This window comes from Hirundo rustica, chromosome 1 (genome assembly GCF_015227805.2).
Source record: "Hirundo rustica isolate bHirRus1 chromosome 1, bHirRus1.pri.v3, whole genome shotgun sequence".
NCBI classification, from domain to species: Eukaryota; Metazoa; Chordata; class Aves; order Passeriformes; family Hirundinidae; genus Hirundo; species Hirundo rustica.
Window position 1 is genome coordinate 125,124,713 of NC_053450.1, and position 72,089 is coordinate 125,196,801.

General features: G+C 38.1%; 1 protein-coding gene across 1 annotated transcript; it reads right to left on the reverse strand.

Annotated features, from left to right (window-relative positions):
- Positions 1 to 4,395: 4,395 nt before the first annotated feature.
- On the reverse strand, positions 4,396 to 46,781 carry ITGB8 (integrin subunit beta 8). Its single transcript, XM_040062097.1, has 14 exons — positions 46,652 to 46,781; positions 31,444 to 31,529; positions 28,752 to 28,926; positions 25,931 to 26,177; positions 24,043 to 24,208; positions 21,120 to 21,278; positions 16,278 to 16,373; positions 16,095 to 16,184; positions 13,372 to 13,506; positions 10,099 to 10,501; positions 8,802 to 9,027; positions 7,204 to 7,307; positions 5,929 to 6,092; positions 4,396 to 5,835 (listed from the first exon to the last, which is right to left on the reverse strand). Exons 1-14 carry the CDS (start codon positions 46,776 to 46,778, stop codon positions 5,713 to 5,715), a joined length of 2,301 nt encoding a protein of 766 aa, XP_039918031.1. The 5' UTR covers positions 46,779 to 46,781; the 3' UTR covers positions 4,396 to 5,712.
- Positions 46,782 to 72,089: the final 25,308 nt, after the last annotated feature.

Sequence of the window (72,089 nt, forward strand, 5' to 3'; positions counted from 1 at the left end):
ATTGCTGCACCTCAGTAAATGTGCTTTACACTTTTAAAAGGAGGTGAACATCTCTTCCTTGTGACAGACATATTTAATATTAAAAATATGAAAAATCCATATGGATTAAATATTGATTTTATTTTTTAGAGAGCAAGTACAATGATGTTGCATTAAAATAATGCTATGTCATAGTTGTTACAGCTCTGATAGAAAAATAAACATCTCAATATGCTACAGTGTAACTCATTAATAAATATCACAATAGAAGTTAGTAGTCAACTGAAATTAATAAAACAGCTATAAAAGTATACTATTTTAAATAATAAAACATTCAGTATATTTCCAGATGAACAAAAGTAGTGATTTAAAAGTATCATTTAAAATGTCAAATGAGCAGTAAGAAGTTATCAAATTTAAAACCTCTTCCCTTACTAACATTCTCTATGCATAAAATCTAGAGACACATTATTTATCTCTCTATATTTCTTTTTTACAAAAGGTAGTATATGTTAAATAGAAAGTTTAAAACTGTAGTATTATTAATAGCTGTCACACAATCGCTAAGAAAGACACTTTAAAGTAGCATTGTTTTTGAAGCAGTAGTAGGTAAGAGTGAAGATGTCAGCACAGTGAATTCATCTAACACTAATGCCTCTGTAAAAGACTTTCATTTTTCAACATCTCCCTTCAAAATATAACTGAAACAGCCCAAATACAATATAGGTATCAGGATGAAATTATAGAATTTGGACAGAAGTAATTATTTTAACCAATGCCAGATATTTTCATTTTTTTTAATAGGGACTTTTTTTTAAAGCATGTTCAGAAAAGGAAACAGAGAACATGCAATTCAGAACAGCATTTCTAAAGCTTAAGAATCTAGAAATTCTAGGTTTTTTCTTTCCCCCTCTGCCCCCTCCCTAGACAGGCCAATCATTCTGAACTGGCTTGCTCTCACTGAAACCCCATTGATTTGGCTTGCTATAAAGATGCATCCCCACTGGTTAACTTTAACCTTTTCCCCACACCCCCTCCATGAATTTCAGTTCTCTGTAAGAGCCAACAGATACCTGTGCATCAGAGCAGTCTCAAGATCAGAATTAAAAATTAGTGTTTTTGTTAAGTATTGCTTCATTTCTGCTTTCCCCTCTGTTGCAAAATGGTAGCCAAGACACTGTCACCATGCGTCACTCGCAGTCAGTCGGGGCAGAGTAGGAGTCACCCAGCACTGACTCAGCACAAACGCCCCTGTGAGAAGTGCCCTTTACAGCTATTGCTCACATTCCTTAAGGCTGGCTGGTGGAGATCCTGGGGCTGGGGGGAAGTCAATGGGCAGGGGCCCAAACGCACCCCAGGAGATTTAATGGAGGTCTGCAGCATCCATGTTTACAGGCTGTCCCTTGCTGGGATGTGTGCAGGCATTTTTGATGAGGAAAGATGTGAAAAGCCCGCAGTATTAGGGTTCAGACTGCACATCATGCAGTCCCAGTGTGGGACCAAGTGCCTGAGATGCAAACCTAGGACACCAGTGCTGCCAAGCCAACCTAGTTTAAAGAGGATTCCTGCTCTGACAAAAGACAAAGCGAAGTCTCAGAGCACCATTTCTGCAGGAATGCTGTGGGGAGCCCCAGCACTGTCCCTCTTGAAGTTTCCACACAGGCAGCCGTGCCCTTGCATGTGTGTGCCCCAGGCATCACCAGCGCCTATATCTATTTCAGGATGGAGGGTTGCTTGAAGCTCTTTCACACATTTACTCCCATGGTTTGCAAAACATGCACACTAAGCGGGAAATAAATATTATATATGATTGGACTGGGAAAATAATATTTTTCCACTGCAGTCGGAAGAACGCTTCACATAGCAGGTTTTCATGACATCATAGAGAGGAAAAAATAAATCCAAATGTAAATAAATAGCTAAAATGTAAACTATGTCCGTACGAACATCCTTCCTTTTTAAGGTTCATTTTTAACGTCCTTGCAAATGTAAGGGAATTTCAGCTGGGCACAATGAAAATTCCTTGCATACCATGTGCACGTTTTTTGGATGAAACAGCTATTTTCCCACACACTCCTGCAGCAATCGTATTAATGTAGTCATGATGTTTGGAAATAACTATTTCATAGCATTTCTTCATTTCATAGTACTCAAAAAATCCAAAGTAAAATACATACTTTTTAATTACATAAACATGCAATTTCTGAAGTGTCAGGCAAATAACGAGACAAAGACTGAAAAAACGGGACTCGAATTTGGAAACTATGCATATGGATTTTTAACAGTAATAAATATGATATGAAAAGTCATGCATATGCTCCATTTGGGGGATCAAATCTAAAAACAATTCCCCAGACCAATGATGAGACACAGCAGTATCTGCTGGTATATTTTTGGATATAAGCATGCAGTAGGATTATTTGACTTCTTTCTAATTTTTTTTTTTTAAGAAGCCCAGCATAAGAAGTGTTATTCAAGAACTTTGGAACATTCTATTCTGAGGTTAGTTATTTTCCCCCCTATTTTTATGAGCATCTTTGATGCACAATACATTGAAAACGAATATGAACTAATTTCTCTTTAATATCTCCCATATTAAGCACTATAGGAAGCACAGTCCTTCTGCAATCACTGAAGAAATTCCTTGTGAATTAAAGGCTGCTTTCTCATTTAAGGTCATGTGCTGAGGGAACACAGCTCCCTAAATAGTGAGGCTTTTGTTGAGCTATTCATCTCCTGCAGCAGCTCTTCTGAAAAACATGGTCAAAGGCAGAGGGAAACAAGTACCAAGCAAAGCCAGAGTTTCTCATGGATAGATTCCATCCCTAGAAACAAAGCCTCCTCCCAAGAATCCTGCTCTGTATAAGCTCCCCACGGGCCTTCTAAAAGCCTTGACCTGTCACATTAGCAGCAGCTTATTCTCTTTCAACAGCTCTTCCACAATACAGCAAAACCATGAGGGAGATGCAAAAAAAGCGCCTTTTTTTTTTTTTTTTTTTTTTTTTTTTTAAATTTATTTATATATCTTTTCAATCTCAGGACAGCAAGCAGCTTACAGTGCAATTTGTCCTGTGAGCCTGCTCAATTTGACCAGAGCATTTTAAACATTCAGGCAGGTGTCTGATAAGGAAATACTGGCCGTGCCCCTTCACAGGCAGCACTCCAATGCCAAGTGCTACAGAGGAAAAGCAGCAGCGTGATGTGTCTGGAAGATGAGTATTACAGCTCAAGTCTTTCTTCCACCAACAACCCAGTTCCCTTATCCCCTACCCACAAAATCGAACTCCCTCTAACAGTGAAAAGTGATTTCTAATGAAAAAAGATAGTTATCAATGAAAGTTTCTAATCTATTAAGTTTCTAATGAAAAAAAGACAGTAAATGCTTTAGTACATGCTTTAAAGGTCATTATGGAGTGAAAATACATTCTGAGGAATTTTTTTTTTTTTTTTTTTTTAAGGGTTTATCACACTGTTTAAAGAACATAAATAGCCTCTTTTTTATTTACTTAGATATACTCCACTAAGCTTTTTTTTGTTTGTTTTTTTTTGAGTGAAATAGACAACCAGAGATTGTTTCCCACTCACAATTAGCCATGAATTGTGACAAGGGTAACAGCAGGTCAACCTTTATCAATCTTTTATCTTTATCCCACCAAAATCAATTATTCAGAATCTTTTGATTTACACAAGAGGAAAATGGTCCTATTCACTTTAAAAGAAAATGAGAGTTTAAGGTGTACTTGATAGTTTACACAATTAATCTATAATTAAGGTTCTACAATTAAATTATCACTAAAGTCAGGGTTACTGTAAAGAAACACTCTCTTTGTTAAATGAGGCACTTTTACCTGTGTGATAGAAAGCTCAGGACCTACTCTGAAGACTGCCTTAAAAACATTTAATAGTCTAATTTACAGTTTTTTAAAAAAAACAATCCCTAAGGTCTAGAGCTTTTATGACTAATGAAGGGCCCATTGTATATATATTATTTTTCTCATTCTCCCTTGATCCATTACCCAAGAAACTTAACACTCATAAAACACTCATAATTTTTCTACATCCTGCCTTCCTTTCAATCCTCATAGTCCTCAGGTTTCAGTGGGAATTTAGAGAAGAAATACAGAATAGGAAATACAAGTAATTTCTAAAGACTGCACATAAGGAAGTCCTGCTTTGTTTCTGTAACTCATCTATGACAAATCTATGACAATATTAAGTATTAGTAATAAATGTTGTTAAAATGATATACTGTCTTCTGAGATGATTTTTCTTTTTGCCAGCAAGGTTTTAGTGCATTAGAGGTTGATCAGATTTTCACAGGGTTTCAGCAGCATAGAGTTAGTAAACTAGACTGATGCTTCCAATGAGCATGTAACAATAACACATCTTCTATTACTCTAGCTGATTTCAGGGATTAAAAAAAAAAAAAAAAAAGCTTCTGCTTGACTTTGTAGCTCACATTCTGCTCTCAGATAAGCTTACATTGGTCCCACCATGTTTGGAAGTTTTGCCTGATTTCTGAAGGCAGAATCTGATCCATATTTATAAAGTCAAATAATTTCTCTTGAGAAAAATACTCCTATTTTCCTCACTTTCTGCTAAATTGCAGATTCTTTTCTCCATCACACACTGGACACGTTACTCAATGCACAGTCACAAAAAACCTGAAGTGGTTACAAAAAAACTTAGAAAACCTAATCTCATCAACTAATTTACACAGAAAAAGACCACATGTAAAATCAGACTTACGCCTGACATCATATAAAAAGATCCAAATCCTTATTTGGCAAAACACTGACATGTAGCTAGCAAACCAAACACAGCTCTGGTGTAATTTATCTCTTTGCAATGGAATTGATGCTGCTGACTCGAAAGACACAGTATGCTGGCCTAGTGATCATCATGTAGACTATGCTGTTGGATAGAGGAACTCTCATTTTCTGTAGCCACTCAGTTTCCAACATCTTAAATTTTGTATAAAATGTGGGGAGGGTTATATTTAAACAAGCAAAAAAAGCTAAAAATTACTATTTATCAGATATAAATTATCTTTAAGTGGCATCATCCATACAAAACCCCATATATATATATATATATATATATATATAAATTTTTTTTTTTTTTTTAACCTGTAGGTGCATGCATATGTGTGTGTATGCACACACAAATACACCCATACCAGGAACTAAACACTCATCTAATCCAATCACTTTTATGAGGAAAAGGTAAGAGGCATAAACAGACAAATCAGTGGAATCTGTCAACTGAGAGAACTATAAAGGTACCATTTACTCTATTTAAGAGCATTTTAATAGTTTCATCTATTGCTATAATATACAGCAATGTTAATACTTCAGTCACAGCTTTTGTCCATTCCCACAGAGCACATCAGTACTAGCTACATGTAGAGTGAGGTCAGTGCTTTGTCAGACCGGTTTGTATCTACATTCTACGCCATAACTAAATAAATTAGAATATGCTAAAGTGCTACATCAACACTAATGTTTCCAAACAGTAGTAATGCACATTTCTCTTTCAAAAAAAAATTTAAATAATACAGCAGCTATAGTTCCAAACACAATCACATAATGTGAATATGTTTACATGTCACTTTGTTACAGTATTCAAACAAATGCACAACAAAAAAACATATGGCAACAGTCAAGACTCCCACAGAGTACAAAAGGTAATTTTTTAAAAGTCGAGCATGATGGAAATAGACATTTGCAGTCTTCAGAATTCACACTTGAACGTTTCGTTTAATCGCAACTTGCTGATGTCGATATTTATTTCCTCTGGTTTGTCACGTCTGTATGTAACTGTTCTTGTACAAACTGTAGGCAAAAACATCTTATCCTTGAAGGAGAAGATACAATTTTTATCAGCAATTAGCTAACTTTTATATGCAAGAAAAATATTACTGAAGATGATGGCTCTGAAATCAATTACCTTCTTTGTTGTAGATACTCTGTAATCAGATGAAGATTTAACTTTATTGCTACTCCCCTGCAGAATTATCTGCCTGATGATAAGGACAACAAGCAACCCAATCAGAAAGGTAATTATAACGATTATGGAAAACACTCTAAAGTAGTTTCGTCCAGAGAAACAATCTGCAATGAAAGGAAAACACAAGGGTAAACCCTAATGCATGGAACAGGCACATCACTCTAACACAGGCATATCTACCACTGCTTAGCAGCGTTGCATAAATGCAGTACAAGTCTGATAAAAATTAAGGGAAAATAAATTAAGGGAAATTAAGAGAAAAAGTTGCCATATGCAAGCTTTTAAAGTTGGGCATATGAAGAAAGGCAATTCAGATCAAGATCCATTGTAAAAAAAATAGTGAAACTGTTATTCCTTTAACCTACAAAACTAAGATTCAGACTTCATTGTATTTCTCACCAGAAATTCTCTGTAGACAAGTGAGTTTATAGCTGAAATAGAGATGATGAAATATTAGAGATGTTTGGGGCAGAGATAATTTAATCTTCACAAGACGACAGTGAAGATCACTGGTAAAATTTGAAAGAAAATGTGTTTTATTGAATCCTTGTCCAGTGCTCTCCTCACTGGTAGACTAAAGTAAGCTTTCCTTAATACTAAAATTATGAAAAAAGTATTCACAATTAGTTTCCTCATTTATGAACTGTAGTATAAAAAGATTTATATTAATGTTAAGTGACAAAAGATAATCATTTACCTGCATTTTTATTGCTGCACAGAGTGATTAAACTTTATGAGATTTTACTAAAAAAGATTTTATTCTTCCACAGTGCTCATAATTGCAGTTTTTTGTACTTGAAAGAACACTTAAACATTACTAAACTCAAGGTAAGCATTCTACTTCTTTCTTTCTTGTTTCTGGTAATGTCAAATAATATAAACATGTTCAAAGTAATAAAACACACATGCCATAACAGATTTTTATACATATTTCTTTAAGCATTGCTCAGGCAAGATTCATCATTATTATACATGACTTCTTGAGGAGCTGGGAAAACTGAACTTAGCAATGCTTGACAATCTTATTTCCTTGTTATTAGTTATCTTTTACTTTCCCTAAAGCTATGAATGATTTTTCTTTTTTTCCTACTTTCTTTATTTGTTATTGTAATAATGTGATATACTTCTGAAAGACATTCTCACACTGGCAAATTCAATTACTAATCGCAATAGTTTTTAATCTCTTACTAAAATTATCTAGGAAATGCCACTTACCTGAAGTATTGTCAGTATAATGCAGTAGGTAAGTGCATGAGGTTGTGCACTGGTCAAGTATTACATGAGATGCATTGTTAGAATGATAGCACTGAACACAGTTCCTGTAAAATAAAAAGTATAATTAAAAACCTATGTCTTTCTCTGCACTCCCCTTTAAGAGATTGTATCAACAGGCTGACGTACTGCTTGAACATAATGCTTTCCTGTTAGTAAAAACATTGCGACATATATTTATTTTTTTCTGAAATGTGATGCCTCTCTCAGCATTTTATCCCTCTGATGCTTCTCAGAACCAGCTAGTCAGAAGTTGCAAACTAAAACATGTCTCTGGCTTGGAGCCACCTTCATCCAATCCCTGCCCTTTTGTGATGCAAGTTTGTCACAGGGTGTAGCTAAGGTCCAGCTTTCTTCAGCTTTCAGCCTCCAGCTCCTTTCTATTCTTTCCTTACCTATCAATCTCATTTGGATGCATGCTGGAACTCAAGGGTAGAGGTATGTAGAGGAAACACATCTTTGTCAATAATTTTTGGATGCTACGATAAGACAAAGCCAAGTAAGTCTGCACCACTGAGCTGTTTAGAGGGAGAGCACTACAAGTGGGAGGCAATGCTCTCAGTCTTTATCGTCTTCACTGTATAGGCCTAAAGGTGACAGATGTCACAAGAGATCCCAAAAAAAGCCTTAATTGGAATTTTAATGAAGATATGCCTTCTTCTGCATTTATTAAAGGCACGTATTTCAGAGTGACTTTGAACAAATGTAAGCCAGAAAGATTAGCTGCATTTTATCCAGTGAAATCTTAGCAGCAGCCTTCCCAGATGTGGCCAAGTTCTCTGGCATTTTCACCAGATGAGCTAAAATTGAAATAAATGCAAATAAACAATGGTTCTGTTTTGAGCACTATGACCTTTCCAATGAAAGGCTGATCTTTCATTCTCTGCATCACAGTGAGATGAAAAACATTACACGTGTGACGAGAGGGCACAGAAGAGCCATGCCCAAGGAAAGGGCTGCATTTGCTCTCTATGCCAGGGACACACAGTGCACCACTGAGAGCCTGGACTAGCTTCTCTCCTCCTGGGCTTGCTCATTTTGACCTCCACACTGTCCCTTCCTTTACATGAGTAAGGAAAAATGCCATGCTTTAACACTAGCATGGCAAAGACTAAGTGTTTTAAAACTGAGCAATGAAGAAAGTTGTTCTCTGGGTGACAATGCACAAGTACTGCTCTAGTTCCACACCTCTTTCTTTCAGCTGAGAAGCACAAGGAGTGTGCAAAAACAAATGTGGAGAATATTACTGGACTTGATGGCATTCAAAAGTAGAATCTATTTTCCATTTTTAAAAATACAAATTCATGGTTTTATTTCCTACCCAGGAGATCTCATATGAAGAATGGTTAAAATAGACGCTGACATGCAATTCTCTGAATTGCCAGTGTGACTCCAACTACACAGAGAAGTATCAAGTATGAATTGTACCAATTTCCTACAATCTAAATAGCTAAGAAATATAGCATCTAGCCAAGCAAAAAGATTTCTTCATGTTTCAACACTAGGGAGTGAAAAAGTCAAGTCTAGCACAAGAAACATACCAGTTTTCTTCACAGGCTTTGTTACAAGTAGGGCAATATTCACAGAAACGGCCAAAGCTTCTTGGATCTGTGCACTCACACTTTCCACATACACATTTTCCTCTTCCACTGCAAATTTGGCCCTTTGAATTCAGGCAGTGCTTTGCTGATTGTGATGAGCACTCACAACGATCACCTTCCCAGCCAGCAAAGCATTTGCATTTACCACCTTCACATTCACCATTACCTACAATACAGAGAGTCTGGAGTCATATGCTTCCATGAAAACATAGAAAGTAAATTTTAGATGGATACATTTGTATTGTTTGTGCTTTACTTTAAATAGAACAAATTCAGACCTGGAGTTTCTAATTAGTTTTTAAGTTAATAACTTGGACTGAAGTTACTGGCATGATCAATACTGAAGGCTGCTGTTCATTGTTAAACTGAGCAAAAGTTGCTACTATGATGTCACCCTAACACCTTTTACTGGAATTTTTCTCTTTTGCTTTGGATCAAAACAATGGAGATTAGGAATTACACAGTGACCAGGAAAATAGTATTCAGGCAAACTAAACAAACTTCTCTCCAGCAAGAAAACAGCAATTCAAATTCCACTCAAATAAACAGTAATATTCAGTGGAAGAAGGAGTATAAAGTTCATGTGCACAGGCCAGGTTCTTTCTTTCCTTTTCCTTTTCCTTCCCCCCCCCCTTTATTTTTTCCCTCTACCATAAAGTGGATTACAAAAAGAATAAGAATTTTTAACAACTCTGTTTTACTTAGAGTCTCCTTTCTGAAGCAGGCATTCCCTACAGTGTTCATGTTTTTACCAGTATTTGAAATCAAGTGCCAAAGTGCCACTGTATCTCTCACAGGACTGAATTAGGGTGGTAGAAAATCAGAACCTCATCTGGAAGCTATAATCCCGTCCTAATCTCTCAGTATCTCATATTCCCATTAGACTGAAATGCATCAACTAGCTTTCTGGAATAATGTTATTTTGGTTTGAGAAATCAGTGTCATTACTTACTAAGAATGTTGAGATTTAAATATTAAAATAGCTAAATTTAGGGACAAAATCAATGTATCCCCTAGAAAATGGTGGTGAAATTTAGAAGACAGTGTGTATGTCTGTGGTGAAGAGAGCCCAGCAGTGTGAATTCCTAGCAGGATGTTCAGAACATTTCCCACACTTTCTGCACAAACAATTCTTTTTCTTGACAACCTTATATCATTATTTTCATCTGCATCACATACAGTAGCCTCAGAAAACAAAAGAAACCAAGAAAATACAGACATAAATGCTGCAACTTACCAGAACATAAGTTTCCCTGGTGATACGGGCAGGAAAAATCATCCATTTCACAGTACTTGCCATACACCTTGCCTAGCTTGTTTTTGTAGCAGAAACATTTTCCATCTATGCAATTTCCTTGACCACTGCAAATGGGCTGGTCCTGGTGTTGCCTGCACTTCTCTGAGGGAAGTGTGTCTCTGTTAGAGCTACAGTTATTGCCACTGCACTGGGACTGTCTGCTGTCAGAAGTTTCATCAGCCCACACTCTTTTGTGCCCTGTGCTGTCTCCATACTGGCAGGCACAGCTTTGCTGCACATTGACAATGGCAGTTTCATTGAAACCAATAGGCTTAAGTATGGCATATTTTCTTCCTCCAGTTGTATGACATCCTTTCATTGTAACTGATACATTGAAAAGTACCTAAGAAGAAATAAAGACAGCTTTAACATTATTATTATTGTTTTCTTGCTTACATTTGCTTAAATTTTTCAGCATATAAATAAAGAAGAAACATATTGTTTATGAGTGTGCAATAGCTGCTAAGAGCAAAATACACAGAGGTCATTTGTCAAGCACAATATATTCATAATGATAGGCATCACAAATACAGGCAAAATCCTAACAATAGAGGACTGACAGAAGTTTACTTTTCAAGTTAAGAAAGCACAGTTGCAAAATACAAGTTTAATACAAATTAAATGGAAACAGAAATATCATCACCATCCTCCTGCTCTTATTTAATATGTATATTCTATCACAGGAATACTCAGGTAAGAATTGGGACTAGATTGAGCAAGACAATACACAAACCGAGGCAAAGATACTCTTCATAAAAAGCATCTATAATGAATGTCGTGCTGCAGAATTGGTCTTGCACATAGAAACCACACAGGCTTTTGGATGGCCCTGCCTATGCCTACTGAAACACAGAAATGGCTCACATGTTAGCAGTTACTTTTCGCCATTCTGTAGACCCAGTGCCTAGCCCCAGGCCATGTCATGGCCATCACCACCATCCTCCAGGTCCTCATTCCAGCAGTGCCCACTACAGCAGCACCTCCCATAGCTTTTTGTAGTCCTGGCACAGGACTAAGGATCATTTTGGTGGTTAGGTGACAGCCGTACAGTTTCCATCAGTCACCCCTAAAAGTTTTTGACACCTCTGACATGTGTGACACAGTAGATCAATCTTGTATTTTCACAATTTTTTTTTTGGCTTTTTTCTTTTGACCAGTAAGGGTATTCTCTCTAAAGTTTCAAACTTTTTCAGTTTCCTGATGTAAAACAACTCTTTCTCATCTCCTCACAAAGAAAATGTAACCAGGAGGAAAAAGTGAGGAAGGAACACAAGCGAAGAAAGTACCTTTTATCTTTACTACCAAGAAATAAAGATTTCCAAATAAAAAAGGAGAACCCCCAAGAAACCGATTACATATGAGGTTGAAACTACCCGCAAATACTAAGGCCATTCATCTCTCATCATTGTCTCTCCCTCCCGCTGCGCCCCCACACGAGAACAACCCAGCCCCTGGGGACAATGGTGGCTTTGTGGCGAGTGGGGCTGCGGCTGCCTACATGGACAACAGGAGAAGAATGCTGTGCAGAAACATGCACTTAATGTCATATTGAGGGGGCACACAGGCTTTGTCTCACCCTTTGCTTTTCTTCTTCTCATTTCTCAAATGTGCCACTACACACATAACCCCTCAGCAGCCCACACTCTCCATGCATTGAGATTTCTTCCCTTGGGTTTCAGAGCAAAAGTGTGGCTACAGAAAAATTGATTCATACAGCAGGTGCGTATCATGCGGGGAGGACAGGCTGCAGCTAGGGAATGTGCTTTTTATTCAGAGCCCTGCCAGAAAACATCATCTTCATGTACAAAACAGTACTGGAGGAATGGCAGGGAAATGGGAGGGAAGGGAAAATCATGTCGTGCATATGAGTTGTGAAATTTGATTCTGAACACAACAGCAGACAGATTAAACCTCTGGTGACTAAATAATTACAACACCATGACACTTGCTAATAGCCAAAGTTAGTTTTGCACCCTGAAGAGGCCACAAGATTCTTCCAGAATTTAATCCACTTTATGTTTTGGTAAGAAAAGGAAGGAAGAAGGATTAGACAATGAAAGGAATGTGAGAATTAAGGAAAAGCATTTTGTCTGTAAACAAATACTGAAAGAAGGATTTACGGTTAAAATAAATTAATCTCTTAAGGATGGCTCATTTTCAACAGCCATAGAGGTTTAGGACCACATGCAATCTGTTACAATCAGCTGGCTTGGCTTTTTATTAAAAAGAAACAGATATAAATATTTTTCTTTTCATTAAACAGAACAAATTCCAGTCCTGTTTCTTATGACATGCCCAGGGAGCAACAGTGGAGAAAAGATGCGTTAAGCATAAAACCAGCAAATCTCCTGTAAACTATAGAAGCTACAATCAGCAGCATGCAGACAAAATTTAGAAGAGCATAAAATAAATTCGAATTTACATTACAATTCACACATTTAATTTGTTTTGCTGTTTCTACACACAGACACAAGCTATTTCTTGTACTAGCTGAGACACATGTACATGTCAAGCAGGAAAGAACTCCTTGACCCTGCTCTCTAGAAACACAGACCTTTTCCTGGCAAGTGAAAAGAATTACTCCAGCAGTCCAACCAATTAAATAAATATATCAAGGCACAGGGAAGTTTTTCTGGGAAGAAAACCATGTTCTTTACACCAGCCGGACACCTTCCCCTGCATTGTCATGGTGAATGATTCTCTGTTTCATTCAGTAGGTGGCACCAATTCAAATGGGAATAAATTGTTAATCTGATTTATAAAATAAACTAATTTGTTTATTAACATAACAACCCTGATTGCGCAGGAAGACTACTAAAGCAAGAAGAGAGAAAGGTGACATCTAGTACAGACCCAAGGAACACAAATTCCAGTGATTTTTTTTCCACTGGGTGATTATCTTTCCACCTCTTTACATACAGTTTTCATCACAATGGATGTGGTGGTTGTGCCCAGTGGAGGACAAAGAAGGAAAGTTTTAATGGACATTAGCTTTCAGGAAAAGCTTTGAGCCTTAGTTCCATGGGATTAGTGAGAATTAAAATAAGATTCAGGAAAAATAAACCCAGAGAATAATAGAGAGCCTGTGATCATTAATCACATAAATCCATTTTCAGTTTAAGTAAATCCCTAGAAGATTTCACACCATTGAAACCAAACCAAACAGAAAAATAAGTATTCCAGTTCCTTGAAGAGTGAGAACTATCAACATACTTCTTTATTATATCCCACATTTTTACATCCTTCCATGCCAGTTTTTTTACTTCCATCAGGACAGATTGCAGTGATATTGAAATGAAGACCTTGTATCTGGTTATCCACTTGAATTTTCACTTCAGAGATTAGTTTCTGTAACCAGAAAACAAATTTTAATTGCATCGCATCTCAAAATATAATGTACATTAATGACTAACACCAAGTATGGTTCCCACATCTGACTAAAAATGAAGAAAGCTTGTGTGAATAAAGGAATGAATTAAAGCATTGTTTCCCATGTAGAGACCCAATTACATTCCAAATATACATAACCAGTGAACTGGTAATTCTGGTAAAGAGGATTAGGTTTTCCAGATAAAAATGTTTTCAGCTTTGCTAACATGGTTTTGAGACTGCATTTTTCACAATTTGAAAATCAGTTCCAACAACCATGCGCAACAAAAGCTGCTCATTGCCTGAGTCTATGCTGCCTTTTAGCCACACACCTAAAATACAACAGTAAACACAGGTACAACCACTGTTATCTAGCAGAAAAGTTTCCTAATTGACTTAAAACTTAAAAAACCCCCTTCTGATATTTTGCATCTGTCTTAAAAAGGTTTTCTCTCAACAAACCTTAAGGTGACCTAAAGGCTATTGGGATTATTCTGACTGATTTTTCTGGATCAGCTAAGACTATATAAGACAACAATTGGTTGACCCAATTAGGGCATTTTGCAATAAAAAATACTGAAAAAGCAACTACTTCGTAACTTGTATTTACTACACGACCTAAAATCCTGCTTCCTTCAAGGAAGAAATACTGCTCCTTGACCATTAAAAAATTTATTAAATCTCTGTACAAAGTTATGAGCTGAAAATTGTACAAAAGGATTTTTTAAATTCCTGTCATATTACTATAAAAAAATAGTTTAGTGGTATATTTTTTACTGCTACAAATGGAAATGCAATTATATGAATCTTAACACATGTTTATCTTAGTAACTCTTTCAAAATTAGTGACTCATCTTTGGCATTTTAGCCAGGGATTTTCAGCCAGGGTTTTCCATAGCTAAGCCTAAGGTTTCCCTGCCTGGAACAAGAGTGCAAGAGGCGCACTGTCAATGAATATCAACACAAAATTTATTTTCTTATCCAAGTCCTTTTTTTTTTTCTAGAATGCAACACATTCAAGACCTGTTCACCATGTGCTTATATATTAAAAAGCCCCTAAGACTATGATAAAAATCTCAAATTGTGAAATCCAATGAAGGTTAGGATGGGAAGACAGACAGTGCCTAAAAAATGAAAATAAAGCAAAAGCAAACTGGGGGTGGCTGGACCAGGAAAGTCCCACTTAATCTCGTATTGAACTAAATAATCGTTTCATAAAATTTCATTTCCTCCCCTTGAATGTTTGCCCTGCACTGGTTATGAACTGTTTCAATTTAGGATGGACAGTGTAAAGTTATCATACAAAAGGACTACAATTTTCAAATTTTTATGCCAGAAACTCCCTGCAAACCTCCATTTCAAAATGAGACCTCTTGAATTTATAAGAGGAAGCAAAATACCAGTGAGAACTTCTCTGCAATTTGATTACCCCTAAACTCCTCTGCTTTTGAAAGTGTTTGCCTTTTCCCCACCGTCTCTAACCTGACAATGAGAAAAATGTGTGCAAAAGCACTCCAGGGACTAGGAACAGCTATGGGGGCTGGCTCTTCATTATAGCAAATTTGCTGCAAGCAAATTTCTTGATTCTGTGGTTAAGCAAGTAAAATGGATCATTTCAGCCTCCCCAATCCAACTAATTTTTAAAAAAGTGATACCTGTGGATACCTTGCATATACTTTTGTAGCTGAGTTTTCAACTTTCTGAAACGGAATGTTTGTGTGTAACTGCACAACCTGACAGCATTCAACCATTCAACATTCATTTAGATGCTGCTCTATGGGCTCCCCATGCTGCAGTACCTCAAATATCTACTTCTTGGCTTCATTTTCAAAGCTGTTTATATCCTCTTTCTTTCGCTAACAACATGCCTGTTTCACTTTCAAACAGCTATTCTGTGTCAATCATGTGGAAAATTACTTTATGCTATTTCCCATATTATTATTTTCTCTTTCCCAAACTATTAAATTCAACTGATAACTCCAAGCAAGAGTTCACAAAGCCATTTCCATTGTTCTCTCCCAATTCCCTATCAAAACTCTTCTTCACTTCCATGCTTCAAACCTCCAAATCATTACACTGCTTTATACAGTATTGATACTGCTTTTCACTATATCCACTACTCTCAAACTACCTCCTAGTAAATTCACAACTCTTGTTTGTTTTATAAAAACTATGCTGCAATACTCTTCAGATACTTCATTAGGTTTTTGCTCTGAATTTATATGATACCAGTCGTGTCTGGTCTGTACCTAAAGATCTGAGGTGCCAAAATTCACATAAATTGTCTTTTGAAGTGACATAGCAACAGGTGCAGAGACTCAAACAGAATATTTAGAAGCATCCTTAGAAATTAAAAAACAGTAGCTCTTGGCTTTGAGACCCTGATAGCCTGGGACTTTGAGAGCTCTCATAAGATAGTATCACCTACCACCTGGACATTAGAAAAAGCAGGGAATGTATCCTTGTGGATTTCAGATGGAAGACAAGATCCTGGAAATTCCAACTTCAGGCTATGAAAGACAAAAAATGTGCAAATATTACATACAACATAGTCACTCTCATCATACCTGATAGGCTTCTACCACCAAGTCATTGAGATTTGCTGCTTGTGATTCTATTTGTCTTGCAATAGTACCAGGCAAGAGAGGTAATAGATCCTATGAAAAAGATAACAATTTATGCATAGTTTTAATTTTAAGTATAAATATTGTGCCTTCAAAATTGAAAAAGAAATCAAGTTTCTAACCCACTTTATACCAATGAAACTGGCTTCCTTGAACGGCAAAAATAACATTGATGTTATTGTCAATCAATTTTTCAGAGAGCTGCCCAAGAGATGGATGCTCCTGCAAAATACAACAGGAAAGACAAGACTGCAGATTAGTAGGGAAAAAAATCTTATTTCATATATGGCACATTATAGATTTCCAAAACCAATCCAATCTTAACTTCTAAATGTACAGAAAATGCTACACTGACATCAAAACCAGGATGAGGCCATCCAAACAGACAATTAAAAAAAAAATCATCAAGGCATTAGTTAGGCTTATTTGTTGCCTATTACGTGGATCTGCTGCACAGTGGGAGGACCAATTCTACAGTACCATTTTGTTGGTTTAAGTCTGATGCTTTAGAAATATGGATATGATGTGGTCCATGGTCCATCTAGAAGAACAGGGAATGATAGGTAGGCTCTTGTGCAAAAGTCAGGGAGAAAGCACAACATGAAGCACTGAGATGAGGTACGCTTTTGGGAACAGCAAGGAGGGTAATTAAAAATGTTTGATTCTCAGAGGTGTATTTTGGCATCAAATGCAGCCACTGGATCAGGTTCTGGCAATGTCAATATTCTATACTCATCTGACTTATGACTGACAGCTTTCTCCTCTGCATGTTCAAGACCAGCTTAGGGATTGATGACTTCAATCCTTACCATGATGACCTGCTACATTTTCTTAACCACACCTATGCCTGAAGAAAATGGCAAGAGCTTCAGAGCTCTTCTCAGTAATGCATTGTTCTATTTGGTGGAGCACCTATGACAGCATGTCCTGTGCCAGTAACCCGCTCCTTCTAAACTTCTCATTGAGAGGTCTGACATGGATTTATTTGAGAACAAGAGCTGTGTTGCTATCTCTTCATCCAATATCTGGGGAAGTTCAAAGGTGTCTGTGTGGTCCCAATGGGCTTTGTACACCCGGGTTATGTGAGATCCCTTCAGCTCCAGAACTCTAAACCAAACTACCTGAAAATCACCACTTATTAACCAGCCTTAGGAGAATAGCTCTCAAGAAGTAAACTCAACACTTAAAATTCATGATGAAAAAGAAAGAAGTGACTGGGGCCTTGGCCTGTGATTCCACTTAAAGAGATTTCATCTGGACACCTCCACTTACGTCAGGTACTTAAACCTTTACCCCCCACATAATTTGGCATTTTTCTTTTCCTGGTATTTTTCACCATCTGCCCCATATTGTCTCTCTCTCGCACAAACACAGTCTGTTACCCCAAACAATTCCTTTCTCCTCAGATTGTCCCTTGTTACTTGACCCTGCAAGTCAGCAGCTCTCCTAGCAAAAATCTGACTAGCAAGACAACTGAGACAAAGTTATGCAAGGGAGCAAAATCCACTTTCCATCATATTGCACCATTATAAAGGACCTTGTACAGTGAACAAAGGGGTTTCTTGGTGCAGTTTGATATTAGCCAGGGTACACGCCCCTCTCAACATTTCAACGCTTTGGTAAACGATTGTATTCCTTAAGATAACTGACGAAAGGTAGATAACAGTATTAAACAGGCATTCTTACAGCTCCAGCTGGAGAGAGTAGCCTCCAACACAGTGCTAAGCCCTTCTTCCTTCTCCGTGGCAAAGAGCACAGTGGTGGGGCCTCCACTGCACTGCACAACCCTACAGAGAGGCCTACAGGCTGGCAGATCACGGACACAACAAGTGGTCCCAGGACAGGAGTGAAGCCAGACGTTCTGCAAACACCTCCTGCACCATAAATGTAGGAGTGACAGTATCAAGGGATCATGAGATGGTGGCAACATAAGCCAGTTTTCTTGCTTAGCACAGGATACGAGACCTGTCTGAATTCCAGCAGTAGCCCCTCAATGACACTGCAACTACTAGCTGAACTCTGGATCCAGGAGTATCAGGAATAGCTTTCCAAGCCCTCATAAAACAAAACCTTATTCAGAGGGAGCTAACTGAAGCCAAGAGATGACATCTATAGACATGCAAGGGTTGCAGGGACAGAATCCCCACACTACCTCTGCTCACAAGGAAGGCCGGACTTCCATGTCCTTGTCATCAATAACTCTCTAGAATGTCCAGCTTCTTGCTTCTTTTTATTAGAATTGAGTTAAAAAAAACACAAAGCATCAACAGACCCATACTAGCTTTTTAATTTTAAGCATGTAAAGAGATGACGTAAGGTACCAGTGGTCACTCATGGAGCCTCACTTTGCTTGCTGTGAAAACCTTGCTGTACTTTATGTATTTTTATCTTATCTCTTCCTACTACTGCTCAGATAAATGTACTTTAATTTTAGATCATCTTTCTTGTTTCAATTACATCATTCATCTTATTTTAACCTACTGTGTTAAGCTGAGAAAATAACTAGCACATGTTAAGTATTTCAGAAAGGGAGTTACCCAAGCACAGATCTAGTTAAAAGAGACTAGATTTCTTTCCTGTCATATATTTTTTTTCCTGACCTTTCTTTGCCTGCTTAGAAAAAGTTAGAAAGAAACATGTAGAAAAATGTCTAAGTGGAAACATTTCTGATGTAAAGGCTAAGCTTATTCAAATAAATAAAGCAAAGTCCTCTTAACTGTCACAAGTAAGAAATAAAAATATGCGAAAATACAATCTTCTCATGACTACCCAAAGCTAAGAATCAAATCAGGAAAAGTGTGATTACAGAAGTCTCTTTTATTTAGCAAGACAGAAAAATTGGATTGATATGAAAAAAACCCAAAAATATGTTTCATATTATGTTTTCTAAAAGACTGACAGACTTTCATGATATTTCATTTAAATATCAAATAGTCTTCCCAGCCCCTTGATTTCACTCATTCATTTGAAGTTTCATTATGGATATCTGTGAATAATATAATCACATCTACCATGGATGAGAACAAAAAAGCAAGAAACCAGCACACTTTCCCTTACAGACACTATTGTTTTGTCATCAAATCTGCTCCAGAAAATGCAATTCCTGCAACTAAGTGCATGCCTACTGTTAACATGTGGGCATGCAAAAATTAGCCCATATTTTTTAAAAAAAAGGGTTAGCAGCCAGAAAACACATGGATCTAAATGTGCTACTACAGATCTAAGCACCTTTCAAGGTCATTTCATTTGGATGGCTAAAAAATCTAATTTCATAAAATACGTCAATAGTAGTCATTATGGAAATTTCTTTTTCCATATGGGACAGTAAAATTATGATCTTTCAAATCAGAATGCAGAAAATTAGTTAAAACACCTTTTTTTTTTCAGTCAGCCATCAATCCATCATAGCTGCTTAGAAAGATATTAATTAATTTTGTCTGTATTTGTCTGTATTTCCTTTGGTGAATTTCTCCAGTTGCAACAGAATTCTCCAAGTTGGACAAAAAATAAATATAGTTTGTTGTTTGCATTTTTTTTTCTAAAACATTCTGAAACATTCTGAAATATCTTTATTATCAAAGGAATCCATAACACCAGAAAAAGACTTGTACCTTTAGCAATTATTTAATAAGCAGAGCAAACATCCTCTGACTTACAGCACTCCAACTAAAAAAACGAAAAAGAAAGAAAGAAAGACAGAGAATGTTCTACTTTGAGAAAGAAAAGTTTCAGGATTATTTGTTCTAAGTAGAATAAACTGAATGGACTGATCAGAACAGGAAAAAAAATTCTGACATCTGTGAGGAAATATGCAGGAGGTGACAGAGGGAGTATATGAATGCGAGAACGTCAGATAATCGGAAATCTGAATAACCTTCTTGTGAGCACACGCTGATCTCCCTCCTCCGCTCAGCAAGGTCCCAAACACTCACTGCTTCCCAGAAACCTCCCGTATTTCATGATCACACAACAGCCAGCAGCCTCTTCCTGCTGCTCCACCATCCTTGTAAATAACAGTTGCCAGGATTACATTCAGGTCTAACCTCACTTATACAAGCCTTCACTGGACTTCACTTGTACATTGCTGCTCTGGCTGAATACAGGCTGTACACTTTAACTAAGTGCAGCCAGCACTGAGAACAAAACTTTAATGTGCTCTAATTGTACCACAGTTCATACTTTTGCTTTCTGGGGATTACATCACAATTAAGCAGTGATTCATGTTTCCTAAATAAACAATTCATATTTATTTAAGAAAATACTGAAAGTTGAAACCTAAAGTTCTCAAGCAAAAATTCCTTTCTTCAGTCACTTATGTCTACTTTATCTATTACTGAAGAAAATATTTTGAAAGCTAAAAATATCTGTTGAAGGCATTTATTTTGCTACAGTAGATTTGATGCACCTTGCAGAGGTGTATTAGCACACATTGGCTTTCTGCTGTGAAATCTGAATGCATTTAATGCTAGTCCATACATTTGAGGCAGCTCATTGCTGTTGTATGCCCTCTGGTTTACTCTTACCAAGCCTTTTCGACCAATGCTCTTGTGCGTCCCCTGACCATAATCCATAGCCACTATCTTTGTCTCGTGAGCAGGATTGTACTACTCTTACATATTATCATACAAGCTTCAACTTGTGCAAAATATCACACCACACACTTCTTACTTATATTTTATACAAAATGGGAGTGATTTTTATGAGATGCTAATAAAAACCCACACCAAAACATACGTAACATATCCTCCTTTGCTGTGTACTGTTTTTTCAGGCTCCAAAATACTTTAGTCCACACAAAAAGAATGCCAATGTGCCAGGTAACCAGTTCTTCATTTCACAACTTGCCTACCTGGAAAAATATTATCCTAATAACTGAAATAAAAGCAATGCATTGAGAGCAGTCAAAAACCTCCTTTACACAGTTTTGCACTGCCTCTCTGAAGGCAAAACCTATGACATATACCTTACCATACTCGTAGCTTTGATGTACACATTATCTTTCAAGTGACAGTTTCCATCATGGGGAATTACAATTCCTGCTAATTTACTGTCAAGGGCCAAATGGGAAGTTTGATCTGTCATCACAAGAAGCAGTCGCTTTGCTTCTTTACGCCATCCAATATGGCTCTACAAAGAGAACAAAATTAGGCATAAGAAAGCAGTAGCTACCTATTTTCTAAAATAATCAACAATAAAATGAGAAATTAACATGAAAGACCACTTTCAGACATTACACTACGTGGCAACACTGTGTTTAAACCAGGCTATTTAAAACATTAAGTGTGAAAATAGGCATAATGTACTACATCCAAAAACTACCAATTTCTTTGCTTTTTTCCATTTACTATTTTCTTTGCTTTGTAAAGAAAAATGTACCACTACACATGCCAGTTTTACTTTATGTAGTGGGCTTGATAACAGCTGCCACATTGTGTGTGTCACAATTACGTACAAATACAAAGCACATAATTTGTAAAATCCTCTGGAGTCCAAAGAAGCATTATCAGTAACTGTTCATTCACCCATATTGATACATAGCACTCTGTTCTATTTTTACTTTGATTTAATTACTTTGTATTCTCATCTGTAATTTCCTTTTCCCACACAATTTTCTGGAAAGTACATTAGTGTGCAATGACAAATCAATAAACTAAAGTTTGAAGGTCTTCATGCAATTATAAATTGAGAAATTCCTTACTGTGCAGCAAAATGATACATTTATCCACCATCCTAAGGGATTGACAGCACAGTGGCAGCCTCAAGGGTGAATCAAATCTTTTAGGCCTTTTAGGAATTGGTCTTTTAGGAATTTGGTGATGTGAAGGATGTAGCAAGGTAAGCTTATATCTAAATTGATTTAGATGCCAATTTGTATTTTCAAAACATTTATCTCCCTGATTACAATCAAATTTTGAGGCACACACAAAACATATCATATGCTTTTTCATTATTCCCTCTCTTGCTTATTCCATCTTCTTTTTCACTGCTTCCATTTTATCTCCTTCCTATGACACAGAATCTCTACCATTCCCACGTGAAATGTACCTGCAATACAGTCCATGTGCTCAGCCACACTTTGGGATTTACTCTCTGCCCTCCTTTCTTCACAGAGAGGGATATAGCTCCCTTCTCAGGCTCACTCTACTATCTCTGAATGGGAATTAAATATCTCAAGCCAGCAAGAATAACAAATACAAAGGGGTGTCATGTCTTCACGAACTTATACTTTAGGCATCAGTCTCCCTCAGACACTCCTAGACAGCATTCTTCTAAAGAAGGAGCATTTTAAGTTTTATTTCTAAACAGGTTTTGTCTTAAATAATTGCAAATTCTCCTCCAGCACTGTACCATCCTCTTCTTCTAAGACTCATCATATGACTTTGTCACCTTAGGACTTGTTTAGTTTTAGACAATCCTGTGAGGAGGAGGGAGTTAGACTCAATGATCCTTATGGGTCCCTTCTGACTTGACATGTTCTGATTCCTATCGACATATGTCACAGCAAGCAAAATTTTGAAGTAGCTTCATGTCCTAACCTGCTACCTCTTGCAACTATGATGTATTGCTTAAAGCAAGATGGAGCAAGTTATAAAGGTCTATTGCAGGCAAAATGAGTGCACATTAATATAATTTATAGTTCATGATGGTCATTATGAAATGCACGTTTTTCCCATCCATTTCAGTTTGCAACTCACTTAACAGGAAAGCCTCTACATTCTCATGAATGTTTCCATTCTATTGTTCTTGGAAGCATATATTACCCTAGAACTTGCATGTCATAAGTGTGGAATGTGCCCAGTGAGAAACACTGAAATTTTAGGAATTTTTCCAAAGTTCCAAAATAATTTTTTTATAACCGTTTAAATCACAGTGTTTATGAAGAGTGTCTTTTACATACCTGTTCATCAAAATTTGAAAATAAAATTGGACCAAACATTGGACCAAAAATTGGACCAATTTCTAGCAGTTTGGATTATTTCTTGTCCTTGAGATATTGTACTGCTCAGAAAAATAGTGTGAAGGTGGACAAGATAAAACAATCATCCTGACATCATTCTAACAGATGAGAAATGCGCAAAACCTCTGATTTGAATAGGAGTTGAATATTTTATAAAGCATTAACAAATCCATGAATCAGCCAGATTTCAAAATTTGTATTGCATTAATATGCATAAGAAGAAAAACAACCAAAATAGCTCTCCAGAGCAAAACAAACTCTCTTTATCTAATATGCTTATAGCTTGAGACTTATTGATACAGATCTTTTCCATCCTTTTCTGCATGGGAGAAACTGTGATGAAATTTTATCAATATACAAAAGTTAATTTTTTGTTGATTTGTACTGTTTTAAAATTTGAAATCTTTTTAAAAGCTGAGAACATAGAATTTATTCTGTTTTCCTTATCTACACAAGCAGATATCTAAAACTTTTCATTCAGTTTTCAAGATCTTAAGAAGAAATGTCAAATGGTATGTCGTAATTGAGGAACACAAGCAGTGCTTTCATGACTTTTGAAACTAATTATGTAATTGACTGAAATTAATACGTGTCTGTGCAAACAAGAAGCAGTTGCTATCATCATCCATCCTATGTTGGTTAGGCTGGTTAAAGCCAGAAATTGAAGATCCGTAACCAGTACTGAAAGATGTTCCTTCATGCTCTCCGTTCTCAGTCACAATTAGAAATGTATAGTTAAGGGGGAAATAATGGAAAAGGAGGAAAAATCTTAGTATTATCAGGCATAGCACTGGCATTTTGAATTCAGGAACACTGACCACCAGTGTACCTATACATACATACATACATACATACATACATACATACATACATACATATATAGTGCCTGAATTACTATTTCTTTACTCTTTTGTAAAGAAGCTTCTTTCTTACCTGGCACACAGCTGCTTGGAGCATTGCATCAAAACCCCCTTCAGGTGTATCAATATTCCCAGAAATTTTTTGTTTATTCACTGCATTTCTGAATTCTGCTATATTGTCAGTCAGGGATAGCACATGAATATAACCATGAGGAGGCATACAATCTAAATTGTAATCACTGCACAAAAACAAAACAAATCAAAAGCCTTATTTTTCCTTTGAAGGAGATGAAAGTATTGCATCCCCATTAACCCATAAAATCCTGATACTAATGAAGATGTAGGTACCACAGAATAAGAAACACTTTCAGGAAAAAAGAGCAATTCCATGTGAAATTAAGTTCAGTGGGAAGGGGAAGTAGTTATAATTAACTACAAAAAGTGTATATAATGACTTAGTTAATATATGAACAATATATGCAGTGTTTCATAAAGAACAAAAATGCAACAAGAGGGATGGTATGATCTCAGGGAGTATATAAAACCTTTCGGAAAATCTACAGCATGATACAGCTTTGCTTTTCATTATGTTGAGAAAGGACTATCACACTGAAACAGGAAGATCTTTTAATAGGTTGCTACACAGGCTACCGGATCAAACTATAACAAAATCTAAGTTCCTTAATCCACTATTGTTATATAAATGCATAAATTTAATATTGATATTAATAATAATTACCTCACCAAAGAGATGAGAAAATACATTTTCAGTAACACCATAGCAAATGATACTTTCTTAAATTATTCATAAGGGAGAAAGTCTGATTTTTGTTGTAGGTCAGCTAGTGAAACAGCAGTTATACAGGTCATTGATCTGGGAGGGATTCACAGCCATGATTTATGGCACAAGTTGAAGCGTTCATCCATTTCAGAGATGCTGAGCAGGTTTCAACTCTCTTAATTTCTACTGCATCCAGACTGAAACCTGTCCCCTCCAAATCAAGGTACAGTCAAAGAAGAGAAATTGGCATTGAAAGGATTGATACCCCTGCAGATGTCTCCTCTTAGGCAAAATGTATCGTGACCTAGAAATCCCAATCAATATCCACTCACTCTATACAGATGGTCTAGATGACTGCTTTATCCATAGATAGTCACATCTCTGGAATGAATCCCACTACTAGAACCAATTCAAAACCCACTGAAATCACAAAAGGTACTTAGGGACTTCACAGAACTTCAGATCATGTCTTCCCAGGAAAAGCAAGCAAGAAACCATGAGGAATTAATATTTGCTTTTCCAACTCCTATCATTTAATACAGCTCTGAATTTGTTGAGAATAATCTTGTTTTCCAGGGGGTTTTGGAAGTGATCCCTTCTTTATATGTGTTCAACCCATGTTATAAAAGGCATGGCATGAAAAAAGAAATGTGGAACAGAACATCTTTTCTATTTAAAAGAGGAGTTCCTACACATTAGAACTGTAGATCAGAGGATAGCTTATGATCATTAAATGAGCTGAAAGAAACCACATCATGCTGACAAAAGTAGAATTTTCAGGAAGGAGTTAATGAAAACATGACCATACACTAGAAAGTACATAGGTCAGAAAGTAAAAACTTTGTGATGAATCTAGGTAATATATCCAAAATAACCAAAACCACAACAGTTGACTTTAATCATACCCAAATATTCCAAAGCAGCATGGGTTTTGGCTTGTTTTGCTAGAGAAAATACAGCACATTTTTTCTGATACAGAAACAGTTTTTCTGAAGTCACTCACCAGAAGCAATCATTGTAAAACAATTTTCAGCATTTCCTTAGGAACTTTGTCAAAGAACCACGGTAAAAGGAAACAAATATAAATTCTGAAGAATTTTAAAAATAAATATGTATAATGCATATTTCTGTCATTAAATACACATTTCAGTGTTACAGTAAATGTAAGAAGACAACATACCTGCACTGGTTATGGATTCTACCTGGATGAATGCTAATATAGGGTGACACAGTTTTATCCACATAGGATCCAAATCCAAGTCGAAAATCAAGAGAAATATTCTCCATCTTTTTAGATAAAGCGAATCCGACAGAATTTAACTTTTCTATATTGTTGTGCATAGAGGCTGAGACATCAACTAAATAGTAAAGATCCACAGGGTATTTCTCTAAAGGACGAACTTTTAACATAAAGTTTGCTTCACTTCCTGATTAAAAAAAGAAACAAACATGTTTATTTACTATTTTTGAATGGACATGCTTAAAAATACATTTGTATTTGTAGCAACCTCAGCACAAAGTTGTTTGTGTCCGCAAAGAGAAAAAACAAGCAAATAAGAAAATCTCCCAAGAGTAACTGAAACCTTGAAGAAGCATTCAAAAATAAGCAATAAAGGGTTGTTTTGTAGAACATTTTGAGGTTTTTTTTCTTGCAGAAGCACTGTGCAATTTATTGTAAAAATCTGACTTCTCCCCATTTTGTTTTAAATTCATGGTTATGCAATCCCTTTGGCATTATAACAAAAAGCAGTTGTGGCTCACAAAGGGCACAGATCTGCATACAAATTGGGGTCAGTCACTTCAAGGTTGTCACTTCAAAGTATGTAAATGTATCCTGCAAATAGTTTGTCATATGACAGAATCTAAAACTACATACACACCACAAGGACAGCACAGCCTGAAAAACTCATGTAAATAATGACACAAGTTTATCCCAAACTACTTCCAAAGATTTGGTCAGAAAACTCCATAGGATCAAAATATATATTTTTAAAAAAAGGTTTTAATATAATAATAATAAAAAAATAATCCATGCTTTGGCATATACAAAACAGAACTCTTATTTCAGGATGATAGATGTCTGGGTCTCCTGCAGAACCACAACATACTCACATATGTAATAAAAATATGAATGCTTTGGAAGCTGCTAAAAATAGTCCTCACATTTTTGCTTGTCTAATATTCTGTAATGTCAGCAAAACGAGTGGAGTGATTTGTATGGGCAGAAGCGGGTATAGTCATGCACGGTTTCAAATTAGACAATTTATGTCACCCAAACTATGAGCTCACAGCAGAAATCAGTTTAGGATCTTCATGTGATAAGTGGAGAATCTAATCCAGTTTTGTGTAATGAAGATAAAACAAAGGACAGAAGGAAGGAAGATGTTACAGAAGAACTATACAGGTTTTCAATAAAAACTATCAAAAGATAGATCCAATACAGAGATCAGACTCAGAAAAGTTAAATATGCAAAGTACTTTCTTCCAATGGTCTTTGAACATAATCCATCTGAAAATGTCAGGATTTGTCTGTATTAGGTCTTGCATGAGGAAAACAAATTCAGTGTGTTGTAATTTATGTTTCCTCTTTGCCAATGTAAATTGAATTACTTTTTGTAAACAGCCCTTGGGGGTCTCCAGTTTGCATACAGTGAGATACTGAGTGTAGCTTTTATTTTTTCCCAAATAAATCCTAAATGATGAGTATAGGTAAACAGTGACAAAACTCCCCAGTATCAAAACAAAAGCATCTTTGTCTGCGTGATTGTACCATATCAAATGTCTGTTTCGAGGAAAAACTATAGTGGTAAATCTGTGTGTTTCCCTGAGGCAGAATATATAGGCAAGATATCCATATATAAAAAGATTTTACCCTGGAGTCCTTGAAATGTCATTCTTCTGCCTCCCTAATGCAAAAACTTCTGCAAAGCATAAGGAACTCCAAATTTAATTTAATTTTTTACTGAAAAAAAGGTTAAGAAAAACAAATTTTAGAAAGTTAACTTTTTTCCCTATGAATCCAGTATGCCTTTGGAAATGAATGTGACTACAGACATAGCTTAGAGGTAGCTCAGTTCCTGAAGCCATTTCTCAGTACAAATCAGAGTATCAGTCACTTCTTTGTAAGGAGAGTGAGGAAAAGAGAAGTGCTGATGTTACCTTGACTGTTTTATTATTACAAAAAGTGAAAAACAGAGCTCCTTTGTGCTTTACTCATGCAGATCCTTCCTTTTTCCCTTGTTATTGACAGAAGATTTCTACAGTGAAGATCAGCAAAATACTTCTCCTAAACACTTAATGTTTTCCTGACAAAGTCGCATATTTCTTTCTCCAATCATTCTTGGCAGAAGAAAGAAATAAAATAAATTTTATTGAGTGAAAGATAACACTGCATCCCTTTATATCACCTTCACTTCTGCTGTTGGCTACAGCTCTTTTAGAGACAGATAATGAACACTGATTCAACTAGACTTGAGCTGAGGACAAATGGAGATATACTAGTTATAAAAAATTCAGGCAGTGAACAACTAAGTCTTCTTTAGGAATTTGGTCTTATATAATGGTTTTGGTATTTTTCTAGTTGTCTAGTCAATGCACTTGAAAGAAAGAAATAATCAAGAAGTTTATCAAATTAGGAATTTAGGAATTAAAACTCCATTTACTTTCAGAAGGAATAGTTTATACACTTGTATGGCAAAACTGTTAGTGCAAGTGGTTAAAGAATCAAGAAACCACATAAGAAAACAGGAAAGACTACCTAAAATTCTCTTTCCACTTATTACTTGCATTTTTCTGACTTCAGCTGTGTTTGACAGAAACCATCCTTGGTGAAGTTGATACTTGAATATGGGAGCAACACCATCACAGTTCTATAATACAATGCTATAGCATCGTTCTTCCAAATAATTATTCCAGATGCCTCTTCACAAAACAGCTGTGCTTACAAGTATTGTTTTTATTTTAAATTTATTATAACATCAATGTGTTAGAGATGACCCAACCTGGACGCAGTTGGACTGTAACTTTTCCTGGTGTCACTTGTGTATTTGTTTCATGGTCACTAGGTATTGTGACATGAACCGTGGGGTTTTCAACCAAATCTGATTGGCAGCCTCTTTTCATCAAGTTGAAAACAGTGTCACAGCGTCCCTTCTGTGTTGTGCCAGCCATGAAATCCTGTTTAACAAGAAACAAAAAATACAAAACAATGTGAGTTGAAAAAAACCCTGTACTACCTTCAAAGGATGAAGAAAACCAAAATAATAGTCTTTGAAACAATAAAATATGCTACTATAATTGCATAAATTATAGAAGAAGTTCAGGAAGCCATATGTTTTTAATAATGGCAATGATGCAATCTTTAATTAGAAGTTAAACCAAACTGGCACATTGACCCTTTCTATACAGAATTTTTTTTTTTTTAACGAGAAATAGGATCTTGCACAATCAGAACAAGCCAACTTTGGAGAAAAAGGAAATTACACACTGTTATTATGTTACAAAAAAAAAGTTCTGTGCCATGCTATGAGCTCGTTTTAGGAAGAAAGCGTTATTCCCTCAACATCAAAGCAGTTTCATTTTCAGAAGAATCCACTGGTAACTTTACTCAGGCTGAAATTTAGTAGGAACATCAGAGGTCAACTCTAGATTTAGCCAACTTGAATTTGTCTATCCCACTACACAAAATCCAAAGACCTGCTAAACTACGTAATTTCAATTCCCGGAAAGAGGAAACCATGTATTATTACAGGAGTGGACAGTTTTTAAGATGGCACAAACATAAAAAAAGCCTTTGTAGCAACAGAAAAGTGATTAATAGAAGGATGATGTCAGAAGCAGCCGATCCTTTGCTGCATTGAAAGAGAAAAGTTGTCAAAAATTGTGCCAAAATGATCCAACACAAAATTCCTTCCTGAACACTAATCTGATGATTAATATGATTCTGAACATGCAGGTAAAAAAAAAAAAAAAAAAAAAAAAAAAGAAGACAAGTTCTTTTGTAGTCTTTCAAAGTATTACTCCACCTGAGTCAAAGCTGGAGACCAACCAACCAAAAGACAATCCCCGATGTTTCAGATGCAAATAAGGAAAATAAGCAACCTAAACCACAGTCAACTGTGTATTAGATAATGAAGAGTCTAATGAATAGCCATCCTGACCCTGTAAAGGCTAGAAAAAGCCCCAGAAGAACAAAATATGACAGTCCTGTATCTTGTTTTTCAAATTTCATCTTATTTTTGTAGTCTGATATATTTTTTCTATAACCTTCTTTATTAAAAACAAAAGAGATTATGTTTTAAGTTACTGCTATTTATATACTCTTTTTAGTATATGCTTTTCAAAAGTTAGGTTTTTAAATGTATAAAGAATTTAGGTACTCTCGTTACCAGTAATGACTAATAGATTTGTAGTATTTTCTGAGGTCCGCTGTGTGTGGGTATAAATTCAAAGCATCTCAAGAGTTCCTCAGGGCTGATTATCTTACTAAAAATAAGCAATTTAAGAGGGTTTGACAAAGGCCTGGTGTCCATGAACAGCTCTCGGGACTGACTTGAGAAGTGAAGCAAGACAAGCAGAGCAGAAGAGAAACTGGCCAAGTCCACGTGCCGAGTCCATGCGCCTACTTAGAAGGGGACACACTGCAACTCCACAGCACTGGAAAGTTAGCAAATGCAGATGGAGGAGGATAAAGCTTGGTAAGCCTTGGTAAGACAGGACATGGGGCCAGAATAATGAATTCCTCCACACTGTAATCCATTGTGCCATCTGCACATGCTAAGCTTCCTCTGGAAAAACAAGCCCTGCATGCCTCTACCCATCCTTGCATTACTTAGCTTTGTACCTTTGGCAGACTAAGTTAATGATTCCAAGGGATAATATCTCAGATATTGCCAGCGCCTTACACTCCTTATCTCTGCCAGACACACCCCAGGAACTTATCTAACTTCTCTGCTAACCTGAAAGCTACTACCGGTAATTTCCACGTGAGCTTAAAGACCACACAAATTTGTGATTGTCAGTGATATTCTTAAAAAGCTTGCTCCTCTGAAGTCATCACTCAAAATCACGCTATCAACAAGGTTATTTTTCTGTCCAACAAAACCAGAAATTCCCATATTCTTCCAGTTTGCAAAGTAAAAATAATTCTTGCTACCTAAGATCTAGCTTCTGTGCTAAATCTCAGAACTGAGAGTTTCAATTGTCAGAATGAGAAAAGCATCATTTTTTCCATTTGTGACGGGATCATAATATAAGGTGAAGCTGAAGTCAGCTCAACTGTCAGTAGAACCTTTTGCTAAATGCAGTAGACATATATGTATAGACTTGTTTTCATATATGATGAGGATTTTATAATATAAAGTACTGATAAGTAATTTTGCTTTTGAAGCCAAAAATCGTTAAACTCTCAAAACTACTTTAAGTCTGCCAAAGCTGTCTACAAAGCAGATGGAATGCATTAAAAAGGTCTCACTTTATTTAAAATTACTGCAATTTTCCAAATAAAAGATTGCATTTTCTCCTTTGGAAACAAAATATATTTCACATGATTTCTCAGGTTCTGTCTCTAGGGACCATTTAAAGATTTTCTTGCTATTTCTCGCTATAGTTTTCTAAGTTTGAAAGTCTTCATCTTTATAAAGATCAGAAGCAGCTAAAATATAAAGTCAAATATAATTAAGCAAAATGCCATACCTCTTGAGCACACCATCCGCACTCTGGACCCAAAGCAAGACACTTTGTGCATGTTACTGCATTTGAAGTGGCACATCTGTTTTCCGCTGCAATGAAATACAAACCCAAACATTCATGATTTATGATGATATGTGAAATTGTAAAATACCTATTTTTAAACCAAGATTTCAAAAATTACTTCTCCAGATTAAGAGTGATGACAATCTATTAAAAAATAAGTAAATCAGAACAAAGGCACTGTGGCAAGAGAATGCAATTTTCTTTTATTTACAGTCTAGGACTATATGCACAGATTAAATAAACTCCATTCACAATTCCCAAGGCCAAATTTTTAAGATCCTGATTTAGAATAATTCTGAAGTGCAAGTTTATCTTTGGCATGTATCATGCTGATTTACTGCCTAACAGAAAAAAAAATACTAGGTAGCTTATCTTTTCACAGACATTTTCCCTTTAAGTCATTTACACTTGACTGAATTATTCATTATTCACTCCTCATGAAACCCAAAGTATTTTCTCACCTTCTATAAATATTCTTTCTCTGTATATTCATATCTGCAATGAATAGTTTCCCAGAAGAGGAAGATTTTCTTTTCCAGAAGCAAATAGAAATGTATCCAGCACTACATGTGTCACAGATTGAACACACATCATTCTGTACCAACAATTGCAAAAATTGTGCCTACTTACATGTCTACCAGCAAAGTCCTTTATATCCTTTTTGCATCTTTGTTTTATAGATCATTTTGCTTAAGTTACTACTCTTTCCTATGAAACTTTGGCAGTTGGTATTGAGAAGAGTCTTCTCAAGGGACTTGGTGAGCTCAGCTTGAATGCCAGCATTAGTTTATCTTTTCACCATATTGAGCACAAGTCTCTTAAACACCAGTGCACCTCTAAACAAGAAAGAATTCACCTGCTAAGAGTTATATGAAGGGCATAAAATGCACAGATGGGTAGTAGTGCTGTTTAACAACACTGCTTTGTGGCATGTTCAGCATGCCATATTAGAAAATATATAGGGAACAAAATAAATTTAATTTCTGCATGCAACAAAAGGCTACATATGTTAATTGGTCCATTGTGTACATCATCATATCAAAACAGTTTGATGACAGGCTTGGTTTTCATCCAAAGTTTTAGCTACTGCACTAAGATTATTTCTTTCCAACCTGCAGTAACAACGCAAACCATCTCTCTTTTTAGGTAATGAGACAAACTTCTCACAGCGAACAGCGAACAGCTGTATTAGGAAAATATGTACTAAAATACCTTTTTTTAATATTTTGTTGATTTCAGCTATGGATTCTAAGATGAGATCCTGTATCACATAAACAGGTACTTTTCAACAGGTCACTTAGAACGATGGCTCATGCCAGGCACTAATCACAGTTAGCACGTTATTAGTACCAACAACACATGTACTGTTATCAGTATTAGCAAGCCCAGTGCAGCACATTTGCAGCATTATACTGACAAGTGTAGGTTAATGGCAATTTAAATAATTACAAAGGTCAGACCTTTACTATTGCGTATCAACTGCTGCTGATAATTTTTGCCATTGAAAGCAATGTGAGGGAAAAAAAGCATAAATGAAAAGGAGAGCTACATGTATGATATAAATAGTAAGTTGAAAAGCAGCCCAGGAAGGTGCTGGAACGCAGGGAAAACTGATTAAAGGGTGGGAGAGGTTGGTAAGGAAAAATAAAGGAGGAGTTGCTAAGGACAGAGAAGAACAAGACAAAATCTGAAAGGTTTTTGTTTGGTCTTTTTTGTTATAAAAACAAACACAACAAGTTTTACTTGGATGTGAAATGAGAGCAAGCTCATTCAGCACTAACACAATAAAACTTTTTTCATTTATAAGAAGATAGCAACTGCACTTTATGTTCTGCAGTCTGAAAAAGCAGAGCTAGAGGCCATAGAATATGTTAAGACATATTGCAGGAGAGGGAAAAAGTATGAAGATTTTTGGTAGGTACTGACATGCACAGGGTTGTAGATCTTGCCACAGACCTCTTTCTAGACAGTATTCATGAAGTGCAAAGACTCAGAATGAAAAGTTGTTGAAGGAGTAAAAATAAAAGGAATGTAATTGTTCCTGGCACACAAACATCCCTCCCATCTTCAACTGGATATCAAAGAGAGCAGAGATGAAAGGCATTACAAGAAAAAGAGTGATAGATTCAGTAAAAGTGTCAAAGGATGAGGAAAAATGTAAGTTGCTGATCTGCAGCATAATAGTGGTTTTAAGACCACCATGGAGCAAAATACAGAGAAAATTACATGAACTTTGGAGTTACCCATTCAAGTTAATATCCATTATAAGAGACAGAGGTGTTCTGATAAGAATAAATAGCTGGCATGATAAAAAGAGAAACTTGTGTTTCTAGCTATTCAGATAACGAATGAGGAAGATTAATTCCTAGTCATTGCAATCAGTTATCCAAATAAACCAAATAATAAGTATGGCCTAATTAATTTCCTGAAATATTATCTGAGACTCTTTTCTTAAGACATATAATCCTATCTGCAAAACACATACTTTAATTTAAATGTCACTGACCACATAACAAAATGTTAACACCTTTTTTTAATATGCAAAAATTGCTAAAAAACCAACGTGTCTCTATGTGCCGTTTTCCAGAGGCATTGGAAAACAGACTGAAAAATAACTGTTCTAATTTTTTTTCTGTATGGTTAGTTTATTGAATCTATTGAAACTTGATTTAGTTTATTAATACAGCCTGTCTAGTAAAATATAGAGGGGTCTGTGTGCCTTTGCAGACTGCTAAGACAGAAAAAAAAAATCTCAAAATCCAGTTTCAGTGTGATCATGACAGATGAAACACTTTAACAAATGAGATATACAGTACTGCTGGATGCAAATCTCTTTGCTGATAACTCTCCAGTCTCAAGAGCTCCATTTTCACAACATGAAGCCACAGGTTGGCAATAGACAAGCTTGGAACCGTTGGAGCAAAAGGTTGAAATTTGTTGTTTTTTATAAAGAGAAACTGGAAAAAGTTGAACTAATTTCTTTATTTATTATTCTGTCTACATCACTACTCTGGTTCCCAAGGACATAGTCCATTACAACAGTAACATTTATGGACATGCTTTCATTCATCAAATATTTATTATTTAGTTGTAAGCCTACTCTAAAACCGTAACTGTTTAAGTATAAACTTTTCAGTTGCTTTAAAAAAATCATGGTAAAGCAAGAAATATTTTTTTATGAGTTGACTTAAAAAAGAGCTGAGATTTTTCCTGCCACTTCACCAAAAACAGAGTCCAGACAAGACTGAGTTACTGTTCAGCCAAAGCTAAGAGCTAGATTCTATTGGCTTTGTTTGAACTGATGTATGCCAAAAGGTATTTTTGACAAGGGCCAAATTCTGTGCTGGGAACTGCACAGGCATATGCATATAATAAAAAGTGCATCAGGTTAAACTACACTTTTCCAGCTTACTCCACAAAATTACAACCATGCTCCAACAACTGCAGCTATTTACAGTGATCACAGGTGTGGCAAGCCTAAACTCCCTAGAACAAGAGGGATCAAGGCAAGACAAACATAATACATGTTATAATTATATCCTGCCTCCTTATTATGAAAGTAACCTTATCACAATCAGGGCATTTATCTATGAGATGAAATAGCAATAAAGCACTCTGACATCTCAGAGGGGATGTTAAACAGGTTTTCAGACAGCACTTTGTTCAAGTATAGCCAAGAATTCAGATCTGCATCAGCTTCACAGCTGGTACATGCTTGTGCTGGTTTTGGAGGGTCTACCACATGCTTTCTTAAAAGAGAAAGCCAAAATATACCTTGCAGCTTATACTCCCTGATCATGGCCCTCACACTGGTGAGCACTCATTAAGGCAAGAAGATAGGAAATTACCTAGCTTCTACAGAGATGGTTTTCCTTCAACTGGGCATCTAATCTTGCTCAAGGTCGGCCATCAACCAGGCTATCGCTCTGCACAGATAATGAATGAGGCATTCAGAAACACATATATAGCCTAATATATGAGGAAAGCTGCAGCTTTTATGCAATACACTGCAGTTACCTTCACCTTTCTGTCTTCAGAGCCGAGCAATATGACCCTGCAGAGGGGACAGACAGTGATGGTCCCATCTAACACATGGCTTTACGATTCACTTTGGCTGCACTTTGGCTGAGTGTGCAGGGACAATGAAAAGCATTACAAAAATGCTACAGAGGAGGGATTATTTTTCCATGATTATTGTGTCGGACAGTTACTTGCTCAGATTACAGGAAAAAAATGAGTGTCTGTGCTTTAACTGCCAATCCTAAAACCCAGTCCTGGAATTAGGGATTTTTCCCCTCTTTTTTTCTTTTTTTTTCTTTTCTTTTTTTTTTTTTTTTCAGACAAGAAATAACTCTCTCTGCCTCTTGTACCATGCTTTAAAAATGCGCTATGTCATCACTAGATTTTTCAAGCAGATTACAAGGTATGCCCCAAAATCAGCTTTAAGAGGTATTCAACCTTGCCCAGGAAAGGAGATTTCAACTTGAATGCTGTATGTACACTTTTTATGCTTTGTAATAAAATCCTAAGATTACTTGAGAAGAATACGAAACAACTTTTCTTTACTCTCCCTTTTTTTCTATTACATATGGGATTTGTTAATTTGTTTCACTTCTCCATTAATGGTTGGGCACTTTAGTTTCACTATTTAGACAAAAAGCCACACACTGATTTTAAAATGTTTTTTTGCCAGCAACAGAAGAAGCAGTAAACTAAAATGCTGCATGGCAGAGACATGTTTTTGCAAAGAAAATAAAGATGTGTAAAAGAAAGGTGCAAAAACCGGTTAAATTCTAAGCTCTCAAAAAACCTGGCGAGTAAAAACACCTTTCCAAACAAACAAGCTAAATCCTTCCCCCTCTATCCCCCAACCCAAACTAATCAACTATTATAGTGTCCCTAAAAAGAGAAATGGAACTGGAAGAGATAAACCATAGATGTTACAGAGATGGTAAGAGGTAGAGGTGAGAATTGAATAAAAAGTCTTTGCATATCTAAATGAATGTGGTGAAAAGAATCACTAGTGAACAAGTCATCATAACTGACAAGGACTTTCTATTCCTAACTCTGCCAAATATCTGCCTCCTGAGAGTTTTGGGGTTCCCCAAATAATCGGCATTACCGTATGAACACAGTACCTTTTAAACATGAGGGTCATTAGTGAGAGCTACACAAGTGATTTAAAAAGACATTAAAATGCAATGCAGCAGTCTGCCCTGTGAGTTTGTGCCTTTGCAAAGCGTGCTGCCCTGTGAGTTTGTGCCTTTGCAAAGTGTGCAGGGCAAAACAACGAGATCTTCCTTTTTTGCACATTGTGTAAGATCCGAGTGATGCCACTGGAGAGAGCTGACACTGGATTTCAGCTGAAAAGTGCAGACAAAAGGGGAGGACACCTCTGTCAGCATAGCACTAGGGAAGCCCTGGCAGAAAACAACAGTCACAGCTGATGCTGCAAGACGGAAAATGCATCGTAAGTCTGCTCTGTAATTCATGTAGACATGGAGTTCCCAGGAAATACAATCACTGAATATCATTCTCTAATTACTTCTGTAGTAAGAGAATGATATTCATACTGAGCTTTGAGCCAATTTTATAAGGCTCAATAAGGGGAAGTGGTGGGTTCAGTCAGAGCAACCCCATGTGGCGCTACAGGCTGGGGGGAAAAGGCTGGAAAGCTGCTAGTGGAAAAGTCATTGAGGTTCTGGAGCGTGTCCAGAGAGAGGCAATGGAGCTGGGGAAGGGTCTGGCACAAGTCTTATGAGGAGAAGCTGAGGGAGGTGGGGTTGTTTAGTCTAGAGAAAAGAAGGCTGGGGGGGAGCGGGTGCTTATCAAGCTCTACAATTAACTGAAAAGGACGTGATAGCAAGGCAAGGGTTGGCCTCTTCTCCCAGCTAACAACCAATAAGACAAAAGGAAATGGCCTCAAGTTGTGCCAGGGAAGGTTTAGATTGGATATCAGGTAAAATAACTTCATTAAAAGGGTTGTTAAGCCCTGGAACAGGCTGCCCAGGGAAGTGGCAGAGTCACCATCCCCTGGAAGTATTTATAAGACATGTAGATGTGATGCTTGGGAACATGTTTTAGACTTGTGCTGGGTTAACAGTTGGACTAGAGAATCTTAAGGATTTTTTCCAGCCTAAATGATGCCATGATTCAAGGAGATACGCCTGACATTTTCTGAGCCTACATGTGTCTTTCTTATCCTCATCCCTCTGAAAAGTTCCAGCACTTACAAGAAGTGCAGATCATTCAAGATGAAGACTTGGGGAACACAAGCTTCAGACAGATGCATAGTAATGCAAATTTTTCTTTTATATATATATAAATTTTGAAGGTTTTTTTTTTTTTTTTTTCCCCAGAAAGATGTATATAACAGCATTTTAGAAAAGATACTACCCACAGTAGCTACTGGTATAGCAGTTAGGACTCAAAAACACCAACGTTCAAACCACAGCCTCAGACATGGCCTTGACTATGAGAGACAGAGCTTTTGACTAATCCGATCTGACTTTGTTCCCAAGCCACAATACAGAATGAAAACAAGCAATGCAACCTTGAAATTTTTCACAACACAATTTTTGTTTCTTGGCCAACTTTACTTGTAGCCTCTCCTTTCTATGAAACTTCCGGCTTTTCTGGGAGATGGTTACATTTTGTTGATGCAATTCATGCCTGCAAACAATGAGTCAAAGACTACTTGACTTCAGAAACTAATCTATCCTGTCTCTTACAAATAAAAACATATAGGAAAATTTACTAGGATTATATCATTAGAAGAGACTCATTTCCCACAGTCATAAAAGCTAATGCTTCTATGGCACAGATTCCTGGTCCTGTTTGCACAGCTTTACACCAATAAAAATGCAAAGTATATGGAACCAGAAAGATTAAAATGTATTTTTTTATTCAGTCCCTTCACTTCAAGGAAACTTCAACATGCGTGGACTTGTGTAAATTCCGTGTCCTAGGATGGAACACGGGCATAGAAATCATTTACTCCAGTCATCTACAGCTGCTAGAAACTCCCTCAGAACTGACCAGATTGAATAGTCATGCTGCTCGAGCAAAGCATAGAATAGCTACTGCCATATATCTACTCCTAATTTGTGCATTAGTAAGCACTGCTAGCAAGTAACCCATCACCAGCCCTGAATGGTTGGTATGTTTCGGTGTATTCTATAAAGTCTTACCTAATTAGGAGATCATAATGGTTACAAAAGCAGATAAAAAATACTACTTTCTTCCTGCTTAAGAAGTTCAACCTTGAATAGAGGACAAGCCCAAGCTTTATCTCCCACCTATCTTCCATAGCTCTACCTCCTCAAACCACGTCTTCAACCCCCTATTGTTTCTCTAATGTACCTTTTAATTGCATATCTAATCATCACCAAATTGTTGCTTTCTGCCCCACTGGAGCATGACCTCATCCTGGTCTTCATTCACATACCCAGCAGCAGTGCAGAGGATTGGCAACTGCTAAGAATAACTCAGAGCTATTTCCTCCCACATAGTGTCACCAAACCTGATAGGTTCTTAGTCCATAGCAATGCAAACAGCTTACTTCACTCTCTTTTATCTACATACATGGTGGTTTGGAACAAACCTACTCTGCATTTTAGACCGAAATTCCCAAAGCTGACAACCTAGGGGAACAAGTCCTTCAGTTCTGAACACAAAATGATAAACTGAGGTGAACTTTTACAGAAGATTTTCCTGAAACAAACCAAAAGCCTCAAACCAAAAGCCGTGCGCACGCGGATTAGGGAGACAGGTCAGAGTTGAAGCAAAGCATTGAACACATAATACAGTTTACACGCGCAATGAGAAAACCTCAAGAATATTAAATAAAAGCTAAGACTGGGATCAGAGAGGATAACCACCACTCCCTAAGGACTTGAATGTAGTCCACAAAATTGGGAGGAACATTTATTCAAGATGGCTATTCAAAAAATGTTACTATTTTCAAGAATACTAAATCTTTGGTATTTGTTGTTCCAGCAATTTGCTTTTCCATAGAATTTTCAGTCTCTAAAGATGGTTATTGTCCCTGAGACAAATTAGTAAAAAAAAAATTTCTGGGATTTTTTCATAATTAAAAACCTCAAAACCCAACCCACCTGTCTAGTAACAGAGACTGGCCAACCTCTATTTTAGGTTTAGCCTGTTAAATTTTTATAATCTGGGGGCAAAGATTACACAAAACATGACTGCAGGCTATAAAATATGCAGACTCACATACTAACTATAACTAAATAACAGGTGCACACGGCTGGTTTGAATGCAAGCTCCTGCTTCTCCTCCTTCAAGGAAGTATTCATATATGTGTATGGTCTGCAGGTGCAGCTTAAATGCTCTCTAAAGGACAGACTTCAAACATGAAAATTTTAGGTTTTAAACAGGTAGTGCTTTATTTAATGTTCTGAAGTATTGCCACAACATTTTTAACAGCAAAATGCACTCCAACAATTTTGCTTAGATTGGAAGAGCCTGCTTGCTGATGTCATTAGTTTTATTTAGTTATTTCGTGCCATTGGTGCCTGTGTGTAAGTTGTTACAAGTTTTCCTATTCCCTGGTAGTCTTGTTTGTACAAGAAGTTGGGAACTTGGTTGTTTCCAGGAAGAAGCTCCCATCTGAGAGAAGCAAGTTGCCCTCAGCACAAGTACTAATGCTTTCTACCCTGCAGAAGTAAGATGGAAATAAACTGTACTCTCAAGTATAGAACAAACATAATTCACCTAGCCTAATTCCTTTGAATACCAAGAAGGAACAGAATTTATTTTGGAAAGGGCAGCTACTGGTTTAATCACATTTGGACTACTTTTGTGATGCCAAGATACATCAAGCAGCTGTATTCATAACACTTCTACAATTGCAAAACACCAAAAATATTAAAATCTTCAATATCTGAACCCAACGAACTACTGCTGCTAACAACTCCCAAATCAGTGGGCAGAGAAGAGGCCTGAAGTAAAATTAAAAAAAAATCAAACATCCAGGAACATCATTCTACCCGCTTAAAGCTACAGAAATTTCCCCCTCCAATAATCATAGTTAAAATATTTGTCTCAGTATCTTTTGATGATCATAAATACTTCAGACTCATAATTATTGTCACCATGGATAAATACCAAGAAGTCACCACAGGCATATGACAATGAAATCATGGGAAGCAGAGAAACATATAAAGGAAAAAATCAATTATGAGCTTTGCAAAGTTTTTGATTTAGGCCAATCTAGCCTCAGCTAGAAGTTGCTTTTTTGGCAGCTTTCTAATGCTGTAAATTCCAATCATCCTGAAACACTTACATTTTGCTCAAGGGGTTATTCTTTTTCTGCCACCAGAACATGGGGAATCCTGAATGGCTGGCAAGAAGCTTACTTTTCTTCTTGGAGAAAGGTTCCATTACAGCGTACAGTGAACTAATTCATTAGAGCCCCACTTCCTTCCCAAAAGTTAAACTAAATAGCCCAAGTCTATTTATTTGCCAAAAGGAAAAAAAAAAAAAATTAATAAAATTCAATTACTTAGAAAGGAATAACAGACCATATCCTACTTTGTCCATCAAAAATTATGTTTGCCTAAGCAGATGAGAAAGCATTATTACATCTTTCCACTGATTAGACAGAAATCAGCCATTAGTAGTGGAGATACAGGAACTTTGAAAACAAGACTTTGCTGAAAAGGAAGATTGTAAGTAGAATGAGAAGCACCAAGGCATTAAGAATTTTATTAAAACAAACAAAAAACCCCACAAAAAGTTTATTAACAAAATGGAACTGATTTTCTTGTCCAGTTTTCTGTTTTCAGTAAATTCATCATGAGAAGTCAAATTTATACCAAGATGTCTGGATTACCAGTTACAATAGAAGCAGTAAATAGTTCACATATATAAGTTTTGAAAATATATTACTTTAGTGCCACTAATATATTTTAAGAACAATGAGCAAACTTTAAAGACCAGAACACCAAGCTTTTCCACTTGTCCTTCTTATCCTGACAGAACTCATTAAATCCCAGTCACTGCCTAAAATACACCAATCCTAATCTAAACAAGTACAGTTTTTCTATATGCAGTTTTTAAAACATACATGGTTGGGAAAAAAAAAAAATCATGTAGGTAATGTAGATTTAATTTGTATATTAAGGTTAATGTTTCTTACATCAGATCTATTAATAGAATCATAGGATAGAATCAGAGTAATTTAGGTTAGAAAGGACTGGTAAGATCATGTAGACCAGCACTTAAGCCAATACTGCCAAGTCCACCACTAATCCTCTACACTGATATATATTTACATGAAAAACTTGAGTTTATATGCACCTGTCTGAGGCTTCTGTTCTTCAAGTTTTTCTCCTGAATGATTCCACCTTCATATAAGTGGTGGAACTTCTCAGAGAGGAGAATAAGAAAGGCTCAGGAGTACCTCCTTGAATCACAGAATAATTTAGGGTGGAAAAGATCCTTTAAATCCTCTAGTCCAACTGTTAACCCAGCACAAGCCCACCACTAAAACATTCCTAAGCATCACACTTATGGGTCTTTTAAATCTCTCCAGGGATAGTGGCTCCTCCTTTTCGTTGGGCAGCCTGTTCCAAGACTTGCAAGCCCTTTCAGCGAAGAAATTTTTCTTGATATTCAATCTAAACCTTCCCTGGCACAACTTGAGGCTTTCCTCTCATCCCACAATTTGTTACTTGGGAGACGGCATCCAGAAATGTGAGGTCCCTAGTTTCTAAATAAGAACTTACAAAAATAATGATGACTCTGACTTTCTGAAAAAGTCTTGATAAATATCAGTAGCCCATGGCAACTTACACAATTTGTAAATAAAATACCTTCAATTTTCTTCTCCTATGGTAATTAATAATTAGTTTTAATTGTCCCAGACTTAAGACACAACATGGACAAGTCATCACAAATTCTTCATAGGGATTTGGAGAATATTACCAGCTTTTATGTGCTCTATAAAATATATGGGAGGTTATAATCTGACATTTTAATATCCTCTTGTGGAATAGAGGTCACTTAATGAAGATTTTCTTTTGCTTCCACGAAGTTCATATTCTGACATCTTTCTGACAGTCTGGGGATGTAAATTAAACTTAGATTGTACTTTAATGGAAAATTAAATTTATTCATTCAGGCCTCTTGACTAATGGGGTGCAATTTTTGCTTTCCTAGTTGTTGCAGTTCCAGTCCTTGAAAATTTAAAGGCCCCAAAAGAAGCAACTGCCTCTTCAAACTGTAGAGTATTTCTGCTGCATGCAATCTTCAGACTGCCTTGACAACTTTTCTCAGCAACAGCATATCCAAAGTGACAGTCAACCTTCTCAGAGCATCAAGAGTATGGTTATTGCTCCTTGAGTTCATCAACTGTCCCTCTCCTCTCTTTTCTCAGTCTCATCTCAAACATCTGTAGCATGAAAAATTGTAAATACAACACATGCAACTAGAGTTCATTCAACCAGAAAAAAACCATAAAATAACTACAAAAAAAAAAAAAAAAAAAAAAAAGCCTTACCACATAAGCCTCTCCGAAGAGACATGAAATTGCAACAGGTTATGAGAAGTGTACAATTTGCATAGCAAATGTATACATGTTATTGGCAAAATATGCTCTTTGAGCAATGTGAACATAAACTAACCTCTCCCTCACTATTCCTCAGAACTGCAGCTTACAGCCCTCTCAAACACCCAGGCTGCTCTTCCCAAAGTCTGGTTCCCAAAGGTTGGCTTTCCCAATGATGGTCCATTACCCCTAGGGAGAAGATCACCCACAAAGACTCAGGAAATGAAAAATGGGTTTTCTCTTCTTGGATTGTTTTAAACCGCAGGAAAAGCCAAACTGGTTCAGAGTTGGGTATTCCATACAACTCAACTTCTTCCACTGAGTCTCAAAAGAAAATGGGCTGCATGGGTACTCAAGAGAATTAACAGACAAACACCAATTAAAGCCAACATGATGTATCTTTTATTTCAGACTTTTTTGTGTGCTTGTGTGTGTATCATGGGACATTTCCTGATCACCTCTCTTCAAAAACTTTCATGGGTGGTTTGAATAGCTTTTCTTATTCCTTTGAGAAGTAACACAGTAATGGTTTATAAAACTTTTTTACTAGGGGGAACATAAAGAAATCTGATGTGGCAAGACTGGCAAAGCACCAAATACCTGGATGGGAGAAAATTAAAGAATCAAAAGTCATACTATTGGCATAAATCAATTAACAACTGACCCCTTCATGATCACAGATCCTCTGCTTTCCCCAGTGGTCTTTCCAAATGATACTCCCAAGAAGACTGAAAACAAAAACTTTTAAAGTTGGTATTTAAAGAGACCTGTCAATCACAACTATCTAAGAGGATTGCTGAGTGACTCTTCTCCAAATTTTAAATCTGAGATAAAGATTTTTCATTCCATCCCATCCCTGTTTGCACATCACAAGTACACTCTGTTTACCTGAGCTTCATAGAGGAATAACTCCCTAGGTAATCTGGAAAGCACCAAATACCTTAGTTTTCAGATTTTAATATTAATTATAACTTGTTTGGGGACACTGCTGAGATTGGAACCAAAGTCCTCTGTTAACCCTGCCCAATAAATCATTCTTCAGTACTTAAGCCCCACATAACCCATGGGCTTATACAGGTTAAAAAAAAAAAAAAAAAAAAAAAAAAGTTTCAGCAGTTGGTTTCTGACCAAGGCAAGGGAAATGTCTTCACTGAAGTGAGCATGTACTCAACTGGTTAGCAAAATGCATACACATACTCTTGCTGTTGAATCCAGCTTTTATTCAATTCACTGGTTTATATCTTTAGGAGTTTGTCAGGTTTTAATGTTCAAACATAAATGTAGGGATCTGTAGAAATCCCTACAGAACTAGCTTGCTTCTTATGTCAGGTATTTGTTATAGTTGGCTTACTGAACTGCAAATTTCCTTTTGGTGAGACTTATTGAACAAGGGACTCTTTGTAGAAAGCAGCAACACTACTCTTTTTATCTGAGCTTACAGAACCTGCAATTTGGGCATTGCAAATTTACAGCATTGTGAGATTTCCTTCTGAGCTCCTTGTAACTTCAAACCTTGTGCCAAATTCTACCTTTACTTATCCCCAAGCAATGACTCACATCTCAAACTGCAGTTTACAGAACAAATACCTCAGGTAGTATCAAGATCTCCATTTTTCAATTAGAAGAGCCACAAATGCTCCAACAAGAATGAAATAAATTTGAGTTCAGTGTACATTTCATATTATTTCCAGTCTCTTTTAGAACTGGAGATTCAGTGCAACAGATATGCAGGTTCTGCCAACTCTGCACATAAATAAACTGGACTTGCTGATGGCACAGGAACAGCATGATGCTTTTCTCCATGCCCAGCACTGTCGATGCAGAAGCAAAGAGGAGTGGCTGCTTGAACAAAGCCACGCTGCCAAATATCTGTACATGGAGCTGCTGCCCAGTCTCTCTCAAAGCAGCCTGCAGACACTCAAAGAATCCACTCAAAGCTGGTGCTGCACTGGCTATCACAACCAAATGTAAAAATCACAAACAACATTAATAATAAAAAAAATTCACATGTTCATTCACAGAAAAACAGAACAGAACATTCTTCTTGCTTCAGCTGTGGCTGTAGCCTGTAAAGTGATTATGTATGAAGGAAAGAATTCAGTGTGTCTTTCAGCTTTCATGAATTAGCAGTTTTCAAATGAAAAGGAAAAAACAAGGTCTATCTGAGTTATAGTCTGCCCTATCTGAGAGCTGTTGTCACAATAAACACATAACCCATGACGCATCGCCCATATATATTTTCACTATGAAGCACAACAAAGACAGCAAGCATCCTTCGGCACAAAAGCCCCATGCACAACCTCCCCCCTGTGGCATTCTGTTCTGATGCATTATTTGCACTAGTGTCTACCCAGGAACTACACTCATGAGCAAGCACAACACTGCATTCAGGCACAGAACCATCCTCTTCATAAAGTTTCAATTAGCCTTTCAACTCAATTGCACCGCATAAAAAAGAATCTGGGATACTACATACAAGGTCATGTTTCATAACAAATTTAATAATATATTTTATTTTTCCTATTGACATTTAGTTTGGTCCTGAATTCAAAATATGAAGCCAAAAAAGCAAAATAAATTATCCTATGAAAGTTAACAAATTATTCCATTGTTTTTAATAGCACTGGGCAAATCCTACTGAATTAGGCATGAATTTGTCACATATGCAGTAAAGAACTTAAGACTAATACATTGTTCCCATTGTAAATCTTAGTTTTAGAGGTTACATGTTAACATTTTAAATCAGTTCCAGGCTTAAGCTGGGAAATGCCAATTATTCCACAAGCAGGAAAAAAAAAAATACAGAAAGATGACTGACAATCAGATCTGCTTTTATGACCACTGCCAGCTAAGTAAGATCCTTTATGAAATACTTGACTAACCTGCTTGCTCTGTACATTTGCACAAACTCCTCTCAGCCTCCACACATTAGAACAGATGCTCGGAGCTTTGGGAAGCAGTTTCACAACGCGTGGAGTTACCCACATTTACCAGAGCCTTTTTCACCCGAGGACCGAAGCTCTTGGGGAACTGTCAACACGCACGTTACTCCAAGGTAAACAGAAGACAATCTTACAATCGCAGCTCTATCCCTATTTAACCCTGACACTGCATGCCAAAAAGCAGAGTGCTACCATCCCCAAGAACTATCCATCCCTAACTTGGGTCCCCGGGGCGGGTCCGCGTGCGGCTTCACGGAGTGTTGCGGAGGGTGCACTTCAGGAGCTCGCAGCACCCTGGAGCGCGATACTCCCGCCGGCTTCCCGGGAGCGAGCACGGCTCCCTAAGGGCGGGACAGCTAAATCCCGGCTGGCCCCGGCGGTGTGAGGTTCGGGCAGGGGCCGGCCGCTCCAGCCCAGCTCTCCCCGCAGGTACCGTCCCTCCGCCGGCTCGGCCCGCCCGCCCGGCGAGCGTCGGTGGCGCCGGGCGGTCCCAGCTGTCAGCACTGCGCTCCAAGGCAGCCGCCGGGCCCGGGCAAGCCCCCCGCCCACGCACGACCCCGCGACAGAACCAAACCCGGCCACAGCCCCAGCCGGCCGGGGCACGGCGAGCCGCCCCAGGCGCTCGGACACTTACAGCGCTGGCAGAGTCCCGGCACGGCCGCCAGCAGCCGAGCCGCCCCGAGGAAGGCTCCGGGGCCGCGCTGGCACCTGGGCACGGAGACGATCCCCGCGGTGAGGCACGCCAGCAGCGGCACCCACATCGTGCGCCGCGGCCGGCACCGCTCCCGCTCCCTCGCCCTCTTCTCGGGGCCGTGTCTCGGCGCCGCGGCGCGCTCAGTCCCGGCCCCCGCGGGGGCGGCGGCGGCGGGGCCAGGGGAGGGGCGGCGGCGGGCCCGGCACAGGTAGGGCGCTCGGCGGGGCGGGCGGGAGCCGCCGCATCTCGGGGGCAGCGCCTGCCGCGCCCCCGCACCCCGCCAGGGCCGGCCCGCCCCCGGCAGCGGCGGGGCCGCGGCCGAGCGCGGAGCTTGGCTCTCTCCATCCGCCTCCAGCCCGGCGCGCCAGGGGCGCCTCGCCGCCCGCCCTGCCCGGGGGGCGCGGGGAGGCTCCTGGCACCGCGCGAGGAGCGGCAGCGGCGGCGGCTCCGCACCTCCCTCGGGCGGAGAGGGCGGCTGCCGGGAGGGGCGGGGATAGCCGCCCCCTGCCCGCCCCCGCCGGGGCCAGGTGGACGCTGCCCGCCGCCGCCGGGGCCGCCTCTCCGCGCCGGGGTACGGGGTCTGCTGAGGACGGGGAGGGAAGGGTAGGAGACGGCGGCCGGCGGCGCTGCGCGGCGCCGTCCGGCCCCAGCGCGGAGGGTGCGCGCAGGGCCCGCGGGTTGCCAGGAGACGGCAGCGGGGCAGGTTCCGCGGGCGGGAGTGCGGGGGCGGGCTCGGCGGTGAAGTCACTGCGCCCGCCCGCGCCTTTGTTCGGCGGCGGCTCCGGTCGCGGCTCCCCCCGCTCGGTAGGGCCGCTGCTCCCGGGCCGGGAGGCGGGTGAAGGCAGGGGACATGGCGCTGCGCCGCCAGCCCCCGGCGCCCCAGGGCAGCCCCTCGGCCCCGCCCCGAAGGCGGGGCCGGCCCTCGCTCCATATTGACCCCCCCGCTTGGCCGTGCGACCCTCACCCCCGTCACCACTTGCGCGCCCCTAGGCGCTGCCCCAGGCCCGGCAAAGCCGCCGTTTCTGCCGGGGCATCCCACTAGAAGCAGTGCGCCGGCCCCTGGTGCGGACCGGCAAAACACCCCCGGCCACTTCATGTCACCTAAAAACACCTCCCCTCCTTTACCGCCCTCCCCGAATGATCTCTGCCCGGAGTTTCCACCCCTCTGGGCGCAGTGGGAGTAACGCAAAGGTTAACCGTGCCCGGAAAGTACCGCGCCGTGCGGGCCAGGAAAGCCCCGCCGGGCCAAGGTGCGACCTCCGCCCGCCGCTCCGCCCCACCCCGCCCGGCCCGGCTTCGCTCTCCGGCGGAGCTCCCTGCAGCTCATGTCGCTGTGCTCCTCTGGAGGGCTCCGCTCCCCGGTAAATGCTGGGGGTGCAGGCGTTTTCCCGGCAGGTAAAATTCACCTGGGCATCTCGCCCTGTCACACGCCCGGCTGCGTTACGGGGTAGGTGTGCCGACCTCGGGTCTCTGATGGCCAGCCTTATGGCATCCTTCATTTCTGATACCGGCGACAGATGACAGTGCGCGCAGGATCCTAAAAGGATCTCCGTGCCGCATCCAAGTCTGCCTATGCGGGGTACAGCTTTAATAAATCCTGCAAATGCTACCAGTGTAAATAATGTGCTGTTTCTCTGTCTTTACGAGTGAAGGGCTGCAGAAGCCTTTTCACATCCTGTGCTAAGCCTTGAGGAGTCATGCATGGTTTAGCATCTCAGTGTCAGAGGTCAGAAACTAAACACGGTAGGTTTGTTCAACTGTGCTGAGGAAGAGTTGGCCATGAAGCAATCCCGTGGTCCCACTCCTGGGAGTTTTTAAATGATGTATCATCTTTTTTTGCTTCATTTTGGAAAAATTCCCCATTTCAGACATCTGACTGTCATTCCTTGAGTGGTCACAGCCCAAATGGGGATATGGGATGTGAGAAAGCCATATGCAGTGACATTCAGAAGGAAGTTTAGCATCTACAGGACTTCAAATATTGTGTCATTCTTAACCTAAAAGCTCTATGATTTCCGAGGTCACAGTCTCAAACACTGTAGATGGAGAGCTACATGTCCCTTGAGAACTCAGATGGGTGCTATTTGAAATAAGATACACTGGTGACAGATGAACTAAACTCAATCTAGTCCTATTGGATACTGTGATGTCTAATTTGTAGATCAAGATGTTGCAAATTTATGGTGATTCAAATGTATCTGAAAAAAAAGGATTCAGATAATACATGAAAAAATTCAAGGAAATACCTTTAAAGAAAATACCAGCAGAAACAAAAGTGACTGAAACTGGAATCTCCTTGTTTTGGATTTTTCACCTGTATAGTCTACATTGTGCTGATGGGAGGAAGTATACAGTAAATATTCCATATAGATATATTGTGTATAAAACTATTTATTTGACAGAATGTAAGTTATCATAAGCAACATAAAGAAAATGGCTATGTCCTCAACATCATGAATTATCTTCTGAGTCTCTAAGCAAAGGTTGTTCATCATACAAATAGGAAACAGTCATTACATGCACTACTCCTGATGAGAACATCATGCAAGGATTTGGTATTATGGGCAGAAAGACAATACCTATAGTCTAATGTGGGAGAAAAAAATTTGGATAATTTTCATATAAAATCTGATAATAAGGTAACCAAAATTAAACCACTCTGGTCATTAACTTAAACCTGAAAAAGTAATGAAAAGGATGCCAATACTGGGTGAGAACTATGCACCCTGAATGAAGTCACCAGTAAAAAAGCTAAGAGCTGAACATGCCAATAGTTTAGGCCTCAATGTATAGAGGCTCCTGTAAGAGTTTAAAGTATAGTCTGCTGGATTATGTAAAATACCTTATTTCCTTAACTTAATTCTTCCCGTGGTGCTATCCAAGGATTAAAAACATTTACTTTTCAGTGATTGCATGTTTGAATATATTGTTATTTAGACAGTGTTTATAATGCAATAATATAATTAGGCAGGAGTTTTGAATAATAATTCTAGTCTTGCAAGAGGAGAAACTGACTCATCCAAGGTCACATAAGAGAGTATGAAACTCTTAAACTCCTGTAACAAGGAATTTAACACCACTGGAAATGGATTTAAACTCGCAATCCATTGTCCTATCCACAGGGCTATGAATCCTTGAAACAATGTGTTTTTGGAATCTCTGTCCTTAGAGAGAGTTGAAACTCAGCGGAACTGTGGCTTCTTTCAAGTATTTACATATGCTTTATTGAAACAAAATGCAATTGTCTATCACCTTGTTGGTGAATAGTCTCTCTTTTCAGGAAACAGCTTTGAAAATATTGCATCTGCAATGAATGATAACTAGAGCTGGTCAAAAACCCCAAAACTTTTCTTATAAAAACCATGTTCCTTTTTTGGTTGAATCTTTCCAACCATCTTTAATGTGCCATTTCATGGGGGAGAGTCCAAACCAGGACTGCAAAGGGAAGATTGATGGTGTTTTACAACTTCTAATATCAAAACTTTTTTTAAAATAAAAAGAGTTCATTATCTGATCTTGTGATTTCTTACATTATCATGGAATCTTAGATACAATTAAAAACCCCATAAAAAGCATTTTAGTACTCTTAAATTAATTTTACTTTCCTCCAACTTCCCTATTTTTATAGTATAGAATCCTGCTAGAGTGCAGTAATTGTTTTGGATTTGGTGGCTTCACTTGATCCCACTGCTGTGCAAATTTGAATTTTTTTGCAGTGTAGCTAGAAGAATCATATACTTGTCTTCAGATAGAATTGCATTTGCTGTCACTTGGGTTCATTTCTTTATACAACATTTGAATCTAAAACTCCATGTGTTTCATATAAAAAGGTCAGTGTATTGTGCAAATCCTTTATAACCTATCAATTAAAAATGATGGAACAATTCAAAATCAGTGACTATTCCCAAAAAACAATTGCCAAGAAGTCATAGGCCTCTTCCTCAGGAGTGCAGACTATGAACAATCCACCTATGCTTTTTATTATATACAGAAAAAAATCTACATATAATTCTAGCTGCCTGATGCAGTACGTTATTTTTTTTTTTTTTAACAAAATGTGCTCTTATTTTGTAATTCTGAAAAATTTGTGATGCATTTCCTTAGAAGATATTAAAACTTTGCACATTAATTTTAATTTCTAGGCTTAGTTCTTATTATGAGGCATCCAATACTCTGTTTAATATTTTTTGTGAAGGCTTACATTGGTTTCAGGTGGACATTTCATGTGAGCTTACAAATCCTACTTAGGTTTACAATTTCAGTAGGCCTGCATGAAATTATCTACCTATTTTCATTTATCCTCTCAGTGTTAAAAGTTTGGTCAATGTCATGCAGAGACAAGTGGGATACCATTATTTATTTTCCATATACGCAGCCTGGTGCTTACGTATACTGCATCTAAATGTTGTTATTCATAATTTATTTGGAAAGCTTGATCTATAAAATTATTTTCTTTTCTGCTCTGTTTGGCAGGAATTTCTCCATTCTGCTTGTCTGAGAAAATTACTTGCAATACCTTGCTGGTACACTTTTCTTCCTTGTTTATATAACCAACTGAATTGTAAAATTTTTATATTAAAAAATAGTATGTAATTCTCCTGAAATCTCAGAGCATGATCTTGTGTACTTCAGTGCTTCTGAAAAATCCACTGAAGAAGACTGTGTTATAAGACAGTAAAACTCAAATATTTCAGACTATTGCAAGAAAAGAAAAAAGCCTGTGCTGATGGGTGCTCAACAGCAGTGGTCAGCAAGCAGTTGAGACAGGCACAGCAGTATCTTCACAGGTGAGAAGGTATCATTCTCTTTAGGGTTTACTAGGTTAAACTTAATGCTATCACTTTTATACAGACACTAGTGCAGACAACTGATCTGTAAATAAGCACTGAGGGGGCCCCAATGTAGGTGTCCCTGTCCTCTGTTTAAGAAACAGTAGGATGAGTTTTCTAGAGACAAGGAAGCATAAGAAATTATCTATGTAATCCCCCTAGGATGCTCAAAACCATAAAAATATGTATTGTAACAAGTGGTCAAAGCTGAAGTTGTTTATTGAAATGGTCTAAAAATCTCTTTCTGGAAGTAATTACTGAAAAACCCCAGTAGTATATTTAGTTGAACAGATGTATTCTGAAAGAAGAACATTTCAGTTGTTATCACATGAAGAGTTTTAAAGAACAGTGTTACACTAAGATTTTTTGGTATTTCCACTATGCATTTTTATGTGATGGAACTGGCATTTTAGATAGAAGTATTTTCTTTTGACAAATACACAGTGTTGTGTTTTGAGTCTTTCTGACTTCAGAGATATGAGCTCCCCTGTGGTCTGTCTTCGAAGTATAAAATTTACCTGGGATTCTTCTCTGTGCTGTCATTAATACTTTCCAGATATTACTTCATGTGTTTACAGGCACCGTGGCTTGATTTCTGAAAGGGATAGATGGATGAACAGTAGGCCAGATTAGTTATTTCATTAACCTTATTTCAGTGGGATTTTGGCCTGAAGGGCCACAGACCTGACCCTGTGTTGCTAATCTGTGTGCCATTTTCCTGTTTTCCTTCAGTAACTAACAGAGAAAGAAGAGCATATAATTTTAGTTTTATATTCACAAAGGACTGCAGCTCACCCAAAAACAGTCATAGCATCTTTGAAGCTATGTTGTTTTCCAGCTCCATGGAGAATGGGTGAAGACCAGGTGTCATTTTGATAGATGTAGGTATAGATCCACAGCCACTGAATCAACTGAACTCTGAAAACACATTTCACAGAATAGTTTGTGACATGCACAGATAGCATTTTTATTTCTACAGAGGAACAACAGCCACTGTCACACACTTTGTTGTTGTTGTTGTTATTGCAAGTTTAAACCGTCCACAGAACACTGGCACACCATGTTTTTTTCTTTATTTTACCTCCACCCATTTCCCTCTGTTCTTGTTGCCTGTCTCCCACCTTTCTCTCTGGTACTTGAAAAAAGTATGTAGTCTCCACTTAGTGCTGAGAGCCAACATAGGTTCTCATCAAATGACTGTACTATACCTCAGGTGTTTTTATTTTCTTCTTCCTCATTTTTTTCCTCTTTTTAATTTTTTTTTTTTTTTCCATTGAAGACTACTACTCCCATTCTGCCTTCTTCCTCATCTGCATTAAAAAGTTTATTCTTTCTTCTCACCTTCCCTCCCACCCAGTTACTTTGAATGGATCCTCAGATACTTACAGGCCTCTTTTTTCCCCCACCTACTCCTTCTCTGTGTCTCTCACTTCCCTAACGGAGTCCCAAGGTCGTGATTGCTGCTGCTGCAGCCATCTCAAGCAGCATCGCATCTTCTTCCTCATCCTCCTTCCAATTTCACCCTTTTCTGTCCCCTGGGTTTAAGAACCTTGGGTTACCAAATGTCCAGATGAAATATTCTTTGATTGTACAGTAGGCCTGACATTTTTGGAAGTTTTCAGAGAAAATTCCCACATTTGCCCCTAACGGCCATTAGCTCACTTGTTATTTCCCAGAGGTTTCCTATGTTATGTTTTACAAGGAACTGGTGGAAAGTAGGTAGAATATAGTAGATAGTAAGTAGGAAATATTTCTTGGGACTTCTGAAAGATCGAAGTTCCTTCTGAGAAACTTTTGAGGAAATTGGGTGTTAGAGGTTGAAAGGGAAAGTTAAGATGCGGTTCATAAATAGCACTGGGGCTGTTTAACAGAAATTAACATTCATTTATAGCTCTGTATAAGCTCAGAAATGTCCTACAGTTCAAAAACAGAAGTTTGTAACTGGGTAACTGATGAGTGCAAATCATTTCTCCTGCCCATAGCTAAGCTGCAGCATTGAGCAGTGGCCGATGAGTGGAAAAATCCCACAGGCAAACTGTGTGTGTGTGGCAGAAGGGGGAAGTGGGAGGGGTGGGGAACACGGACAGGAAGTGGGTAGTTTTCCAGAATTATCAAAGGTTCTGGACATCTCTGGTGGAGTTTCATCTGATCTTGTCCTCAGCCTTGAAACATGTGCGCATTACAGCCTGCTTGCTCTCTGTGTGGTATTTACCTGCATATCCTCTCCCTTCTCTCACCAGATTGCTGCTCAAGACTCACTGCTAAAATGACAGCTGAAATAAATCAAGAAATATTTAAGTGCAAAATCATGAAAGAATGGAGGCAGATGGGGACATTTAGAAATAGTAAAAAAAAATTGCTTATTGATTTTTGTAATTGTTTCAAATATGTTTACACACACATATATATATATATCTTCTCGCCTCTTACATTCTGCTTATCTTCAGACTGTTTTTATTTTGGTATAAGAGCATGAATGTTTGGGCAGCACCTCACACAAATTCACCCCTTCTTCTGAAAGATATCTTTACTTCTGATTTTTTTTTTCTCCTATCAGTAAGTCTTCTCTTGTCTAATTCCAGGATCCAGTGGAACTGTAGTTATTGGTTTTACTGTTCATCCTTTCAACTATAATAAAGCAAAGATTCTTTTCAAAATAACATATAATTAACTCTTGGAATTTGCTGGATGCAGATAAAAATATTTACAAGAAATTTGTGGGATTTAAAAAGAGATATTTATATGAATTGTATGTGCCTTTACATTAGCCAGGATAAAAGTTCATAACAAAGGTAAGCTTTTGTACCTCAGAACAAGAGCTGGCCACTTTCTAAGGCTACACAGAAATTTCTCCTGCAACCACACTGTGGCATGTTACTTAAAGATGTTTTCCACCTTTGCTGAAACATCTGGTACCAACTGTGACTAAAGTCCAGCTAAGGCATGAGAAGGAGTAGGGTATTAATGTATTGCTAAGGAGCAGACACTTTTTTTGCCTCAGTTCTAGTCTGAGCTGAGGCAGTCAGGAGTAATTCAACTGTTCAGCTGTATATAAAGTCAGTATGAACTGAGAACCAAAATTAAGGCCACACTGTTAGCATGTGCTTGAATATAGTACACAGCTGCCTTAGGATTTGCTAGACTGTATCTTTTTATCTCAAATGGAAAATATTTTACAAAATTAAGTTATAGCCAGGCTAATAATTTGTTCCATTAGAATTTAGTTAATGTGATATTGTACCAGCAAATAATCCTCGTGTGACATGACACACTAATGAACAATGGAAGATGAGGGGGAATAGAGATTGCAGAGTAATTTAGTGATTTTAACTGTGTTTAAAGAAAAATGTTTCTGATAAAACTTCTTTGGCACCATTTCCATCAGGGGTGGTCTTGAATTAAAGACTCAATGGTTGTATGAGAGACAGACCGTAGATGAAAGAGAAGCATTCATGTTAAATTTCTGGGTGAAGTTGTATAGCCGGTACAACAGAGGTCAGAAAAGAGTAGTTACAATTCTTTCTTGATTTAAATTCTATCAGTATTCTAAGTGTCCACATTTCTACAGGTGATTAACAAAACTATATGACTTGGCCTTGGAAGAAAAAACAGAACAATGAAGTTAATCTGCAGATGCCTCCTGACTGGCTGAAACCGGTAAAGATTATATTACTTCACATCAAATTAAACTAAAACTTCAACTTGCTGAACAGAAAAATACAGGTGCCAAACCAAAATAAAAGACAGAAGAGACAGCACCATAGGCAGTATGAGAGGATATCAGTGATATGCTCCTTGCCTACATACAAACTATCCTGATAATACCATGGGAGGTTATGTTCGCAAGAGATGTGATCCAGGTAATAACCTCACATATAAATGTGCATGCCACAGATGACATAGACACATGGGCCAGTCAAAGAGACAGAAGAGAATGATTAGATCTTCAGCCCTTAGCCATTAACTGTCCCCCAGGCAATACTGCAGATACACGATGATCACAGCTTACAGATGCACAGTTATGAGTTTACTGGTTGCTTGTGGGTTTTCAATTTTGCGATGGAGGCCAAGATGATGCTGTCACTAAGCTTCTTCCCATGTGTGGGTGGAAACCACTAGTTCTCTGTAGATTCTTGGTTTATTTTTCATTGTCAATCAAGAACATCACTGTCAGTCCACATCCCTGTAAAAACATGAGAGGTGTCGTTCCTGTAAGAGGAGTGGACGAAGCAAAAATAAAACAGATCAGATCCTGTGGAAAGTCAAAATGGAGTTGGATGTGTAAATAAGTATTCAACTTCAAAACTCAAACCCTAGGAAAGAACAGGTTTTTGTTGTCCAGAGTTTCTTTGATCCTGTGATAATATATGGTATTTTTCTGTCTTGAAATACCTTCTCCATAATATTATCTTTTGTTTGCTGTTTGTACTCTAGGATGTAAGACATATACAATGAACGTATAACAGAAATCATAATAAGTTCATTAGTAATACAAAAGGTTAATTTCAAACTGTAGGCTGGTTCTCTGCTAGTTTACCATTTTTGCTTGGTGGCCACATCACTTCAGAGCACTCACTTTCATTCAGATCCACACCCAGTATTCTAAAGTCCTCAATGTGTTGCCCAAATGGTGGCTGGCCACACCACCCTTTTTTTTTTTTCTTGAGCTGTTCATTGCTCAGCAGTTTGTACTGGTTTTTTGTTCTGGCTGTCTTCTTTTATCAAAATCCAGTAGCATGCTTAGTGTGCTTTGGTTTTTTGCCCTTTCTTTTTTTTTTTTTTTTTTTTTTTTTTTTTTTTTTTTTTTTAAGATATTACGTTGTCTTTTAAATTGAAGGTGCATGCAGAAACAAGAAATCATTCTTTCTGTAGTTCTGTAGTACTGCTGAACTACTGCGGATGTTTTTCTTTCCTGTTTTGTTTTAGTGAGGCTTTTTTCCCCCTTTTTTTTTTTGAATAAATATTTTTTTCCCCTAAATCTCTTTTAGTAATAGTGACCATGGAGGTTGCCTGTAATGGAAGTAGACAAGCATTTTTCTATTCCGAACATGGGAATGGAATCTGGTTGTATCCCTCTAAAGGAGTATAGCAAACCTTTAGGTGGCAGCCAAGGGCTGCAGTTTGAATCTCTAAAATTATTAGTAGTTTTATTGTCTCTGCCTCAGTTAGCTAGCAGAATATGATGAAAAATGAATTTCTAATCCATTCAAAAGTAAAACAGATAAAAAAGGAGGTGAAACAATCTTTAAAAATCTGGATCTATCTGTATATACAGGACCTGGGACTTTCTGCAGTCTGTCATCCTTCCACCAAACTCTGTTCCCTTCAAAGAGCTCTTAAAAGCACACCCAAAACCCCAATGTCTTACTCATATCAATAAATTTATCATAAAAGTGGCATTTAATCTAGTGTCTTCATGTTGTGCTCAGAATATGAATGATAATTTGTGTGCAGATCTGGGTGGAAGTTGGAAACCCTTGGTGGTCCCTTAGCAAGTGCATCCTCTGCCCCCATGGCCGTCACAGCAGGGCGGTGGGGACTGCTGATCCCCTTGCTCTCCCACAAAGTAATGCCTCCTGAGCATCTCCTGAGGTGGTCGTTCAAGTGGTATCTTCAGGAATTACTGTTTCAACTTATTATTCCCGTTCCACTCTAAATCAGAGTTTTGTGAAAATGGCAGGTTGTTGGTTTTTTCGTAAAATGGACTATCCTGAGTTTACAGTGCTGCAGTTATGGAGGAAATGTGTTGAAATATATTCTAACAATGTGTTTGTAAGTTGTCTAGAGATGTCAAAATGTTTTTTAATGAAAATAAAACTCTCTGAAAGAAACTGTAGGCTTAAGGGTCTCCCTTAGGGAAAGAAATACATCATTGTTTTTTCTAAATAACTGCACAATGATATCCTTTGATGCAGAATTTTCTTTTTTAAAAAAAAAATTACTGCCATTTTCATACAGGAAAATATGACTGCATTTGTATTATGTAGTTTGAAAGTTAAAACTAGAGAATGAGAGATTTACAAATAACCTCATTTGTTTACTGTACTGTTCTCAAAGCTTTTCTTTGCATAATTAACAAACACATGCAGCTACAAATCATATTGTTTATCTCTACAGTTTAATGCAGGATACATTACCTCACCACCCCACAGAGAGGGTTCAAAACTGAAGTGACAAAAATACTACATATGTGCAGAACAAATACAACATTGGGACAAGGAATTGTACCCTGACTGTGATCTGGATGTTAAAAATCAAGTAGTTTAACTTAAATGACTAGTGGTTCACTGACTAACAAGATTTACATTAAGATATCTTACTTTCTGTTAAAGAGTTTGTGAAGGTGCAAGGTCTGCCTGAGTGTATTTATTAGCTAAGATTATTTTTTCTTCCCCCTTTTTTTTTTTTTTTTTTTTTTTTTTTTTTTTTCCTTTTCATATTCTCTGTTTTGTGTGAGCCTGTGTGGGTGACTGGAGGCATACGTAAGCCCGATTTCAAGCACTTCTGAATCTTCACATGGCAGCAAGGGTCTCTTCAGAAGATATACAGCTGCAATAAAGCATAGCTGAGCCGGGGCTAACACAACTGCCTCCCTGCAGAGCCTCTTCTCTGGTTTGTATCTTTGGCTCAGAATGGGAACAGAGTGGAAGGGAAGAGGAGAGCAAGGCTGTTAGTTCCCACCTGTGGAGAGGCACCATGCTTATCCTAAGGCTTTTCCCCCTTACTCTCATGCATTGCTGCATACCTCAAGCTGCAGAAAAAGGGCAAGCATCAAGCTTTACAAATTCTTTGCATTTGAATTGTTCAATCCCATTATCTGGCCCAGACTTCCACTCATTCACATCCCTGCTTGACTGATTCCAAGAGGTTTGCATTCACCTCCAGAAAGCAAAGAAGGAGACATTTAATTCCCATGGTTGAAATTACTTAGTAAACAGTATGGGCTGAGCTGATTTGGAAGACAGCCAAAATACTGCAAAGGATGCCATTTTTATTCAAGAGGCATCAATAGATGTTTACAAGATAAAAAAGGTAAGGACAAAAGACATAAGACACCCGCTCCTCTTGCATGTATATTCCTTATTACTGGCATTTTTTGTTCATATATCAAAACATTGAAGGATGACTTAATAGAACCAGAGTTACTAAACGATCCACTTACTTTTTAGTTAAATATTTTATTACTTCATTAACATTTTCTTCAAGTAAAAATTGCCCATCCACTCCTATTCAAGCATGCAATCTCTCTTAGGGGAATATTTATTTGGAGGCTCTGCCTCACAATCATGGTTTTCTAAGTGACAGTGACCAGCTGGGCATTTATGTGCTCTCATTCTGAGCTACACTAAGATATTTTGTGGTGCATTTCCCTGCTTGGGGAATATTTGGGATATGGGGGTGGTTTGAAATGTTTATTTGGATGAGATGAGGAATGATCTCAGGAGTTACCAGAAAGAAAGAGCTTACTGAAACAGGCAGTAAGAGAGGACGTGTCCAGTATGGTGAAGAAGGAATTACACATTAGCTCATATAAATAATAATAGCAGGTGTGGGTAATTGCACTTTAGCAATACCAAGTTTGAAAGCAGTTAAGTTGTAGTTTCTTAGCAACTGCTGCTGACAGCCACGTTTTAAGTGGCCAAGGCTTTCAAATTAGACAACACCCTCTGCCTGCTCTGCAGCAGTATTAAATGGAGGGAAAAACTAAAGCACAAGTGTTCCTACTCTGTAAACAAAACACAGCAGAGTGCCAGAGCCGCAGAGGAGGTGATGAAATAGAAAAAGCAGAAATTGCATCCACATTTCTAGGTAAGCCTTTTCAGGAACTACTGCTGAGGAAGAGTATTGATGGGGAAAGGCATGATCCATGATATACTAAATCAGATGGGTAGGTCTTAGGAAATGTTGACAGGGGCATAATTTGTAAGTAGGTAACTTTGTTATTATGTTGGCATGTTTTGGTCTGTCTTCATTTATCTTTGTCATGTAAAGGCTACCTGTCTGTATATAAGGGTGCACATAAAGAATTTTATTTTATGTTAATGATTGTATTTTTTTGTGTGTGTGTGAAATGTCAATATTATAACTAATGTTCATAATTTTGAATCACACTATCAACTTAATGTTGATTAAGAATATTTCCTGGAAGAAGTCTGTGATAAAGCTATCCAAGAAGACTTGAAGGCATGTTAAGGAGTCTAAAGGGTTCATCCATTTGGCTGTTTGATGCAAATTTACATTTGGCTAATTCATATTCTAGCATCTCAGTTGTTTTCAATTGCATATGGATGCCCCACAAGAAGATTTTCTCTGATCGTTATTATCCCCAGTTAGCTAGGTCCTATCCTAGAAGTCACTAACATGCTCTTAATTCCATAGAGCCATCAAGAAGCTAATAGTAATTTTTTTCCTCTTTTGAAACCAGACTATTTTCTGGTAATACATAGGCTTGGATAGCTCATTCTGGGTAAAAGTTCTCCAACCCAAGGTGGAAAAGCTAATGTAGTAATTAAGGCATGAACATTACCCTAACTTCCACCTTACGATTTTGATAAGTGGGAATGTCAACCTGTCTCTTACACAAATGATATGGTATGTTGTGCCCTTATTCTGGCTCCATAAAATTCTTTTTACTCTTTTAAGGTAAAACTTATGTATGCAAAAGATAAGTGGAATTGGTTTCTACAGGTTTTAAAACACTAGGGGTTTTTTTCCCATTATCTTCCAAGTGCAAAGCACATTTCTCTAGCCTGTCTTTCTTTAACAGATATATAAGAAGATGTTTCTGGAAAGAACCTGTTCTAACATGACACTCCACTGTGTCCTTCATGAGGACAGTGTAGTGTTTTTTTAGAGTGAGATGAGACTGTACAGAATATATGCAGTCCCAAAGACTGACAAATAGTAATCTGGTTTATTTTGCTCAATTCACCAACTGTTTAAATCTTATCTTATGTAGCCTCATACAACCTCAAGTATGACACAGATGCCAGAGTAACCACAATTAAAAGTCACATGGTTATTATGTGATCAAAAGCACATACAGTGTTCCCAGGGTCTTCCTGAGATAGCTCACAGAATATGACATTTAGAGACAGTTCATGGATTTGGCAAGAAGAATTTATTTATCCATGACTGTTTGCTATTAGATGGGGAGTCTCCAAATATTGCTTTGCTGGGAAAAGGCCTTTAGCCTTTTAATAACATCTCAATGAAGTATCTATCCTCCAGCTTTTACTTTAATTTATTGAAATGAATCTGATGTTTTTTTCTCACATTTCTTCATTTCATTTCCGTTTTATTCCTGGCTTGCTCATTAATTCTTCTGCCTTCATGTGATGTAAAAACATCTTTCAGTACCTCACTGTCTTGTTTTTTAAATTTATATTCCACAAAAATGGATGCCCATGGCTTTAACTGTGGCATGGTACACAGATGTTACACCACAGGATATATTTGTTGGCTTGAATTTAGGGCAGGAAACACTAACACTGCCCAAACCTGATCAATAATCTGTTTCAGTACCTTCAGTTTTGGTGTATATGCTCCTTTTTCTTTCTGCAGGTGTTCATATAATTTTCCAACAGAAGTACTGGATTACAAATATGAGTGGATTGTGATATACTGAACCCAGATTTTCAAAAATGGCCTGAACTCATAGTACTTTGGAACTGACCAACATAATTTTGGGCATCCAGCTTACACAGGAGCTGATTTTCCTTCTAGTTCCCACTGAAACCAAGTGGATTGCAGTCTGAAACCTGAAGATGGTTGCACACACCATTTTTTTCTTACAGAAAGCCAGACTCAGTTCCAAACAAAGCTGCCACCCTTTTCTGTGTTCTTTTTTTTACTTAGCTGAACTAGGAAAAGTAGGCTTGTATTAATAACAATCAGTTGTTACAGATAACTGCTACATTTTTTTCCCTACTGTGGAATAGGAATTTATTTCTTTCAACATTTTTATTAAAAATTAATGATACCGTATTTCTTTACTCTGTAGCTATTTCTCAGTTATTTTTGTTCGATTCAAGCATATTATTCTGAATGATATTCAGGAGCCACTTCCATGATTGTGTGTCCTATTCATTTAGGCCATGTAGGTTTTTAAAGGCATCTTCATTGGCTGTGACAGGTCACCTATCCTGTAAATGGACATGTTTCTTTTCAGTTGAAAAGAGATGATACTGTCTCTACAAAGTTTCTATCTATTACTCCAAATTCAATCACTGACACTTCATTTCTCTTTTATTGTCTGTAGTCTGTGACTAAAATGCAGAAATGACTCAAAAACAGGTCCATATTTTTCTTCTTAACTTTATGCTTCTTTTCAAAGTAGGGACGTGCCAGCTCTAATGTACATGTGGCATCATTGGGAAAGAATTTGGAGGCAGAATAAAAGTATTCATTCCTTTCTCCAGAAATTCCACCTATTTAAAGATTTTAAAGCAGGCAGATGGGAAATGCCTAAAAAAGTACAAACCAAGGGAAAGCAGGAAAAGAGCAGGTTGGAATGGACCATCTGTGAAAATTTTCTGAGTATCAGATGTAAGGCTTGAATTGCTGGCATAGAGAATGAAAGCATCATTATCTCCAGATGATGCAGATGTTGGGTCTGCCTCAAAATATTGCAAAATTGTTCAATCTTTGCAGCAGTAATTTTCTAAGTTGTATGAATGGCATAATCTGAGCTGGATTCAATGGGCTGACACTTGACCAATCAAGTGAAACAGGGATCTTTCTTTTATGGCAGTTTACACACAGGATTTTCAGTCTTGTTATTTCTCATATTGCAGGAAAGGTAACTTTGGTCAGAAAAAATTGGCAATTCCAAGAGAATTCCTGAAATGATTTGTCTGAAAAACTAGCTGGATCATTTTACAACTAGACTTGAGGCCTTCTACTCTATGAAAAATCATGATTAAAAACCCACAATGTGTAATTAGCGATATTTTTTCCTTAGTTTTCTTTCCTTAAAAAAAAAAAAAAAATCATTTTCAAGCAGGTTCTGGTATAAATATCCTCTTTAAAAAAACCCCAAAACTTTACAATGTTGTTTATTTCTCTGAGTGCTTGCATTTGAAGAAATAAAGAAAGAATTTTTTCATTAGTATTAATGCTAAAGAGTAGTTGTCTTTTCTAAAAAACTTATTTTAGCATTATTATCTTGTAGCAATAAATGGTTTTCAGCTATAAAATCTTTCCCTGAGATGAAAGAGTGGACAGTGACAAATATGAACAGGAAGTGGTACTGGCTAGAGTTTAAAGAGATCCTCTAAAATGAACTTTATTATTTTGAAAGTAATGTCAAAGTCATCTTGCCCTGTTCTTCCCCCCTTCTCTCCTCATGAGAGTTTTACTTATTAGGAGTTTAAGTGTAGATCCTAGCTTCTGAGTAAAAATTTGGAATGTGTGTGTATATAACAACATAATTAGTGAATACAGTGAGCCATTGAAATTGGAATGAAAAATTCCCCACCAGATTTTATAACAGCTGCTGAAGTCATGTGGATAAGCCTGCTCCCAGTCTGAACATCACGGGAAAGAGATCAAAAGATTGTTCAGAGCTAATCATGTCTTCAGTAGGGTAAAAGAAACAATGGCAAAATTACTTTGGTTTTTTTTTTTTTTTAATTACTTTTGTTCATAATTATTTTATAGAGAACTGAAACCTTGTTTCAAAACTTTCAGGCTCAATTTGAAATTATTCACCCAGATTCTCCATAGGAACAAATATGTTGCTATGGAAATGGACCAGAGCAAAGACAAAATATAAATGCACAAAGATTCCCCAGAGGAATGTAATTTGAGGCGTAAATACACTGCTTAAACAGTATAAACTGTGTCCTGGTATGCCTTGTTTTCTTCATCAAAAGTACAATAAAATATTTCTAATCCTAAATGATCTGTTGTTGTTTTAGGACAACTTTTAAACCTTTTAACTTTTAAAAGGTTAGCCATTCTTCTAATATTTTGTTAACTTTTTTTAAAATAAAAGACAATAAAGAGTCTTTTTTTATATTGCCTAAGTGCTCTTAAAAGAAAAGGGTAAATTAGCAATAAATTGGATAAAATTTCACAGAAAAAGCAGTGGTGAAGACTTTGCTGATGAAAAGGGATCTTGCTTGCTGTGAGTTTAGTATTCCCAACAAATGTGTAAAAATGTATTCCTTTTTCTTCATTGTTGTAAAATATGCTGAGCCCATGTGGAACTTCTGAGGGAGAAAAGATGAGTGCTTCTGCTCTGAAACCGATGCATCTGCCACTTGGCATAAGCAAAAATCTTTGTCAAGTTTTTATATCAAAGGACATGTTGGCAGTAATTCACCAAACGGAAATTTCCTGCCAAGGTGAGAACTGTATTTATAAAAGTGCAATAGCTCCTGTGATTTTTTTTTTTTTTTTTTTTAATAAGCATTATTTTCATAGGTCTCTCGTTTTTCGCAAGTAGCTTGTGGAATTCAGTATACATGGCCACTTACAGCATTGCACTGCTGTGTAGTACCACAACAGGAGACTACTGAGGGGGGATCTCTACAAGTATCCAAAGGAAGGGCATCAAGATGATGGAGTCAGTCTATTCTCAGGGGTGCCAAGCAATAGGACAGGAGGCCCCAGGCAGAAACTGTTGCACAGGAAATTCCACCTGAACACGAGGAAGAACTTCTTTACTGTGCAGGTGACCAAGCACTGGAACAGATTAACCAGAGAAGTTGTGGAGTCACCCTCACTGGACGTATTCAAGAACCCTCTGGACTCAGTCCTGTGCTCTCTGCTCTAGGAAGGCCATGCTTGGGTTGGACCAGAACGACCCACTGTGGTCCCTTCCAACATCATCCATTCTGTGAACACAATGAAGAAAATATCCAAACTATAAATCAGATCAGGTTCATGGATACCCTTTTCTTAATATTACATATAGAAGCTACTAAAAAAAAAAAAGGATTTTTCTTCAGGGATGTTGTATTGACAATAATTTGCACAGATTGTAAAATATTTCTCTACAGCTGTGACTACCAGACAAGTTTTTGTGTGAAAATGACTGGCTTTTTTACAAGTCTTCTACATCATATGTATTAGCTAATATAGATGCGTATCTGTGCTCAGAATTAAACTTGCTAGAGAACTAAAATATTTAGAAACCCTTCCAAATAAGTGCTCGATCAAATGGAAGGTAGGCACCAGGTTGCCTCCTTCAGCGTGCTTCTATGTATGCATGAATACCTCTTCTTTAATGAGTTTAAGTTCTTTGAAAACTTGATACTTGAATGTGAGTTCTGTTTATCTTGCATTTTCATTTCTAAAAAGATATATATTTTTGTATAGCAGTGTCCTCTCATGCCTGGCGGGCGTGCAGGCTAGCTCAGTTCTGCACTGCTACTACGAGGATTGGTCGGGGTTACAGGCAGGGCGAGTAACCTCCTCCCGGTGGGCTCTTGGTTCTCCACACCAGCGAGTAGACCCGATGGAGTGTGCGACTGTGGCGACGGAAAAAGAGTCGTCTCTCTTTAGGCAGGGTAGAAGGTAGTTTATTAAGTGGAGTCCGGCAAGGAGCTCCGCCTCAGACCACTGCTGCCCAGAGAGAGCAGAGATCAAAGCTTGACAGCCACTTATAAATGGGGGAGGGCTGACAACGGGTCAGTCAGCCAGGGAACACGGGGGTGGTAACAGGGGTGTCAACCTTTGAACCATTAACAAATCACAGGAGGGTAGGAGGGGATTCCCCGGGCACCAGCCTACCACTCGACACCTCTCCTGGATCTTTCCAGAATCCAGGGAAGGGTCTCGAAGTGACAGACAGGGCGACCACGAGGAGAGAGGGGGGATTGACTGGGACAGGTGCAGGGAAGGGATGACTGACAGAAAACGTCTGCTTAAATACCTAACTCATAAGGGGGAAAACTATTACAAAACACAGGGGGGGTACAGTGAACTAAACCATTACAAAAATAACTTAAAAAACTTACAAAAATAACTTAATAAAACCACTCTCACACCATTACATTTTTGGAGCACATTTATTTATTTATTTATTTATTTCCCAAAGCTGGTCACTAATGTTTCGTTAAGAAGTATTGTCTCCTCCTCATTCAGTTCCGGAAGTAGATTGTTAAAGTAATGTCCTTAGAAGTTCAGAAATATTGTTCGTACCTATTGTTTACCTAAACCTAGCTGGGCTCTTAGGGGCTTAGTCTGATTAATTCTCTCACAAGTAATGTCAACTTTAAAACGAATTTATATGTGCTCATGGAGGTTCTTTAGAGGGAAAGCTTAATTTCCAAGATATACAAATGTTCCCAGTGCTGTCTGAACCAGGCTAATTTATATGTGGGACAGAACTGTTTGGGGTCTTGAAAATGGAGGAGGCATTGACTGAAGTTTTGGTGAAGTTTCAAGATACCAAGTATCTGTAACTAAGGTGAAACTAAGAGCTTAAACAGGATAATGCTAATGCTCTGTAAAAAAGAATTAGTTTGAAAGTTTCACTTTTATTGAAAAAGCTGTATATATGCCACCGGCAGACAGGAAAAACACGGATCAAAAAGATACACGGCAAAATGTAACCTCTGGGAACTAGTAAGAGCCACAGCTATATTAAAATCCCATCAAGCGAAGAAAGCATGCTCCACACCACACTGACAACAAATCAGATGCTAGTGGCAAGGCAGAAGCAATGCATTCTTCAGGCAGAGGCAGTGAAATAAAATGATTACACTTGGACAAGCTGAGCTACTGCGTTCAGAACAAATGCACTTCCAGCATCAGCAAGCAAAACATAAACCCAGATGATTATTTCTAGATAAGCTGTAGCATCCACTGTGTATTCTGTCACCGGCCAATATTTTTTGTACTGGTCAAACATGACATGAAAGCGAGTTATTTGGGTATTGACAACTTAGGGCAAGATAACTTGAAGTCCGGGCAGGTAAGAGGCAATGCTGAAAAGTAGAACATGAGAAGCACAGGGATGGCTGCCCTTCTGCTCTTGCAAATTCATTTTTTGCTTCGTCTAAAAAGTTTCAGCAGAATTTGTAGTTTGGTACATATGAAACATAAAGCAAGTTTCCTGGAAATCCAGATGTGAGTAGTCTCTACATATTCTCAGCAGGGAGAAAATTTTTAGTATTTTAGTTTAAAAATGTACATTAAGGTACCACAAATGAAAGTTCTGGTGTTACTTGGAGTATGTGAAAACCAAACACTTTATAAAAACAAACCCACAAGAAGGCTTCACCTTCCCCCCCAACACACAGTTATGCACAATGACCAGAAAAGCCCCCCAAAACTGAAGCGTAGAGCACAATGGTTTACACACAACATAGATGATAAGCAAAGCAGTCATAGGAGAGACAAAGTCATATCTGGAGATGAAAACTAAACTACTGAGATATGAACGTCTTACCAAATGGAAAGCAATTATGAAGAGTCTTTAAAAAGGAAATGACGGTTTAGTGACCTCTAGTGATAGTAACGCTTTCCATCCAAATATGACATCAAATATTGGTTTGGGGTAATCCATATTATGCTCTAAAGGAAAATATGATTTGTGCAGATGTTCAGATTTTTGTTGGGAAAATCCAAATGATGTGTATAATTTTGGAGTTTTACAGTTTAAAAGTCACTTGAAATTAAAAGTGAACTACAAGCAAATTTGGTTCAGCTTAGAATAATTTAATTGAATAAAAATAACCAAAGCAAAATTTAGGCAACCAAAAAAATGAAAAATGTAATTGGAGCATGATTTTACCATGAAAATTAATCCCATGGGGGACCTTCTACTCTTCAAGTTGTTGAAATTTGATTAATTTAGTTGCTCAAATATTCTATATGGGCAAATACACATGCTCTCTATTTTCTAGATGTAAGCACTGAAGCTCTGAACTGACTATGGCACATTTTTATGTTAGCAAAAGAATAATGAAATGAACATACTTTTATTCTCTGTCTGCAGAGCCCCAAGGAGTAGAGCTTATAATGAAAACACTGAAAAAGTTAAGTGATATAACTTTTCTTTAAGACTGATCTTTTGTTGGAGTGATAAAAAACAACAGGATCCTTTAATCAAATAATAAAAAAAGACATTATTTTCTGCACTTTCACTTGCATGGGAACATAAATTTCAAAAAAAAAAAAAAAAAGCCCCAGCGTAAAATACCTGAAGCCATACAATGAAATATTATTTTAAGACAGGGACCCAATGTTAGAACAGATTTGACTCAAGTCAAGTCAAGTATAAGCTCCTATGTCATAAAAGCAGCATGAGCCTGAAGCCACTGAAAACATTGTTCCGGACACGCCACTGCTAATCAAACATAAGTCAATAAATGTATCAACAGGTATTTCATAATCAGATGTCCTAGGTGCAAATGCTGGATAGGAGTGTAAGAATGTGAAAATCAGAAGAAATAAAGTAGACTTTTTTCACTTTATGCATATTTCTAACAGCAGGTGACCACTGATGATGAGTCAGTCGGTCCCCCCAGAATTCTTATATTTCCCCAGAAGCCTTTCCTGTTTTTGCACTCAGCTTTTTTTGTTCCATATGTACCTCATTTATAACCTTTTAATCTTGTGTCTTTTAGGTTTTAACAGTTTGATATACTATGGTTTCTTTGCAAACCAGGGTCAGTACCATCCCAAAATTTGACATCAATAAATTTGGGGTTGCTTTTGGTGGGTTTTGTTTGTTCATTTGTTTTTTGTAAATCAAGGGGGAAACTACAGTTCTTTAATATGAGACCATAACTTCTCTGTCCCAAGAGCAAGCTCATTACTGTTAAGGAGCAAATATACTGTAACCACACAAGTAAATTGAACAGCTCTTTTCTAGTTCTTAAGTTCTTGTTCTTAAGTTGCTGGGTTTTTTGGCAGGGGGGAGGAGGATATTGTTGGCTTTTATTTGTCTTACATTTCATACCATGCAAAACTGCCCCCAAGCACCGCTGGGCATGACACCTTTTGCTGTGATATACAACATGAACTGTTGATGTCCTGCCCAAAGAATGTGTTGGGAAGGGCAAGATGTCAGTGTGGTTACTGAATGCCTGCTTCCCAATGTTTTGACAGGGGAAAAAACCATGTTAGCACAAAACCCATAGCATCTATTGCAGAGTTCAGAAGGTTTCATGTGTGCTACAATAAAATCAGCTTCCAAACTGCCTAGAAAGGTAAATGCAGACTTGGCGTTGAACTGAGGCCAGTGAATGATCTATGAAGCTGGAAGCAGAAGATATGATAGAATGATGTATTTTGTGTGTACAGGCCTGTTGTGCGGAAATTATAATAAGGTGAGAATGATAGCTGGATATTTTCTGGTGTGCAGTTTTTCTGTCGAAGAAAACTAACCTGCTGAAAATGGAAATGTCCCGGGGAATGCTGATCTCTGTAGACACTTATTTGGCTTTTTCACAAAGTGGATTTTAGACTTTGGCTGCTGATCTAGACGTCAGGATTCCAGAGTTTTCATCAACTGGCCCTTCAGATACTTTCTATTTCCTGGCTACCAAGAGCTCCATCCTTCCAGGACAGTGCATTTCAGCATGGGAAAGCTCAGAGTCCCTGGGAGATCATTGCCCAAATACTCACCCACTAAAGAGCCCAGGCAAGATAGCTGCCCTCACTAACATGAGCTCAGCCCTTGAAATGTTCTACTTTCAAAGAAATTATACATCCTATACTCCCATTTCAATCAGAAACAAACTTTCAAAATTTCATTTTGATTTGTGATGCTTAAAAAATAAAAAATGTTACCTTAAAAATGACCAGGGAAGAATGATGGGAAAACAAAATGAAAGAAGAAAGGGAAAGAATAATTATTATTAAAATTGATGAGCTGGATGTTAAATGCAAGAAAATGTGTCTGTATAGCATGTCAATATAACCCTTTTAAAATATTCATATTCTCAGGTAAAAAGAGCATCTACATGTCTGTATTTTCTTTGGTCTTTTCCCTTAGCACCATCATCTGTTGTATTCAGCCTAGAAGTACATATCTCCGTAGCATTTATTAGTACAACACCAAGGGCAGGAATACTCGCAAAAATATAAACCTCCTAGACTGCATCTCAAGGTTATCAGCATTTTTCAACAAAACCAAGGGTTGAAATTCTGGCTTGATTTATATCCCTGACTTATTTTTAATGAGACTATTATTGCATAATATTTTCTTTTCTTAGGTGCTATACAGGTACATTAACTTAAGTAGTCTTATTATTCTGTGTTGGAGTCCAGGGCATTCCTTTGGCTGCCCTGGAGTGTCAGAGACCTGGACAGGGGGGTCTGGGACCCCATCCCAGAGCCCAGAGAGACACTGGCTTTGATCTCAGTCCATGGGAAAGGCTTCCTGCACTGCGGGAAGGATTGCAAGCCACAAAAGTGTGAAAGATAATAGTTTAGCTTATCACAGGGTGAGGAAACAGTAAATTTGGGTTTTTAGCATTGAAGTGAATGGGGGCAAGACGGAGGATTTGGGGTGTTGTCTCCTGCTTCTTCTTTCTTCTTCCCTCACTCCATTTCAGCAGTGACGGTGGCAAAAAGTAGTTTAAAGAGATTGGGTCAAAGTAGAGATGACCTGTTTAGTATAAGTAATAGGTATTGGCAAGTAATGATAAATAAAGAATACGTAGCAATTAGTATAAAAGATAATGACTGCCCAGTTCGGGAGGAGTCGAGGAGTCACCAGATGCCCGAGCAGCTGCACAGACCTTTGTGGGGCACTGAGAAAATTGTAAGATAAGAAAAAATAAACGAAGCGCGCAACCTTGAAAAATCAGAACCTGAAGACTCTGTCTCTTTCTTGCGTTTGGCTCAGAGCTTTGCAGAGGGCAAAATACTCTAAAACCACCTGAATGTTGGGGAAAGCCCCCGACAATTCTGGTCTTGGAGCCTGCAGATCTCATTTGCTACTTTCAAGTTGACTACAATTTCTTTCAGCTCTTTCTGTTCTTTCCTGTGATTTCTTTAACCTTTTTTAACTTGGAGGTTTTTAGCCATTATGCAATCTCATTTCACACAGCTATTCTGTGAAAGGGGTTCCTTAGACTGCAATTAGGATTTCTCTGCATATCTGCCTTTTTATGCAGAAGTCTCCCAAGAAATCTCATTTTCATTCTATGCAATAATCATTATTTTGCCCTCCTTGCTGGCCACCAATCTGACATGTACTCTGTGACTTGCTTATCATCATCTAGTTCAATGATTGTCGCTTGTCTCTATCAGAGCTACCGGCTTTGTTCGCTCAGGCTAGCTCGAGACGTGCGACAAGACAAAAACTCCCCAGGGTCCTAAAAACCTGGGAGGCAGTGGAGGGCTTTTGCCCTTATCACGAGAGAGAGACCCCGTCGGCAGTGGAGGAAAGGAGTCAGACTTGATCCAGGGGCGAATCCAAGGCTTTATTTCAGTCTTTGTCCCGTCCCAGCTGGGCTTCTGCCCCAGACCGCAGGCCAAATTAAGTCACCCTGAGGCCTTGTGCTCTGGGCTTATATACAGGGGAGGGACTAAGGGAGGAGACAAACCAACATACAATGAGGGACAAGGTGGGAGTGGAACAGGGTTGGAGGGACATTCAGAGAAACCAATGGGAATATAAAGGGTGGAACCTCCTTGTCTCCTGCCCTATCATTTGATGTCCTTACCTGAACTCTCCAGAACCTGGGAGGAATGGCAAAATGACAGGCAGGGCCCGCAGGAGGGGACTGGGAGGAGTGAGGGAGGATGGACAGGAAAGAGGGGCAGGGACAATCTTCAGGATATAACATTTTCCAGGAGAACAGGGGAGTACAGAACAAACCATTATAAAATAAAACCCAATATAAAAATGAAATACAATATGAAAATAAATAACACACAGCAACAAATGATTAACTTGACATTGCAGATTATTTAGCATATTCCTTTTATGGTAATTTTACAACTTACTGTTCTATTCATCCTGGCCACTAACACTTAAACTAATATTGCTATTCACAATCATTGGCCTGTCCGATGAAGTATTTCAATTCTTGTGCAATCTTTATACACGAGCAGAGGTATTTCAATGCTTGTACAATCCTTATATAATGAAATTTCATTATGTTCTTTTTGTTTTTCTCCTCATAACATCTAATTCTTCTTCTGCCAATCAATTTTTAAAGCATTTTCTCCTTATATAGATTACTTAGTAAATGGTTTTTCAACTATTTTCTTTCATGGTATGATATAATCTTATGCTTACATGAAATTCTGATGGAAGGAAACTTCTGGAAGCATCTAGTTCAACTTCCTGCTCACATCAGCTATAGGAGCAGACCAGGCCTCTCTGGGCTTTATTGTAAAAACAAAGGATGGACACAGCACACCCTTCTCTTAACCAGGCAACAGGTTTCAGCTGATGAAAGCTTTTCCTTCTATCTAGTCTGGACTTTTCCTTTTTCAGTTTATGCCCATGTTCTCTCATCCCAGCACCACCACACTGTTATGAGCAGCCAGGCTCCCCCTTCTCAATTATACTCCACCATTTTGTAGGTAGTTTCTTTAAAATGCTCTCAGCATGATAGTCTACTCCTTTTTAT

Coding starts and splice junctions, on each gene's coding strand:
- ITGB8 (XM_040062097.1), bottom strand. CDS start 46,778: ATGTGGGTGCCGCTGCTGGCGTGCCTCACCGCGGGGATCGTCTCCGTG. Junction 16,374..21,119: donor ACATCAAAGCTACGAGTATG/GTAAGGTATATG, acceptor TGTATTTTGCAG/GAGCATCCATCTCTTGGGCA. Junction 5,836..5,928: donor GAGTATCTACAACAAAGAAG/GTAATTGATTTC, acceptor TTCTCCTTCAAG/GATAAGATGTTTTTGCCTAC.